This window comes from Rhinoderma darwinii, chromosome 8 (genome assembly GCF_050947455.1).
Source record: "Rhinoderma darwinii isolate aRhiDar2 chromosome 8, aRhiDar2.hap1, whole genome shotgun sequence".
Classification (NCBI taxonomy): Eukaryota; Metazoa; Chordata; class Amphibia; order Anura; family Rhinodermatidae; genus Rhinoderma; species Rhinoderma darwinii.
Window position 1 is genome coordinate 110,965,218 of NC_134694.1, and position 72,089 is coordinate 111,037,306.

General features: G+C 43.7%; 1 protein-coding gene and 1 long non-coding RNA gene across 2 annotated transcripts; both read right to left on the reverse strand.

Annotated features, from left to right (window-relative positions):
• Window positions 1-5,649: 5,649 nt before the first annotated feature.
• On the reverse strand, window positions 5,650-10,804 carry LOC142658869 (uncharacterized). The gene is made up of 3 exons (XR_012850208.1): window positions 10,717-10,804; window positions 7,067-7,117; window positions 5,650-5,958 (listed from the first exon to the last, which is right to left on the reverse strand). It is a non-coding gene; the product is annotated as an uncharacterized LOC142658869 (long non-coding RNA).
• A 2,390-nt stretch (window positions 10,805-13,194) lies between these two features.
• Window positions 13,195-34,651, reverse strand: ABHD16A (abhydrolase domain containing 16A, phospholipase). The gene is made up of 20 exons (XM_075836324.1): window positions 34,398-34,651; window positions 33,147-33,203; window positions 32,777-32,843; window positions 31,539-31,625; window positions 26,562-26,647; window positions 25,755-25,825; window positions 25,527-25,649; window positions 22,936-23,050; window positions 22,719-22,820; window positions 21,672-21,735; window positions 20,368-20,417; window positions 18,554-18,677; window positions 18,262-18,366; window positions 17,572-17,635; window positions 17,225-17,281; window positions 17,084-17,146; window positions 15,836-15,912; window positions 15,633-15,731; window positions 15,372-15,418; window positions 13,195-13,935 (listed from the first exon to the last, which is right to left on the reverse strand). Exons 1-20 carry the CDS (start codon window positions 34,560-34,562, stop codon window positions 13,852-13,854), a joined length of 1,707 nt encoding a protein of 568 aa, XP_075692439.1. The 5' UTR covers window positions 34,563-34,651; the 3' UTR covers window positions 13,195-13,851.
• Between the last annotated feature and the right edge of the window lie 37,438 nt (window positions 34,652-72,089).

Here is a 72,089-nt window from a genome sequence, read left to right on the forward strand (position 1 = left end):
AAGTGTATACGTTGCCTAGATACCACGCTCACGTCTCTGTGCGTCACACGTCACCCGACGTAATGGCATCATACTGGCGTCTCCATGGCCCGTATATTACGGACGAAAGCCAAAGAGGACACCAGTTTTGCATCAGCTTCTTTTAGATTTAAGCAGTACTCCTCTGTATAGACCTCTTTTCTCCGATCGTTCGTCCCCATACATTATCATCATGTCGGCAGCGCTTCTCTGTTTACACCGGGAGATGTGCTGCCGACAACGATAATATTTTACTTTCTTTAAAATGATACGATCAGCAGATGATCGAGCGTTTGCTCGTTGATCTGCTGATCGTTCCCCCGTTTACACAGGGCGATTATCGTGAACGCTCGTGAATCAGGCAGACGAGCTTCTATGAACACTCGTCTGCCTGATAATCGCTCGGTGTAAAACCCCCTTAAGGCAGAGTCTGTTATTTCAGATATGTCTTTGGGACAGATGACTCATTTTGTGTTTTCCTCCCCAGCCTCACCCAGTTAACACTATGAGAACGACCAAAGGCAATAGTTGACTTATGTTCGGCACACGTGAAACCTTTTAGTTCTCACAGCTAGTCTGATGTATAGATATCCGTGGAGTGATTATTTCTACTGTCATTCCCCGGTAACTCATGACTTTAAGGACAGAAGGTTGACACCCGGCTCAACCATGGCCCCTTTTCCCTTCAAATAAAAACTCTACTACCGTTATGGTGCGAGGCCATAGCAGCCATATTTACAAATATTCTCATAAGTAACTATAATAAACTTTACATAAAAATACAATATAAAATGACAGGTATTCAAAAACATCCTAGAACATTTTACCCTATTCTATCTTCTCCATTTCTTGTGGAAAAATGATCCTTAGAGGCAGTCTCCATTTTGGCCCCTACTTTCCAAGTAAGGTAAAAACTCCTTACCCCAAGCCGTCCAAACCTGGCATAAGGGCACCGAATACAACTTATCCGACTATTCCTGGGGGGGGGGGGGCTTATTCCCCCCAGGACTCCATTCATTGTATTTCACCATACATTCAGATGCACGGCCCATTTTCATGCACCTGACCATAATATTTCTGCCTCCAAGGACCCCTTCTCCCGCTCCTAATTAAAACTGCAATGATAACAAACCCCCCCCCCCCATATACTACTACCGGGCGGGTGGGCGGGAACTTCCTGTGCAACGTTACAGGCGACGTTAGATTATTTGCAACGCTTACGTGACTTGGGTGTGTCGGCGGCGGTTGTGCGGCGTCGTTTGTCTGGGCTTGCCTTTCATTTGCAACTGCGGGGATGGGAGGACGTTAGTAAGCATTTCTTGATTAGACAATCATTAAAGGGTTGGAAGAAAGAGTATGTGTTTTCAGAATGTAGACGGCCCATTTGCATTTCTTTATTGACTAATTTGCTCGGCCACCTGCCTTCTCTGTTTTTTCCAAGTTCTAAGTGGCCTTGTTTGGGGTGGCGTTTGGTTTGGCATTTTTTGGAGCTCTTTGCGTTGGTGAATTAGTGTCTCCTTCGAAGTCCAAACCGGGCGGTTTGTGTCTGGGAGATGTAGTGGTGGGGGTTAGTTTTATCCACCTGCATATTGCCCGGTCTAAGGGAACTTGGATATTGCTAAACTCTGTGGTCAGTGGCCCTTGCCTGGTCGGTTTGGTCACCTCATTATCTGCTATGCATGGGGGTGGGTCTCAATTTCTGTCTCATGCGGATGGTACCCCCCCCCCCCGCCCCATCAGATTCCAGTTTTCTGCAATGCTGAAGAACAGCTTAACGGCTGCTGGTGCCGTCCCCTGGGTGATTACAGCACCCACTCTTTCCATATAGGTGCGGCCATGGAAGCTGCTAGGGATGGTCTTTCTGAAGGGGAGGTTGTGCGCATTGGTCGGCGGCGCTCACAATGTTATGCAGGATACAATCGCCCTGAATTGTTAAACTGTTAACATTTGTCTTCCCTACTTTAGGTCGACCAACTGTGTGGATAGTTGGTCACTCCTACGTCTTTTGGGCAGGCCAAAGAGCTGAATGTCGGCCTGGAGGGTGAAGTTTGGGCTTCGAGTCTGCTGACATACATTGGAGGGGCATGCGGAGCCTGCGATGTTCCCAAACTAGGGATGTTCGGGTTCCTGTTGTATTGGTGTTGCACGTAGGGAGAAATTATTTGTGTTTTTCGTGAGAATGACTGAATTGTTGACTTTGATGAAGACGGATGTGGAAAGAATGAAAGAATGGGTGATTTCCTCCCAGAAGTAATCATAGTTTGGTCAGAAGTGATCCCACGGGGGGTTTGGCAAGGGTCGAGGGATGCAGGTGCGGTAGAAAGAGCCCGGAGAGTAGTCAATACACGGATGGCTCGCTTTATCAGGAATAGGGGTGGTGTAGTAATACGCTATAGACAGTTGGAAGGGGACAATAGTCGCCTGTGGCTGCCGGATGGGGTACATCTGAACGACATTAGCCTTGACATTTTCCTTTCAGTATTGCAGGATGGCATAGAACAGGCCTTGTTCTTGCTTGGTGGAGGTCAAAGTGCAGTGTAGGTTTCCATGCCCTCCTTGTGGTGGTTCGGGATCTCAGTTGGTGGTTATGGGCCAACGGGCATCTCACGTTGCTGGGAAACCGTTTGAGCGTCACGACTCTGCAGTACGTTGGTTTCCACCACAAGAATTAAAAGATAAATAAAATAAAGCGGTGGCCAAACGCCATCCACAAATAAGAATTTACATGTCATGTGTTTTATTTATTAGTATTAAGAGATGTGGCAGATTACTGATGGGTGAGAAAGAGCCTCTGCTCCCTGCAGAGAAGTGTTTGCACCCCCTTGTGGCCGTTCTGTATACACCGGACAAGTAAAGAACTATTGCCAGTAAAATACTGTTCGGGTATGCGCACACACAAACTCAAAAACGTCTGAAAATACGGAGCTGCTTCCAAGGGAAAACAACTTCTTCTTTTCAGCCATATTTTTAGCAACTCACGTTTTTCGCTGCGTTTTTTACGCCCATTTTTGGAGCGGTTTTTCTATAGAGTCAATGAAAATCGGCTCCAAAAAGTGACATGCACTGCTTTATCGCACCTGTTTTTTTTTACACCTAAATAAACGGCCCATCAGAATGGAACGCCGTTTCTCCTATTGAAATCGATGGGCGGATGTTTGGAGGCGTTGATGCTTCTGATTTTTCAGCCGTTTTGAATAAACCGTGTGAACATACCCTTTAATTGCACATCATCCGGGCCTCTGTGACAATTGCGACTAATCCTGCAGTCCCTGCCGTTGGGTTGACGTAGGCGTCAACGATCTGATCCTGGTGTAGCGTGGATGAAACACTAGCAGTGGTACCTAAAGTTGCTAGACCCATCATTTCCTGACTACTACCATTATTGCAATAATGTCAAATAAAAAAACGAAGCAACTTTCACATAAAAATAAATTTAAAAATCTCGTGTGTACAGCTCCTAGGCAGACCTATGTGTCTCCATGGCAGTTTCAAAGTTATCTTTTATTGTGTTTGTTGCGGAATATGTGCCGCTATATTAAAGATCCGAGAATCCCACACGATCAGTCGTATTTTAGGGGCTGCGAATCAGCTTACATACTACGAGAGGTTTGCGCTACAACCTAAAAGGATAAACGGGGGTACAAAGTGGTAGCAATTACACCCAAGCCATGGTGCCTGAGCAAAAACAGGGAATGTAGAGTTGGTAGCCTGGATGTTTGCCATGAAGTTGGATGAAGGTTAAGCTTAGTAGGTCAATTAGATGACTAGGAGGACAAATAAACATCCTGTAATCTGCCAAAACTGTAAGCCTACGTCACGGAATAAAACCATTAAATAAACAGTAAATTTATAGAGACCTATAATAAGCGGCAGACTAGATGGAGCTCTTGGTCTTATTCTGAGATCATTTGATTCATAGTTGTATTTGCCATTTCCTTTATCACCACTAGGTGGCAGCATAGATCAGAACTTAAATTGACCTGCGGCGCACATTTCAAAATACGTAGCATGACGATTTATCTTGCGTTTCTGCCTTAGAAGTGTATCTGACGTTTTAGAAAAGGGAAAAAAAAAAAAAAAAAAAAAAAAACCACACCAAAATCTGCAGCAAATGTAAAAACTGCACCAAAAAAAAACAAAAAAAACTGAACTGCGAATTTTACCTGTGTTTTCCACATCAAATTTAGCAATGTGCACATTTAGCCTTAGGGCTGATTCAGACGAACATGGCACTTTTGCGCACGCAAAACACGCGTTTTGCCTGCGCAAAAGCCACTTGACAGCTCCGTGAGGCAGCATCATATCATATGATGCGCGGCTGTGTGCTTTTCGCGCAGCCGCCATCATTATGACATGCCATTTGGAGGTTTGTAAACCGAAAAGCATGTGGTTCTTTTCTGTTTACATTCATCCTTTTGACAGCTGTTGCGCGAAACAGGCAGTTCGCACGGAAGTGCTTCCATGCGGCATGCGTGGTTTTCACGCACCCATTGACTTCAATGGGTGCGTGATGCGCGAAAAATGCCAACATATTGAACATGTCGCGCTTTTTACGCAGCGGACAAACGCTGCGCAAAAAGCACGGACTGTCTGTACTGCCCCATATACTTCTATTGGTCCATGCGAGTCGCGTGAAAACCATGCGGCCTGCACGGACGCAATTCACGTTCGTGTGAATCCGCCCTTAGGGTATGTTCACACGGTTTAAACACCTCCAAACATCTGCCCATTGATTTCAACGGGAAAAACGGCGATTAGTTCAGACTGGGTGTTTTTATGGGGCCGTAAAAAAAAACACCCTATAGAAAGTGCATGTCCGTTTGAGCCGTTTTTCATTGTGTCAATAGAAAACCAGCTGCAAAAAACATTCTCGGTTTCAAAGACGACTGAAAAACAGCTCCGTATTTTACAGCCGTTTTGTTTCTGCGTGTGAACATGCGCTTAGGCAGCTTTTACGGACGCCGAATGGCACCTTCCTTTTGCCACGCGGTTCATTACAGCTCAACACACGCGATTTACTGCAGTTCCTGCCCACATGACTTCTACAGGTGAAACCAGGTCTTTCAACAAAACGTAAAAAAAAGCACACACAACATATTTTGCGGGGTGGTATTAGGCCACGTGGCAAAAAAAAAAAAAAAAAAAAAAAAAAAAAAACAAAAACCAGTGCCATTTGACACGTGTAAACATAACTCTTTAGGCCTCGTTGAAACGGCTGTATTAAAGCCGCATTTAAAGACCCAGCCCGACCACAGATCTCATGTTCGTTCAGGTCACATTTCGGACGTCGGAATGGAGGCTGGTTTCACAAATGCCAGAACATTCTAAAAGCTAGATGGTGACAAAAAGAATTTGTACGAGATTAGGAAAAAAATACAAAAAAGTCTCTTTTCCCCCTTTTCTGAAACAGTGCCACTCTTGTCCATGGGATTGTCTGGTACTGCAGCTCAGCCTCATTCACTCATCTCACACAACCCCTTAACACATCTTCTGGCACCAATGGGTGACTACTGGTTCTCAATGACCTCGGATATTGGCTTTAAGAGTAGTAAATCTGAGGAACAACGGTGTGAAACTCTAATATGGTACAACTGGGAGCAGCCGGTAGACACGAGGGACCCAGACGTCACACGTGTTCAATCAATAATTTATTCTTAATAAATATTAACATAGAAAATTCAGTGGGAGACATTATTATTAGTGGTCACTGCCAGATTGCCGTCACCAGACTGTGCCCTCATCATAGTGCTGTGGTGTGTAGGTTGTACCCGGCCTCGGGCACCACCATCTAGAACAGCGCACCATTTATTCTGAGGCTGCTGGGGTACCGTCTTCTTCATAACCAGGGGCAGCAGCGTCACAGGGTGCGGGGTCGTATTCTAGGGTGTCATCGAGATTATCGGGGCCCAGGCGATAATGGCGGCTTTTATCTACAGAGACCTTCAAAAGAGAAATCAGTGGTAAATATCACTAAAACGATGCGTAACGTCACCCCATTAGCGGCATCATCCAAACCGGATGTCAGAGTTGTAGGGCTCATGCGCATGGCTGGGTTACGTATTGGCGTTGTTTAGATCCACAATACGGCATCCATAGAAGTCTATAGGCCCATATAGTACCGGAGGTTTCATGCGGGGGGCTCACAGAGGTTTTTTGCCATGGGGTCATGTAGAATGGGCATGTAAACGCGGCTTTTTGGGGGGTTTTCGGTAAAAAAAATGTTGCTGAAAGTCAATAGGGAAATATTAAGCGCACTACAGTTTGTTTGTTTTTGGCGGCTTTTTTTATTTTCAATCGCAGCATGGAGTTGCTTTGCCATATTTTCAGCCACTTCGGCTTTGTTCACATCTGCGTTGGGTTCCCGTTCTGACGTTCCGTCGGAGCTTTCCGTCAGAACGGGACCCTGACCAGACACAAACGTGAATGGTGACGGATCCGGTGCCCATTGTTTCCGTTTGTCTCGGTTGTGCACCGGATCCGTTGTTTTGCCAAAAGCAATAGCGTAGTCAACCAGTTCTGACGGAAAGTCAGAACTGGACCCCAACGCAGATACGAACAGAGCCTTAGTGGCAGTTTTTTCCCCTAGACCGCCGTGTTTGTTTGGTTTTTTTTTTCACCTGATCAAAGCATAAAGAATATGTATTGCATTTTTTGGGAGCGTTTTTTCAGAATACATCACATGTTGCAAAGAGGAAACTTTAAATCATATGATGTGAAAAATGGCACAAAAAAAAATCCTACTAAAAAAAACAAAAACACGTGTATTTTTGGTCGAGTTTTTAATACCACTAGATGTTACGTTAATGTCTAAAGTGAAATATAAAATTCACGCCATATAACCGCTTTGGGTTGGGGCGTTGGAGGTAATTTTGTGGTCAGTGGCATTTTCTTTCCAAACGCAGCGTGCGCGAAGTATGGAGTTTTTCACATGGAATTAAAAATCAACAGAAAAAGCACGCACAAAATGCCGCCATACAGGGTCCGTGCACACCGCCTTGCCATGTACATGAGGCATTACCGTGACAGAACCTATAGGGGAGACCCTCACCTCATCGTCTGAGCTCTCTGCAGCCTCCATTTCCCAATCTGGAATGTCCATCTGAAATAAATAAAAATGCAAAAAACTGACACAAATCCACCAGTCCAGTTTTAAACACACTAGAGAAAAGTCCTAAACCCCCAACATTTGCAATACATTCACAGAACCATAGTTAACCCCTTTCTGCTTCCAAAAAATAAATTTAAAGCAGTCGGAAGGCGGAATCACAGTTCATTGCTGGTGGCGCTGTTGCATTCGGGTCTTTGGAAAATACCACTTGACAGAGTGGTTGAAAGTAGTACTGCAAGGGACAGAGAGTTGAACTTCAGGTGGAAGCGAAACTGCGCAGACATGACAAACCCTTCATTAAAACCGCCAACAAAAAAAAATCTCTACCCTTTTATAGAACGTGATATTGAAAAAAATATATGAGGCAACAGTCCCCCTTTAAATCATAATATTAGTGGAGCAGCTCATAGTCTAAGCAGTTCTACCATTTATAGACATTACTGCAAATGCACAAAATCACCAGCGCCAGGAGTCTCCATATCCCTGTCCCCTTGTACAGGAGCTCATCACGGAGATGATTGGTGTAGTAGTACTTTACCTGGTCGATCACACACCTTCCAGGTCAGTGGTATTATTGCCCCATTTTCCAGGCGGAAGGACAGGATTTCTAGCTTGGGATCGTTAACCTAATGAGGTCATTACATGAGTTGATTTAGAGATCACACCCACTTTTAAGTAACCGATGAATTGTTGATGTGGTTACAACTTGCACGACCGGAATGAACGTTCCCAGCGGGGTCGTCACATGTGGTCGGTCTGGAAATGCCATATATAATATTTACGTGCCAGTAATTCTAGAAAATGCCGTCGCTCTTCCTATGACTATTGCCTATGATCCTGTGATTGTGAATATGACTGTGGCGCAATATTACAGGTTGGAGCTTTTATTTTTATCCTGCGATTGTCTATTTTTGGACCAAATTTCTCCACCATACAGTACAGGAGTACCCAGAGTATGTACAAGCTTAATATAGGGCCTCCGGGTGTCACCGTACAGGGTCCGTGTAGACGCCATTGTTGTGTGCATTAGCCCTATGGCTATAGTCGCAGTCAGCAGATTTGATTTGTGCAACAAATCTGCCATGTGTGAACATACCCTGAGGGTCCATTCACACGTCGGGTTTGAAGTAATGCATCAAAAAGAAATCAAATCTTAGCAAAATCGCGGTTGCGGGCAAAAAAAAAAAGAGAATTTTGCCCGCAACAAGTAAGGCCCTATGCACACGACCGTATATTTCATCCGTAATTACGGACCCATTCATTTCTATTGGCCACGGACACCTTTCCGTATTTTTACTGATCGGTGTCTGTGCTGAAATAATGATAGAACCCGTCCTATTCTTGTCCGTAATTACCTCACGGACGATCCCATAGAAGCTTAAGGGCGCTTCTGTAAATACGGACGACTACGGATGTGCACCGGTAAACCGTCCGTATTTACGGAAACATTGCTATGCATCATTTGCAGCCTCCCTCTGTTTTTTTACGGATCGGTATATACGGATCAAATACGGATGCAATACGGACCATATTTACGGACACCCTTTTGTATACACGGATGAGTTACGGATGATTACGGATCCATATTTATGGACAGTATTTATGGATGGATGAAAATACGATCCTGTTCATAGGTCCTAAAGCCCCATGCACACGACCGTATTTGAAGGGTGTCCGTAAATATGGTCCGTATTGCATCCGTATATACGGATCCGTAAAAAAATAGGGAGGCTGCAAATGATGTTACCAACATGTTGCCTAGCAACGCTTCCATAAATACGGACGGTTTACGGATGCACCTATAGACTTCTATGGGAGAGTCCGTGCCGTAATTATGGAATAGGACGGGTTCTATAATTTTTTCAGCACAGACACCCATCCGTAAAAATACGGAAAGGTGTCCGTGGCCAATAGAAATGAATGGGTCCGTAATTACGGATGAAATATACGGTTGTGTGCATGGGGCCTTAGGCTACATTCATACGTTGCAGTTGAGGTGCCGTTCTAACATGAATTGCTGCGGTTTACATTGCATTATTTGCCTGTGCATAGAAAAAACACATTAATCTTACAAGTTTCACCTGTAAAACAGGCAAAAATGTTTTTTGCGTTTTTTACCACGAGGCCAAAAACATCTCATGTTAATTCACCATTAGGCTGGGTTTACAGGACGCAGTTAAAATGCGTATTTTTTTGCCTGCGACGTGTGAACCCAGCCCAAGGGTCTATTCAGAAGTTGCAGTTGAAGTGTGGTTAAGGCCTCATCCACACGACTGTAAGGGTATGTTCATACGGCCTATTTTCGTATTTCCGTAAACGCCCGAAAAACTGACAAAAAATCGGAAGCAGAACGCCTCCAAACATCTGCCCATTGATTGCAATGGAAAAAATGGCGTTCTGTTCCGATGGGTCGTTTTTTTACGCGGCCGTTTTGAAAAACAGCCGCGTAAAAAAACGGCCGCAAAAAAGAAGTGCAGGTCACTTCTTGGGACGTTTTTCGAGCCGTTTTCCATTGACTATTGAAAACAGCTCCAAAAACGGCCGTAAAATCAGGCTTAAAAAATGTCTGAAAATCAGGAGCCGTTTTTCCCTTGAAAACTGCTCTGTATTTTCAGAGGTTTTTGACTCAGCGTGTGAACGTACCCTAATGGTTTCTACTGTCCGCAAATACGGATGCACATCCGTAGCAGTCCGCAAATGTGGAACCCGTGATGTAATTGCAGACAAGAATAGGACATGTTCTATATTTTGAAGATCATTTCTACAGCCCGGACAGACATCCGTAAATATACGGAAAGGTGTCTGTGGTCAATAGCAATGAATGGGTCCGCAATTTCATCCGTAATTACGGATGAGAACTCTGGTTGGGTGCATGGGGCCTTAAACCGCATCAAAAACTGTATGCCGTTTTTCCGTGATTCTGGGTGTGGTTTTTTTATGCGATCGTGATAAGAAATGCAACCGCATTGAAAAACGCATACAATTTTTTCACAGCGCGTGGATATTTGTTCAATTCTCATCAACTTTGAGTCTACTGTAAAACGCACGGAAACTCCGCAATATTACGTATGAATTTAGCCTAGAAGTGCCCACATAAATTTATGTGTGTGAACTAGTCCTAAGGCCCCATTCACTGAGCCATATACAGATGGTAATACGGCGGCCGTAGTCTAATGTAAAGTATGTACATAGCAATCTGTCTCTGACTGTACACAGAATTTGTAAGAAAAAACATGGTGGCATTCAGGATCGCACGCCTTGGTGCGGAGGTATTCTTTGAAGAATTGCATCTAGGAAGTGATCCAGTGTCCCAAGGAAAACACAAAATGGGGGCAGATTTCTCAAAACTGGTGTAAAGGTTAAGCAGAGTAGTAACCCATAGCAACCAATCAGATTGCTGCTTTCATTTTCCAAAGGGCCCCTGAAATATGAAAGGTGGAATCCGATTGGTAAACGCGGCTTTTTTTGTTGCAGGTTTTTCCAATTGAATTTAATAGGGTGGGAAAACAGTAGATGTTGATATTTTTGCGGCGAAAAAGCTGCCATTCCGCCGCAAAAATCACAACTCAGAAAGAAAATCTTATACTTACCCAGAATTCTGTGTTTCTTCGTCCAGGCCGGCCTCCTGGGATGAGGTTTCAGCCCATGTGACCGTTGTTGCCATTCACAGGATGCAGTGATCACATGGGATGAGACCTCATCCCAGGAGGTTGGGCTTCAGATTGGCAGAGGGATGCATTGCCATGGCTACAGGTAAGTATAAACTTTTTTTTTATTATTATTTTTTACGTGCAGCTTTCTGTAGCAGACATTGCGGCAGAAAAACTGCACCACAATTCGGTGTCGATTTGCGGCCGGAATTCCATGCCATGAACAGGGCGTATACGCGGTGTGCTTCTACGCAGCAAATCCACCCTGTGGGAACATACCCTAAGGGATCGTGCACACGACCATTTTTTTGCAGATAGTATACTGAACCATTCATTTTTATGGGGCCACGTACACATCTGTTTGTCCATTCCACAAAATTATAGAACATGTCCTATTCTTATTTGTGTACGTGATCCATCCAACCCATTATAGTGTATGGGTCTGCAAAAAAAAAAAACATTAGAAAAATGGATGGCACACGGAAGCCACTAGGATGTGTTTTGCGTTCTGCCAAAACGGAAACAGTCCTGTACATGATGCCTAAGCCATTCTCCCACAAGAACCTCCTCTGATTGTCAGGGCTAGACCCTGTTGAACCTATATTACAGCAATGGTGAGAATCGAGGGTCACTATCTGGGGGTCTGTGACGATGGATGATCATACGGACTACTTTGTCCCCTACCCTCAAAGTGTTAAATTTGCAAACCGCTCATTCTGAAATGCTGACGTGTCTCAGACTTTAAAGGGGTTCTCCGCATTGGACATTCCCTACAAAAATAAATGAAGTATTCCACAATGCCCCTTCATACCAATGGGTTGTCTGTGTAATATAGGACGTGACCGCTCCACCAGAGCGAGAGACGCTCTTCATAACCACGCTGGCCAAGAGATGAGAACCCGGCCCTACTAAATCACAATTCCCTAAATGGGTGTATGAAAATGGGTTTTCTGAAGTAGGCAGAAAAAGGACATGTCCTATTATCCTTTGTTTTCATGGATCCCTCCATACTCAAGTCGACAGGGATCCGTGAAACCAGGACCCACACGGGGGCAACACAGACGTGAAAAACTGCAGTTTTTCCACAGCCGAGTTTCCCTACATTCGTCTCAACAAGGCCTACGGGAAATGGTCGCAAGCAACCTTGAAACATCGACTTTTCACTGTAAAGCCCTAACCTAGACCCTAGTATCTGCCAGCTGGAATTCCCCCACCAAAAGTAGCTGAAATTCATAGAAAGACGACCAAAGGAGAGAAGTCAAAGCTTAACTTGGGTTGTACAAGATTAGAAAAACATGGCTGCTTTCTTCCAAAAACAGCACCACACATGTCCACAGGTCGTGTGTGGTATTACAGCTCAGCCTCATTCACTTCAACATAGCTGAGCTGTAATACTGAACACAACCCATGGACACCAGTGGTGCCATTTTTGAAAGATAGCAGCCACCTTCTTCTAATCTTGTACAACCCCTTTAAAACTTCCCTCCAAGTCGGCTCTAACATCGGGCGTAGCTATGCTAGGGCATCCTGGGCGGTAGTTACCAAGGCAACCACACGACCCTTGGTGTATCATGCACTGGGCCTATCTATGCCCTACGTGTGTATTGGAATTGCCTCCTCTGTAACATATTTTTGAACATTGCACTAAAGATGTAATATACTTACCATTTCAATTCTGCACTGTATCTGGTTTACATCCTCAGCACAATGACACGTCGTCCACTGTACACAAGCACGTCAGCCAATTGTTGTCAGCAGCAGTGACGTCTAGTACATGACGTCACCATTGTGACCTGCGACTGGTTACCACAGTTGTGTGTTGTGTATGGCACGTCATTATGGAGGACAAGACGCGACTGCAGCATTATGCATGTCAACTCACTGAAGTGGCCACTGATTGGTGGCCACGGTTACATATCGTATACGACACGTTATTGAGCGGATGATATAAACAAGACACGGCGCATAGCCATGGCATCGCCAGCAGAAACCGTGCAGAATTCAAGAGTATATTACGGAAAAGCCACTTTAATGAGCTGTAAGGCCAATACTGGATAAAGCGTGGTGGCCAAAAACCACGATAGTCACGTTATATCTTCAGTACTTAGGACCCACTGTCGTCATGGCCAGACCAAAAAAAAAAAATTAAAAAAAAATTGGCTGACCCAAGCACCTAGACCAATTTAAGAATCTTGGTCAACATGGGCTTTTGAAGACCCATTCTGAGCCTTACACTTCTTCGGCCGGACCTCAGGAACTTCGTGCAGTCCAACGCTCACAGGTGACTCCAGTGTTTTTGAACCCCCACAACTCTATCACAGGTAGGTCTCCCCCATCTGAGACCTGGCTTTCTTTCCCATCTATGCTACTCCTTGAGAACCCGTTTTCCGAAGTGTCTACAAACAGAATAACACCACATTATGGAGACATGCACATGAATTTATTGAGGTCGTAAGCCTAATGGATGGCGTTGGATGCGTGAAGGCGACAGTCATTTACGGACAGTAATGGAACGCGTGAAATATTCGACCTTTATGAAGTTCTAGATGACACAACACTTATCCAACAATGACGATGCTAGAACATTCATCTATAGTGGTTAACCATGGAGGCTAAACCCATGTCTCTACTGCTGGTACAGTATAGAGATTCTCCAGTAACTTCGCCTATAGTAGTCTCTGACAACACATGGCTCAGTGGTTAAAAGCACAGACAGCACGGGAACAGAACAGGCACACAATCTAAAAGTGGCCCCTTGTAAGACCACGGACCCCAGGAAAGTGGAGGAACGGTAGTGCAGATCTGTTACAGGACAGGGACAGACATTATTTTACAAGAACTGTTCACATTTTAATAGCGGACTTTGCAATTCTCATCACTTAATCCATTCAATCTTGTTCTCAATCCTTTTATTAAAAAAAAAAGTAGTCCAGAGAGGTATGAGAGGCGGTGGGCAGCATGGCTTCTCGCTCTCCTGTGTTAGCTGCCAGTGACAGATCCCGGGATGGAGGAAGGTTACAGCAGGTGGATCTAGCCCAGAGGCAGCAGCGTCACACCCGGGGGCACAACCCTGGGTTATATGCTCCAGGGCATCTGGAAGGCGCTGGTTGGGAGGGGGGTACAGTGTGTGGCTTCAAAGCTGCTTAGATACTTCTGTGCCTGTGGAGAGAGGAACCGGTTAGACAAGTAGCACTTACACATCATCAGTGGGACGCGGAGGCCAGAACGTACACTTTAATTCCTTTAATCTGATAATCTGACAAACAACTGCAATTTGAGGTGTAATTTCAAAAGTCCCGAATTATTCGAATTAAAATAAAACTTATTTACACATTGCGTGATAAGATTTAATGGTGGACGTTCCTTCTTAAAAAAAGGTTCTCTACCCTTACAGTGGAGTTTTATACCCTTTCCTATGACCATCCCATAGTCCAGAATATTGAATAATCCAGCACCTAACAGGTCTCATTGATGCCACATGAAAAGGAATTTTACACAGACTGATGAGCACGTTCTTGTGCATGGGGACTTTTGCGGCCGCAATTCCCCCGAAAATCCACGGGAGAATTGCGGCCCCATTCATTCCTATGGGGCCATGCACATGACCGTGGTTTCCAAGGTCCGTGGATGGCCCAGGAGCCCGGACCGCAGAAAGAACGGACATGTCTTATTGCGGACGTGTTCCATAGCAAATAATGGACGCGGCCATGTGCACGGCCCGCAGGTGACACTCCGCCCCCGGCCGACCTGAAACCCACAGCCGTGCACATGGATACGGTCGTGTGCATGAGCCCTAAGTCTTCAGTAGAGGTACCCTGTCAATAATAGCGGATTGGCAACAGATATGCAAAGTGTATTTAAAAAATTTTTCCCACTAAGAACACTTATCACCTATCCACAGGGAGGGTGTGATAAATGTGTTACTGGGACCCCCACTAATCACTTCAACAGGTATCCGGACCCCTGTACAGATTGTAATCACTCACATAATTCCCTCTCCCCAATGGGACACACACACAATCTCTTTTTACAAGCTTATAGACAATAGAAGATGGAGTAACATGACTGGAGGATCAGACTACACAGTGTTTATTTGTGGTCTGTCACCATGGAGACACATAGATCTGAATAGGTGCTATAGACACAGAACAGCGGGATCTTCCTCATCAAGACGGTTTGGAACGCTTCTTCATTTTAGATGCATTGGTACTAATATTATATATGTGTCTCCATGTTGATACCACAATCAAACTCTGTGTGGTCTGAAAAAAAATAAATATATATATATATATATATATATATATATAGGCAAAGCTGGTGTAGGAAGGGGTACAAGAACAACAAGTCTGGCGTTCTGGAGGAGTGTTTTTCAGGGCAGGCTGGGAATGTAACCATAGGTCTGTGTGCGGAGAAGCGAGGCTCCAGGGCAAAATGCAAGTGTTGGGCAATTCACGAGGAGAGGAATGTGGAGGAACAGAACGCAGTGTTCGGTTTGTCTCTAGTGACGTGCGGGGAGCAGGTTGTTCAAGACAAATTTGCAGGACAGGTAAGAGGACTGTGCTGGGAACATGCAGGCTACAATCTGCCATACGTACCAGGTATACAGCCAGCTGCTGCCTTTCTTCCGCAGTCATTTCCTCCCCTGAAAAGGAACAAGAAGAGAAGCATTATATATAAGACATAACAGATTCCACCATAGGTGTCTGCACTGTATATAACGCTGGAGAGCTGGACACCAGAATGGCGAGGGCACCCCCAGAGAATTGGCACATATCCCAACATGTCAAGTGTTTATCAGTCCACGTCATCTAGGAACGCGGTCTCACTCAGGCTTTATGATGGCGCCTCGTACTTACCAACACTCCACGGATATTGTCCCAAATTCTCAGCTTTATATGACTCTAGGACCGACAGACACCAGTCCTCCTCTACCCCATAGTGACTTAGTACAGAGGCTACCAAAAGGACAAGATAAGAAAAAAAAAAAAAGTATAAGAATTCCATGGAGGTGACACAATGTAACGAACCGCAGTACAATATAGAAGATCGGCCGCCTCACCCTCTTCTTCTGGAGTGGCGGCTGAGAGCCACAATCTCACTGCCCCCCTGCCCTCTTCTGTCATCACATCGGGGTAACTAAAGATACAAGGAAAACATTAAATGTGATATTCCTGGGGAACCATTAACCCTTCAACAACCAGATCTTTTGCACCACACTTGGGCAAGATTCACATTTTTTTTTCCTCAATCTGAAGACGTATCACGTTGACCAGGAAGAAGTCTCCACGTAAATGAATCATAGGCAAAAAGAAAAAATCTAGTAACGACAATGGAATGTGTGAGCGCCATCTTTATAAAGACAGACCGGTAACATGACGTTCACACTGACACCACGTATTGGCTGCGGTGGTCACGTGGCCAGGAAGGGCTCATGCACACCACGACCAATGTTTCTTCAGTGTCCTATCCGTTTTTGTTTTTTTTACGGACAGCACACTTAAGCATTCATCCCTACGGGGCCGTTCACACATCAGATTTTCTTTTTGCGGATTTGATGGAACTAGTCCTACTCTTGTTCGTATTTGCGGTCCATCTCACCCATTCTAGCGTATGGGTTCACAAAAAACGGACAGCGCACGGAAGCCGCTAGGATGCTTGTTTTGTGGTCATCAAAACGGAATCGGTCGCGTGCTTGATGCCTAAGACATTTCGGCACTGACCAAGTAAACAAAACTCAACGGGATAACAGCAGTGACTGTGCGGGAATGGAGTGGATTTTACAGTATGTTGGTTTTACCAATTATAGAGATTAACGGCAATTTGATTTCTGAGAAGTCGAAAAACCGTTTTGATTTTAAGCACTATATGCTGGGCAGACAACGCTCACCATCTGTAGTGCCCTTTTATAGATGCCCATTCTCTGACAAGGCACCACATGGGACCTGCAGAATAGATATACACAGGCTGCGTGCTTGTGATGAGGTTAGAAGGGGCTGTCGAGGATTAGAAAACCTGGCTGCTTTCTGCTAGAAACAGCGCCACACCTGTCCACGGGTTGTGTCTGGTATTGCAGCTCAGTTCTACTGAAGTGAATGGAGATGAGCTGCAATACCACATATAACCTATTGGACAAGTGTGGCACTGTTTTTGGAAGACAATCCCCTTAATGACAGACGTCACCAGGAAAACTTCTACTGGATCTTCCCATGTCCACTCATAAACCTCATCTTTACATTAAATATCACTTTTTACATCCAAAGATTGGACATTCCCAGTATTACAGACGCTTTAGATTAGATACACTCACCGATGTTGTAGTAAAATGAGGAGGAGATCGTTTCCTCGGTTTGATGCAATGTCATCTGGGTTTCTGTAAATGAGAATGAACCGATAATTGCCGCCATGTTTCAGTCACGCTCATTTACCAAACACTGTCCCATATACTTACGTGGTCGTAATTATTTCATCCTTTGTTCTTCTGATCAGCAAAACGGGACCCTGATACCTTAAAAAAAAAAAAAAAGTGGGATTCAGTTTTTGTTTTTTTTTGCCAAGAGCTGTGCAGCCACCATAGACCAGTTTTACATAAGCATATTACAAGCGCAATTCTGCTGCCCTATTATGGCCACAGATCCCAGCCCGACCGTGGGTCCGATGGCCCGAAATATCAGAAGCATAGGGAAAACCTGAAGTTGGTGTTCATAAAACAATTGTTCTACGTCTACACTGTACAGAGAACATTCTCTAAAGGGAATGAGAAGAAATATCCTACACGAGTGGATCTAGAAGCGCTACCTGCAGAGCTGCTCCGCGTTGTTTAGGTTTAGATACTTCCGAACAGTCCTGGTTACGAGTCCTCCTATGAAAAAGTGGAGAATTCATTTAACAGAAAGCCCGATGAAAAACAGAACTTCTTCTCATGTGCACGTGACAATATTACCGATATGGTTACAATATTTAGATGGCCAAACACAGCCATAGACGTTGAATGACTGTTGTGTTGCATGAGTCAACCCAGTGGCGTGTGTATATATATATATATATATATTGAAACAGTCAGGTCCCAGCCAAGGTTCCTCCTCCGACTCACACTTGATTCATGCCATGCCCTCTGTGCCCCCTAAGCTGTACAGCTCTCTCCCCGCACTCTTCTGGACCATCTCCCTGCCATCACCGCTCCATTCAAGTACATGGCACTATGCTCCAGTTCCCGGCACAGCGGGTGGCCGGGAGTCCTGACAGGCAGGGAAACATATTATAAGGAATGTCTAGCTACACCTCTGAATCAATTAACCAAGTCATGTCTATGGGCACCTTTACACTTATTAGGATGACTGATGGGGAGGGAATAGTAATATTGGAAAGGTTTGGGTGATCCTATTATTTTTTTTCCAAGACTATATACACTATATGAAATAAGAAGCCGACAATAAGTACAGTCAGCGTTTAGCCTCAAAAAACGTAGCTGTAGATATTTTTCCTCACTCCAACTTTCTGGCATCACTTTCAATGCCAGGGGAACAAGGTCATCGAAGGAAGCATCAAGGATGATGGCGCTGAGGTCTGGATAGGACATGGCGGCCCACGTGGCTGTAAAGGGAAAAAAATGGATATCTATTAAAGTCCCATTTAACCTGTTCTGCCCCCTCTTTATTAAACCACGGATTTCCCTTAATTTCAATTCCCACTTATATTTCTCATTTAGAACTTCTAACATTCTCTTTAAATAACCCAACAATCCGGTCTTCCCGGTAGGCTAGTGGCTCGTGTCTCACACCTGTAAAGCCCCCGATAGACCAGGCGTACACAACGATGTCCTGCAGCTTGAAGTCCAGCCGGTACACAGCATATTGCACCACCGCATCCATGGCATTGGCTTCGTTTTGAGGAAAAGGCACACCCTGCGGAGAAAGCCGGGATCTATAAGTATTCCAAACGTGTCAGACGCGAGACAACCCCTTCAAGCTTTATATTGGGGGCTCACCCGGGACACGATGGGAATAGGGTTGAACGATGCGTAGAAATTGATACTATTTCGATGCAGTGCACCCTCAAACGGTTCAATACCGTTAATTCACATATTTCGATTCTAAACTGTGCGGCCGCCCGGCTTAGTATTGTAACACATGAATGTAGTCAGAGCGGGGCTGCGGCTGTGCGATACAGACATTGCCCCACTTCGAACAAGCTTGCACGCACGGTCAGGATGTGGCGTTGCGGCCGGCGCTGCACTAATATGTGGCAGCGCCGGCCCTGAACACTGAGAACATGGCGGGCGCACTGCAAAACACCCCCTGTTGTCTTCAGTGCCGACGCTCATTGGTGCAGCGCCGGCCGCATCACCTCATACTGACCGCGCGTACACTTGTCAGGAGCAGGGAAATGACTATTACACAGCAGTAGCCGCGCTCGGACGGCGGCGATCAGAGAAAACCCATCTCCGCTGCTATTCCCTTGAATGCTGCGATCAGGGAATCCCTGTGACGCGATCGAGGGACATACCATATATGGGCAGACATCCCAGGGTCCATTGAAGGACCCCAGGGCTGTCTGACCAGATTTCCTGTTAGGGCATACTTAGGTATGTCCTAACAACTGTCTCTGTACTATCAGTACATTAAAGTTTAAAAACATATATTTATTAAATACAAAATTTTAAAAAAAAAATACACCCATTTTTTTTTTTTACAGTAAACATTAAAATAAGTCAATACATATTCAGCATGGTCATGTTGTAACTAAAAAGAAAAGAAAAACGGCTTTCCTGCACATATTGATGTGATGCACGAGGTGAAATGAATTTTAAACCTTCATGTACCTCACACATTAACCCAATATTGTCCATTATGACAGAAACATGATGGGGTTAATTTCTACTAGTAACAGATTTAGTATTGAGAATCGCCGTACTACACAAAGTATCGGTATCGAAGTCCAAATTCTGGTATCGTGACAACCCTACGAAGGAATAAAATAGTACACACCTCAGAACAAGCCCCCACATGTGTTAATCCAAGTTACAAACAGCAAGTGATTAACTCTTCACATCAAACACTATAATCCTGCTGGTCATCTATTATTTACGGACCTCTTGGAGCGCTCTATCGTGGCAGAAGTCTTTAGATCAGGTCTTATTTATTTATTTTTTTTATGTACTTTGTGTTACTTATATCGTGCCAACAAAAAAAAAAAAAAAAACAACAAAAATCACAATCAGTCCTCGAGCCCGCGGCACCCTGCAATCGGATTTCTCTCTTGATCACATGATGACCAATTTTACAAGTCAATTAATCGGTCAGTGCGTATTTGGGGTTCGGGATAAACGCCCATACAATACCCACGCAAGCAGCGTGTGACCCGACTACAAATGTTGACCCTGGTCATATTCAGACCAAGAACCACAGTGCAAAAAAAAAAAAAAAAAGTGCTAAAAACGGGGAAAAAATAAATACATAAAAAAAATAATTGCGCTTTCGCCGACTGTTCCACCATGAAAAACATTTTTTCCTGCATTGAATCCCACGTCTCTACTTCCCATACAGGTACTACAGAGAATCATAGGTTTTACCGTAAAGTGAGATATCAACGTACCGTACTGCCTGCAAACCCAGGATGATTCCAGCCAAGTACAGAATAACCAGCTGAAACACAGAACCCATTATATGTTGCTTCATACAAGCAATGGACCAATAGTAAAACAAACATTAGCAAATTACAATTGTATATGAAGATAAAACATGGCAATTTTAGGGTTTTCTCCCTATAGAACCTCCATCGTAACTCTCATAAAGAGCCGTCGGCCCCGAAGATCTGTAAGGATTTCACACGGCTGTCACAGGGAGGAGGCCGCAGTGAACTCATTGCCATCCCTATCCTAGTTGTAGATTAATATTTAATAGCAGGAACAATAGGAATCTAAAGAAAATGTGTCCTACGCCGGGCAATTACCTTCCATGGGGTGAGTATTTGAATTATTTGGCCATGCAGATTCTGTAGGGTGTGATAAGATCTGAGCACTCCGTCTTTTTTTTTTTTTTAAACGCGGCTGCAGAAGTGCTCAGGTGAGCGCCGTGCCGCTTAGTTTCTGATCGGTTTTCCTCGGAAAGCAGAGCGAGCGGTGTACGGGCTCATAGACCGTCTATTCAGCCCGTACATCGCTCCGAAGACGATCAGAAATCATGCGCTCAAGTTATTCTCCTGCTTCGTTCTAGCGATCGGTGGGGGTCTCAGTGCTCGGACCCCCACCAATCAAAACTTCTGACGTGTCACTATGACATGTCAGAAGATTTAGGAAAGTATGGGTACACTTTAATTATCCATGTGCAGCTTTGCAACCATTTTGTTACAATAAATCAAAAATCTTAAAAAAATAAATAAAAGTAACTTAAATAGTCTTAGTTCAAAAGATAGTCCTTGTTTTTTGTATATGGCAGACCTATGTGCACCAGGTAAATTCAGCTACTGCTCCATGCGAACAGACTACAAACCAAGCCTATGTGTGGTCACGTGTCTGGACAACCTGTCCTTAAAAAGGTTGTCCGGGACTTAAGAAAAAAAAAAAAAAAGTCCTAAGAGTAGAAGATTGGATCAAACACTCATCTATTTAACCCCCCGCCATTCCAGCACTGCCGATCTGTTGGTCCCTGCCAATCTTTATGGACTAGTCCTGGCCGTTCATGCACGTGACCACTGCAGTCATTAACTGGCGATGCTGCCCAAGACATATAATGGACTGCAGCCATCGCTTGTGTGAACGCCACGTCAACAAAGACCGACAAGGACCACCATAGCAGCGGCGGTTCGGTGAGCGGTTTTATTTTCTATCCACTTAGTCCCCAGACAAACCCCTTTAAACACTGTAGAGTCATCAATAGTCAAAGCAGAGAAGTTCTGACCTTCAAGGGGAGTGGAAATGCAGCCGACCTCGTAGAACCCAGCGTTGCCCTCGCAGCAGATCACCTGTCCAGAGAAACCATGTGTAAAATAAAAATGATGTATACAGGAACAGATTCCAGGGACCAAGGGAGAAGTCCCTGTTCACATCGGCTGCCTAGTTTTAGTTCACAACAGAAACCAGGACGCAGCACCAGATCCATCATATCACCTGCGCCCGACAGACCCCATTGACTTACAAGAGCGTCCGTCAGGTTCCATCATGGTGTCCGTCCTTCACAGAACGAAATCTATGACACCAAACAGTCTCCGACGCACATGTGAACAGAGCCCAAATCAGTCAAATTATTTCTTCTATGAGAAGACCTTTTGTAGTGTACAGTATATACAGAGGTTTCAGAAATGTCCAGCACCTCATCAACTGTAAAGGACTGTATGGGAGTCTCTTTCCCAGACAAGGTCACCTCTGCATGCCCTCATTCATTTAAAGACGAGTGGTCCCCCTTTTTACTTCGAACTCCGAGTGGCTTTTTAGTCCTCTGTGATTCCTCCTAGAAATGTATGAATTAATAGACAACTGGGTGTGTCAGTTGGGGGGCGTGTCCCTACACAGACTGACACTGTCCAATCAGTGCTCAGAGTTTTAGACTATATAGAGACATGCCTAATTGGCTAGGGGAATGGTAACATCCAGTTGTCAATATCATACATTTCCAAGAGGAGTAACAGAGGAACGGCACACCGTTCTAAAAAAAAAAAAAAGTTCTCCAGAAACGTGATTTTATGAGGAATAAATGTGTTTACTAAAACAGGCATTTCATTGTGCCGAATGGGAGCCTCCACACCATTCAAGGTACCACGGCCACCCCAATTTTAAATTAAATGAAGTCGATATCTGCCAGACACCAAAATTCTGATGAAAGCTTTTTTGCAACAACACCTCAGCAATGACAACTTCCCAGGTATATACAGTGGAACCAGCCCGGGCAACGGCAGTGACTGCTCTCTACAGGAGGGGGCGAATGAATGAATCTGGATACTATTCTTACCAGCTTTGACCCATTACATTCACCGGAGTTTCTGCGGTCTACAAACATGGTGTCGATTTCATTTCCGTCACACGCCAGAAGCTTGGCTCGTTTCCCATTATACTGGGATAAAGAAGGGAAGCATAGGGCCTTGAGTTAGTAGGGAATGATGACAATACAAGTGTATGGAGAAGAGCAAAAATGATCCTAAACATTTTGTTCTCCATTTAATACTCACCTCTTCTACAAGACGGGCCTGTCCCTGCAATAACATGGGCATGAGCGCCTTCTGTAATAGATACACTGAGCCGGGGTAGAGCATCCGTCTGCCAAACGAGTGAGCTACTATGTAACTGTGAAAGAGGAGATCTGTCTGAAATACATGTCGTTATCTTAGATTATAAAGGAACAAACCGGTCAGATTTGTTTTTATGTAAATATATATATATATACACACATATATATATACATATACACACACACACTTTTTTTTTTTTCACAGAAGGGGAAAAAAAAAAAAAAAAAAAAAAAAAAAAAAAAAAAGAATACAATATGGACCCAATTTTTTTTAAGGCAAGTGTGTAATGAAGAATTCACAGATATAACTTCTCACAAGCCTTATTTATGAGACATTCAAAAACATTACATACAAAAAGATTCCTAAAAAAAATAAAAAACGGTCTCATGGATGACAACCCCTTTAAAAGTGCCACTGACATGTAATATATGAATCACCAGTGTACTACAGGGGTTGCTGTATACTTCTTCCAGAATCTTTCTGAAAAAGGAGGTGTGGGTACAGCATCGGGAAGAGAATACGGTCAGCAAGTACGCTCCTCCAGTCAGTATTGCCGAGAATGGGCTCGGCGACATTGATTGGAGAGCCATTATCAGACCGTGCCCCAATTTGTGCCGTTCACATGTCAACATCTGGTCTATATGGAAAAAAACAAAGATTACCTACATTAAAGGGTAACTAAACTTTCAGAAAACTTCTGACATGTCATAGTGACTGGCTTACAGAGACATTTCAGCTACAGAAAGTACATTAGTATATTAGAGATCGGAAAAACCCTTTAAAGGGTAACTAAAAACATTTAGAAAACTTCTGACATGTCATAGTGAGGGTCGGAGCACGGAGACCCCCACCGATCACTAAAACGAAGAGGCAGAAGCGCTCGGGTGAGCACTGAGCCGCTTACTTTCTGATCGGCTTTTCTCGGAAAGGCCAGCAGTTGGTGTACGGGCTCATAGACTTTCTATTGAGTCCATACACCAAATGCTCTGCTTTCCGAGAAAAGACGATCAGAAACCATGCGCTCAAGCTCTTCTGCCTCTTCGTTTTAGCGAACGGTGTGGGTCTCAGTGCTCAGACCTCCACCGATCAAAACTTCTGACATGTCACTATGACATGTCAGAAGTCTTCTGAAAGTTTAGTTACCCTTTAAAGGGTTTTTCTGATCTTTAACATACTAATGTGCTTTCTGTAGCTGAAATGTCTCTGTAAGCCAATCTCACATGACCACGTTCCTGGTGTTTATCTCTTGCTTGTGTTATCTCCCCTCTCCCTGCAGAACAGGATGTCACAGATCACATGCCTCTTGCACCCCCCCCCCCCCCCCCGCCATCACTTCTCTGGAGGGATTGTGTTTCACATGCTGTGGAGTGCAGTCTAGCAGCAGAACTGCGTCTCAGCAGCAGACAGAATACAGCACTATCTTACAACATGATGAAGTGAAAAAGAATGACTTCTGAGTAATGGTGGCATCATCTGGTGGGCATTCAGATAGATAAAAAAGGTACGGTCTGTATTTTTCATAAGCTCTAAAAACCCCTTTAAAGAGGCTCTGTCACCAGATTTTGCAGCCCCTATCTGCTATTGCAGCAGATCGGCGCTGCAATGTAGATTACAGTAACGTTTTTATTTTTAAAAAACGAGCATTTTTGGCCAAGTTATGACCATTTTTGTATTTATGCAAATGAGGCTTGCAAAAGTCCAAGTGGGCGTGTATTATGTGCGTACATCGGGGCGTGTTTACTTCTTTTACTAGCTGGGCGTTCTGACGAGAAGTATCATCCACTTCTCTTCAGAACGCCCAGCTTCTGCCAGATCACGCTGTGACGTCACTCACAGGTCCTGCATCGTGTCAGACGAGCGAGGACACCGGCACCAGAGGCTACAGTTGATTCTGCAGCAGCATCGGCGTTAGCAGGTAAGTCGATGTTACTTACCTGCAAACGCTGATGCTGCTGCAGAATCAACTGTAGCCTCTGGTGCCGATGTGTCCCCGCTCGTCTGACACGATGCAGGACCTGTGAGTGACGTCACAGCGTGATCTCTCGAGAACACGGCTGTGTCTGCACTGCCAGAAGCTGGGCGTTGTGAAGAGAAGTGGATGATATTTCTCGTCAGAGCGCCCAGCTAGTAAAAGTAGTAAACACGCCCCGATGTACGCACATAATACACGCCCACTTGGACTTTTACTTTTAAACACGCCCAGTTGGACTTTTGCAAGCCTCATTTGCATAACTACAAAAATGGTCATAACTTGGCCAAAAATGCTCGTTTTTTAAAAATAAAAACGTTACTGTAATCTACATTGCAGCGCCGATCTGCTGCAATAGCAGATAGGGGTTGCAAAATCTGGTGACAGAGCCTCTTTAACAATGCAGCCTATTAAAAACCTATTACCAGTGGCAATCAGCCAGGGAAACAGAAATAAGAGGAGAAGCCGCTTCCTTGTGGTTCTACTGGTTATAGTATATAACTAGCTATACTATATATAATAAGCATTCCTATACACAGTATACAGCCCGACCATACACTACCTAATTATCTGACAAGGAAGCTTCTGCACCCGTTGTAAGAAATCGTCCGCTGCGCCTCGTGTCCGAGGTTCGGCTTTCAGTAACGGGACGTTTCCTGGCAGCTCCGATTTTTGCGGATCTTTCCTGATGACATAGAAAACGGTGAACGGTATAACGCTCGTTTTCATGGATGAGAATCGCGAATTACAAAACATCGAAATCTGATTGGTTAGGAGTTACGAGGCCTACCTGCTGGTTTCATCCCACTGGAAATCCACTGGCCAACTGCGAAAGTCAAAGTTGAAATTGCACAACATTTTCTGTGAATTCAAAACACACATCAGAGGTAATAAAGGACGTCGACCCGAAACATTACTGGATTGCAGATTGTGCTATGGACACCAACTCTATTATTGCAAAGTATTGTCCTGAAGGGGGCGCTCTCCTTCCTGTGCCCTTCACATAGGAGTGAATGTAGTCTAAAACATTTAGCGAGCTTAAGGGGTTATTCAGGGGATGTGCCATAAACGCCTGATAGATGAGGGTCCCAACTCTGGGCCCTGCACCTCGGTTAGGAACGGGGGACCCCCAACTGTCCACCGCGTTTCAGGAGAGAATAATTGGATAGACGGCGCGCACGTGTGCAGGTCTTTCCATTCTGTTCTGTGGGAGGACCAGAAACAGCCTAGCAAACAACTGATGTATGGTAACAAAGTAAAGCCTGGCATCCCTGCTTTACGATATCCGTGGGGGTCTGCAGGCTTATCCACCAAACTCTACGGGGTCCCCTGACAATATATTATCTATTGAGACATCCTGACTATCCCAACATTTGCCACCAGGGAAAACAAGGATCTCACTACTTGTATTTTCATTTCTCCGATTCTATGAAGATGAGCAGCCACTTTCCCTCCTGCTCTATGAGGAAGTGAGGGGGTGTTAGTAGATGGCTCGCTATTGAACGTCCATGGCCAGCTCTAATGATGGAGGGTCTCCTGTGACACCCCTTTCCCCCGTACACAGCACAGGACATACATATCACAATGCAGCCGTTACCTTGTTCTCCGGACAATCATCCATTTTGGTTCTCTGTAAAATGCTTATAAACTGAATATATTGAGGATTGCTCCACCTGCCCAACCCTAGAGAGAGGGAAATAATACAAGACGTCATAACTAACCCATGGCGGATCCCCCAAAAAAAATACAAAAAATAAAAACGTTGTTGCGGTTACAATTTCACATAGATAACTCACCCCAACCGCATATCCGCGGTTTTCTTCTCAATCACAAAATATATATATATATATATTTATTACACATACACACCGCCATACAGTGCCCATAATACTGCATATACAGCCCACATAATACCACCATATATTGTTTAAATAGTATACAACTAATATTCTCTTAAAGAGGCCTCATAATCCTGTCATAGTCCCTAAATAATTCTGCACTTAAATTTCAAGATAAACCACCATACAGCGCTAAATAATACTGGACGGTTTAAACTAAATTTTAATTATTGCCGGGCAGAGCACTGGAGTAGAATGTTTTTCTTCTCCCCTCAGGTTGTTCCTCATGGTTCAGTCCTTGGGAGCCCCCTAGGAAACAGGGTGGGGGGGCTCTGGGCAACTGTACAGTCTGCCACACCCTAAGGGTAGGAAGTGGTTTTTTTGGGCGTAAATGATCGCACATACTTACCCTCTCCCTCCTAGGACGTCCGCTCCAGCCTCCCTGGATGATGTTGCAGGCCATGTAAATGCTGCTGCCCGTGATTGGTTGCCGCGGTCACATGGCCTGCTACGTCATCCAGGGAGGCCGAACTGGAGAAGAAGCAGGGAACTCTGGGTAAGTATAACTTCATTTTTTTCTTACTTACAATTTTTTGCGGCGGAATCGCTGTGATTCCGCCACACACCACTTTGTTGCAGGTTTAAGCACCCCATTGAATTCAATGGGAAAACCCGCAACAGAAGAGCAGCGATTCCGCAGTATTAATAGACAAGCTGCGGTTGAAGAAACCGCACGTCAATTTCTGTAAGTTTTTTTTTCGGCTGCATTTTTCCGCAGCGTGGGGACGAGATTTGTTGAAATCCCACCATACTGCTGCTACTGTAAAACGCTGCGGAGTTTCCACAATAAATCCGCTGCGGAAAATGCGCCGTGTGTTCGTACCCTAAATCCGTCCCTGCCTGGACGTCAGTGGCGCTGTGCAGGGAAAGAGAGAACTTATTCTAGCAATCAGTGAGGGACACAGCCCAGCAAGCGACGGCATAGCCGAGCTATATACTCCGCATGGAAAACTTCTTTACAATTAATTAAAGGGAAACTCCACTTGTGCACAACATATTTCCATTGAATGCTGGAGATCTTTGAATATTGGACTTTTATAAGAACCGTAAAATGCTTTTTTGTATTAATAACAATGTTGGACAGCACCGTGGGACAGTCGCGGAGGGTCAGAAAATTAAAGAGGATCTGTCACCAGTTTATTAATTCCCGATCTCCTAACTAATCTAATAGGCGCTGTGATTCTGATAACTAGTGTGATTTGTTTTCAAAAACATTATTTGCAATTAGGAGCATTTTTCTAAATATGTTAATTTGGCTCTAATAGACAAATAGGAGGTGACTTTTCACTCTGGGCGGTGTCATGTTTTCTGTATGACCCTGTCCAATCGGCATAAAGCTTCTCCCCCTTCCCTGCCCAGCAACACAGTGATCATATAGTATCAGCTTCCATTTCCGACTGTGTATTCAACTGGTGATACCTCCGGATGTGTCACAGCTAGAATTGCGATCCTGGTGCCATATGAAGGATTAGAATCTCCTCTTTCATATGCCACCAGAACCGACCGCTGTTCTAGGTGGTCCACAGCCAGAGATATGGCTATTTGAAGTGATCCCCCTTCCCTCCAGCCTCAGTCTCTCACACTGTGTGAAGCAGCTTCATGCTGATAGGACGGGGTCAGAGGCTGTGAGGAGGCTCCGCCTCAGGAGAATCGCTGCTGTTACCTCCCGCTTTTCTAGTATAGCCTCATTTGCATATTTAGAAAAAAAGCTCATAACTTTTAAAAGAATAAAGTTTTTGGGTCACAATTTTCGTTTTCAGTGTAACAGCGCCTATTAGATTAGCTTGGGTTAGAACTTCGCAATGAGATTGTGGGCTTTAGCGGATTGGGATTTGTCTTTTTCACAGTCTGGATAACAGATTCCGAGAGACTTCGAAATCTTAGAAACTCAGCCTTAATAACCGCGCTGTTAACGGAAGTGGAGGTAAAGTGGGGCGGAATTGTGGACCTTGGGAAAGGAGGTCGGGCCACTGGGGAAAGAGACCACGGAACGTCCGAGAGAAGATTGAGGAGATTGGCATGGCCCTCCGGCATGACTCGTTTAAGAGTCCGAGGCAAAAGAGGGAGGGGGGGGATAAAAAAAACGCTGCAGACCTGATAATCCGCTCACGTCTGCCTCCTAAAACGCTAAAACGGACTAGACCAGTGCCAGGAGGAGGAACATAAAAACTTTGTATACCTGGTGACAGGGTCATATACCATAGAGCGCCAATGTTATTAAAGGGGGTGTCCAGGACTTCGTACATTTTGCCAATCACTGGCGATGCTTGAATGTACGGCACGAGACTGCTGAGGTCTGTGATTGGCTGCATGACATCACTGCAGGGTAAGGCAACAAAGACCCCAGAGAGGCGGATGTTTGAACAGGGGATTTATTTTTTACTTATTTTTTTATCCACTTCCCTGCTCTTTGTCCCGGAAAACCCCTTAACGAGAATTGTAGATTCTAACTCTAAAATCTTTTTTCAAAAATGGAGTTTCCCTTTAAGATTAAACGGTCACGGCCATCAGGAACTTATAAGATGTCTAAGGGTGCAAACTGGAGATCCGGGGTGCTATAAGCCGCTCGCTCAGGACGTGCGGGCGTCACATCGGTAGGAGAGCCCTGTCCTTTAGCGGCTCTCCTCCAGAACGGCTTGGCACCACTGACTAGAGGGTTCACCACCAGAAAAGCTGAAGATCCGCGCTTTTCAGAAGACTGTTCATCACATGGGTTTCGGACCACCCGCCCCTTTTTCAAGCATTGACGCAACCCAGGTGAATAAAAATAACCCTGTCGGAATATCAGCGTACCGTCTCTTTCTGACTACCATGAACAGCGAGCATCCTACAACGGACCTCACAGTACACAGCTCCTCTCTATATACAGCGAGCATCCTACAACGGACCTCACAGTACACAGCTACTCTCTATATACAGCGAGCATCCTACAACGGACCTCACAGTACACAGCTACTCTCTATATACAGCGAGCATCCTACAATGGACCTCACAGTACACAGCTACTCTCTATATACAGCGAGCATCCTACAACGGACCTCACAGTACACAGCTACTCTCTATATACAGCGAGCATCCTACAACGGACCTCACAGTACACAGCTACTCTCTATATACAGCGAGCATCCTACAACGGACCTCACAGTACACAGCTACTCTCTATATACAGCGAGCATCCTACAACGGACCTCACAGTACACAGCTACTCTCTATATACAGCGAGCATCGTACAACGGACCTCACAGTACACAGCTACTCTCTATATACAGCGAGCATCGTACAACGGACCTCACAGTACACAGCTACTCTCTATATACAGCGAGCATCCTACAACGGACCTCACAGTAAACAGCTCCTCTCTATATACAGCGAGCATCGTACAACGGACCTCACAGTACACAGCTACTCTCTATATACAGCGAGCATCCTACAACGGACCTCACAGTACACAGCTACTCTCTATATACAGCGAGCATCCTACAACGGACCTCACAGTACACAGCTACTCTCTATATACAGCGAGCATCGTACAACGGACCTCACAGTACACAGCTACTCTCTATATACAGCGAGCATCCTACAACGGACCTCACAGTACACAGCTACTCTCTATATACAGCGAGCATCGTACAACGGACCTCACAGTACACAGCTACTCTCTATATACAGCGAGCATCCTACAACGGACCTCACAGTACACAGCTACTCTCTATATACAGCGAGCATCGTACAACGGCTCTCTATATACAGCGAGCATCCTACAACGGACCTCACAGTACACAGCTACTCTCTATATACAGCGAGCATCGTACAACGGACCTCACAGTACACAGCTACTCTCTATATACAGCGAGCATCCAACAATGGACCTCACAGTACACAGCTCCTCTCTATATACAGCAAGCATCCTACAATGGACCTCACAGTACACAGCTACTCTCTATATACAGCGAGCATCCTACAACGGACCTCACAGTACACAGCTACTCTCTATATACAGCGAGCATCCTACAACGGACCTCACAGTACACAGCTACTCTCTATATACAGCGAGCATCCTACAACGGACCTCACAGTACACAGCTACTCTCTATATACAGCGAGCATCGTACAACGGACCTCACAGTACACAGCTACTCTCTATATACAGCGAGCATCCTACAACGGACCTCACAGTACACAGCTACTCTCTATATACAGCGAGCATCGTACAACGGACCTCACAGTACACAGCTACTCTCTATATACAGCGAGCATCCTACAACGGACCTCACAGTACACAGCTACTCTCTATATACAGCGAGCATCCTACAATGGACCTCACAGTACACAGCTACTCTCTATATACAGCGAGCATCCTACAACGGACCTCACAGTACACAGCTACTCTCTATATACAGCGAGCATCCTACAACGGACCTCACAGTACACAGCTACTCTCTATATACAGCGAGCATCGTACAACGGACCTCACAGTACACAGCTACTCTCTATATACAGCGAGCATCCTACAATGGACCTCACAGTACACAGCTACTCTCTATATACAGCGAGCATCGTACAACGGACCTCACAGTACACAGCTACTCTCTATATACAGCGAGCATCCTACAACGGACCTCACAGTACACAGCTACTCTCTATACACAGCGGTTTATTGCAGGGAAGGGTCTTACCTCGTAAACATGCTATTCCCGCCAGCAGGAACATAAGGGTTAAGCCATACTGTGTCAGAGGTATCAGCCGGGCCGCAGTAATATATCCTGCAGTACAGAACACAGATCACAAGTAGCAGACACATTGCACTTTATCATTTCACAACATTATACGGTTTGTCCTAGAAATGTTCTCTCCACCGGACGCGGCGATGAACGTTCTCTAAACACGGAGCCGGTGGTAGGCGATCAATATCCGGAGGAAACTACGTGGACCACGTGTGACTATATGGTTTATGGTGCAGGACCCGTTCACACAGCAGATCGAGGTTAGGGCTACACAGCGACTTCGGTCACGCGGCATGAATTTCGCCACGCGACATCGCAAGTAACGATTGAAGATGAGCCCACGTTACGACACGCGACACGACAGACGGAACAAAAATCCAAAGCTGCAGAATTTTTGGCGGTAGATCTCAAGTTGCACGCGACTTTGCCAGCATAGGTTTTAACCCCTTCCCGACTGCCCACCGCCTTTTGACATCAGGCAGCGCACACTGTGCGACGTCCTAACAGCAGCCTGGGCCAGAGCGATGCAGTGCGACGTATTAGTATACCGGGGTACGCGAATACGTTAGAAGTATAAAATAAAGTTGTTAAAAAGTGCCGTGTGCAACTGCAACTCGTTTACGTCACATCAGCAATTTGTATTTTTTTCTGGGTGTTTTTAGGATGTCGCGTGCCACGCTCAACCAGCGAGTGGCAAACTTTGCGACTGGATGTCGTCCGACCGAGGTCACTGTGCACCCCAAGTTTAAAGGGGTTGTCCAAGTACGGGGCGGTTCATTTTGTTGACCTACACACAGGATAGGTCATCAGTATGTGATCGGTGGGGGTCCGACAGCCCGACCCCGCTCTGATCAGCTGTTCCGGCTGCCTCCGGGCACTGAGTGTCTGTGCAGGAAGCGGATGGCTGCGGCACAGAGCGAATAGGAGCAGAGCTGCAGCACGGCCGCTATACTGCGCCCGGAACCAACACCGGCCACTGCATAACATCCGGTGCCCATTACAGCTGATCATCGGACCCCCACCCATCATATATTGAGGACCTATCCCGTGGATTAGTCATTAGTATGAAAAACCGCCCCGTGCCCGGACAACTCCTTTAAAGAGGAAACCAAACCTAATGTTATCTACTGGCCCGTCAGCTCGGACGTTCACTATCCCCTCCATGAAGGGGCGTTATCTTAGAAACTCACCTTTTCTGAACATGTAGAAGGCAGCGAGGGGGGAGGAGTAGTAAGAAATGGTCCACAGGACAGATACCTGCAGAGAGACGAGGGTTAACAAGGTCAACAACCAAAATGGACATTTGCGGACAGCGGTGACAGGTGAGGCAGGTCAGAGGGTCACATGGTCCTGGATTGTGAACTCAAAGTCCATGGGCCGTCAAATGTCCCTCTACAATTTATATAGAACCCCCCCCCACCTCATTTTCCCTTCTGCAATCGGGGGAGGGGCAGATGGCCCCATACACATTATATTGGGGGAGGGGGTCGGCTGAGGATGGTCTTATATGTACGGGCACCTTTATGTCTGTGGTGACTGCAGGCGGCACGCGTGACTTACCCATGCCAGGATGCTGTCTGTGTGTTTCTCCAGGGCTTTTGGTTGATAAAATGATTCCTGTAAAGTAAATAATATCTACATTACCTCAGGTCCGTGACATCTGACCGACAGGGAGCGCCGGGACCTACGCGAAGCTCTCCGATACCACACGGCCATTATTATATACTAAATCCCACCCGGCCAGGGTAGAGGCCTAGTGGTACAGATACGGCAGGCAGCAGAGGTAGGGAAGTCCCACATATTGGATATTTTACCCCATTCATGACCTATAGCAGAGGTTTTCCCTCTTCTGCTCCCCTGCTGATCACTGGGGGGGGGGTCTCAGCTGCAGGAACCCCCACATTCTGCTGGTCAGGAGTTGTCTAAACCAGAGCCACTGATTGGCTGAGAGGAACCATGTGATACATTGTGAGATTCCACAGGAACCCTTTTGGTTTCAGCCCCTGTTTGGCACTTTAAGGGGGGCTCTTTAGTGGGTGTCACTATACCCCCCAGTATAACTGACAGCAGCACTCATGTCTTTATTTTAATAGGGCCGCCATAATAAAACGTTCAGCGACTTTACTTTACACTTTGCTTCTTTTACAGCTCACAATTTTCAAGATCTCTGGTTGCAGTCAGTGACTAGAAACATTCAAGTCTCTAGCCTAATCCTCCCTTAGCTAAATAAGTCTTGACTCCAGGCTGATCATTTAGGGCTTTTCACACTGGTGTCATGGCTTCCGTTAATAATAGAGCCACGACAGCCAAACTGGATCGGGTTTTAAACACAAACCGACAAATCATGACGGACCCCCCCCCCCCCCCTTTAACTTATAACGGGGTCTGTCAGGTTTCTAGTAGCAAGTGCTGCAGATAGTGCAATTCTTGCAAACGCTGGATAAACACATACATTGTAGCAAACTATCTGCACTAAAGATGATGTATTGAGCTCACAGAGGATTGTTCAGACTGTATACCATTGTAGCAAATCCCCAGCTGTGAGTAGTATTAGATCTGTAGTTTTTTTTCAGATTCTTGATTTAAACAACGTTTCCATTCACTGACAGGAAGCAGAAATCTTAAAAGTGAATTGAGACAAGTAGTAAATGATAAAGTGACATAACCGCAGCGCTTCCTATATCCGCACTGTGTGTAATGTATACAGCCACATACCCGTGTAGAGTACTGGGCATGGCAGCCATGTGGTATGGAGGGAGCATCACCCCTATAATACAGTCCCATAACAGGTGCAATTCACAGATCTCTTACCCAGGAACTCTCAGCGTCTCCTTCCTGCAAGGGCCGGCCTCTCCCAATCGCTGCCCGCCCGTTCACCCGGTAAACCCGATAGAGCCGAGGACCCCGGATACACAGGTAGAGCAGCCCAAAGCCCCTGATCCATCTCCGCATGACGCCCTCACCCCCGGCTGCCATGTTCTCCTCTCACAGGCCCAGCCGGGACCGTTAGGAGGAGAGCAGCGGGAAGAAGCCACGCCCTGATGTAACCGACAACCACCTAGTCCAATCACCGAACGCCAACAAAAGAAGGGGCGGAGCACTCAGTGACAGTAGGGAGGAGTCTAACTCCTTATATCGAACGTCTGATTGGCTGAGTGAAAATATCCAGAGCCGGATAAATAGGGAAGTGAGTATCTGATTCGACAGACCAGGCACAGGGGGCGGGGCGAAGTCAAATGAAATGCAGTCTATTTCCTTTTGATGTCTTAGCAACCTCGATAACATAAGGTCACGTGACCGGAAGTTTGTCTAACGGCTGCCATTTTTATGTGCACATTACCTGCTTCTATGGCCGGACGTGTTCCTTATTGCGGCGGACGGTCCCTTTGTCATAAATGGGCTTGTTATTAACCCCTTGAGGACACAGACAACTTAACATTTTTAGTTTTTCCATCGTGGCATTCCAAAAGCTACGACTTTTAATTTTTCCGTTGACGTAGCCATACGGAGGCTTGTTTTCCGCGGGATTATTTGTGGTTTTTAATGATACTATTTAATGTGCTGAGAAACATTTAGAAATTATTTTGTGGGGTGGAATTGGAAAAAAACCACAATTGCGCCATAGTTTTTTGGGTTTTGTTTTTGCGGCGTTCACTGTGCGGTAAGAATGACGTGGTAACTGTTCTGCCGGTCAATGTGATTACGACAATACCACAGTTATATCGTTTTTTTTTTTATCTTTTACTACTTTTAACAAGTAAAAAACACCAAAAAAAGTGCTTTGTCGTCGTAACTTTTTTTTAAATCGATGGATCGGTGTGAAAGCTCCATTTTTGCGGGGTGAGCTGTGGTGTTTAGTGGTACCATTTTGGGGTACATGCAGTTTTTTGATCACTTTTTTCGAGGCGAGGTGACACTTTTTTTTTATAAGGTGTTCAACGTGTGTAATAAATAACGTTATATTGGAAAAGTTCAGATCGTTACGGGTGCGGCGGTTCCAATTACGTTTAATTTTTTTATTGTTTATATTATTTTTCCCTCTATTAATAACTTTTATTAAACTTTTTTTTTAAATTGTTGAACTTACGCTCGTTAGATCATTTGCATAATAAACTGATATACTTATGTACTGCAGTACTTTTAACTGTCTCCTAGAGGCGGGGCTTAATAGGAGGACCAACATGGCAGATCTGGGGGTTTTCATTAGTCCCCCCCGGCTACCGTGACAACTGCTATTGGTTCACAGAGGACGTTCTCTCCAATCCTGGCCGTTAGAGTGAGGTGTCAGCTGTCACATACACCTGACACCCCGTTTATTTATGTCAAATGTTGAGAAGAGGCTAAAATCGCTGCCCCAGCAGTGACGTCACTAAATGCCGGCTGGGTCACCTCATTATAATGGATGTCATATCAGCACTCGTGGAGTTACAACATTCCCAGATCTCCATTCAAAGTCTACAGCAGTTTTTGTCAGTGCCATAGACTTTGAATGGGGCGGTAGGGTGTATACATGACCTGCGCTCCACTCAACACCTCCTGGCAGCGGGTTATGGTGGGAACGGGGGACACAGACCCACACTAATCAAACAGTTCGTGTACATTTTGTGAATACAGAAGTAACTGAACTTAGCTCTCTGAGGACTCGTGGGTGAAAGGCGCTTTGTTCACACTTATTCTGTCTACCTCTGTTAGGACCGTATTCACATGCATGTTCTTAGATTTAGGGCTTATTCAGAGGAACGCGGGGGAACTTGGTCGTGAAAAACGGCAGTTTTAACGTCCGCGTTGCTCCCTTGCGGGTCCCGTTTTCACGGATCCCCATAGACTTGAGTCTATGGAGGGATCCGTGAAAACGGAAGAAAATAGGACATGTCCTTATTTTTCAACGGACCCTTCACAGGGTCCGTTGAAACAATGGACGTATGGACAGACCCATTGAAATACATGCGTCCGTGTGACGGCCGTTGTTAAAACAGCCGTCACACGGACGTATTCTACGTTCGTCTGAATAAGCCCGTAGAAGTCACGGTTATCCGTGATCGGACATACAGTTGTGGTATATGTTTTTGAGTGTTTTTTTTCTTCTCAAAAAAGTTCGCAAACTTGTTTTTGAATGCATTTGAAGCCTATGTACATCTTTGAAAAAAAAATTTTTTTCAATACAAATGTGGATCAGTGTGTTTGGTGCAACTTTGTAATATTTTTCAAAAATAATTTTTACGTTTTGAGATACAGCTGCTTTGTATCCTGTATACAGAGCAGCTGTATCTAGCGCTGAAACCTGTATCTGTCAGGTCTGCGGGACCGATGGGATCAGTGACAGCAGGTCCTGGGTTTCTCTGACACGCAGGATCCACCTGTAATCAATCAGATCTAAGTTCATAACTTATGCAAATAGAGAAGATGCTCGCAGCACTGAACAAGCTAAAAATAAGCTATGAAAAATCCATGGTGCACGCCTGAAGGGTAACAGGTTCAAAGCCCCTTCGTAATCAATCCAAGGTCAGGCAGCACTCCGTGAACAAAGTGGTTTGTTTATTCCAGAAGCAACGACTTTTCAGCGGGCTTGAAAAAAGCTCATAGTGAGATGAAACGTCGCTGCTTTTGGAATAAACAAACCACTTTGCTGCCTGACTAAGTTCATAACTTAGATGTGATGGATAACAGGTGGACCCACTGTCACTGAACCCGTCAGTCCCGCTGACCTGACGGATTCAGGTCTCAGCGCACGATACAGCTGCTCTGTATACAGGATACAAAGCAGCTGTATCTCAAAAAGTAAAAATACCTTTTGAAACTTAAAAGTACTTACAAAGTTTGCACCAAAAACACAGATACATTATTAAAAAAAAAAAATGTCTTCAAAATTGTACATTAAGTTTTTTTTAATGGCTATGTTGATACTTTGAGAAAGAACTCCACAATTCTTCTGTAAGCTCCCCCCCCCCCTCCCTTTTCCTGTGATTGTGGTTTGGGTCTCGCTCTTCTACTGGCCCAGGGCTTTGGTGTGAGGTGATTTTTTAGGGGTTCATTAAAGAAAACTTGTCATCAGTTATGACAACTCCAAACCGCTATATAGGGGCTAGAAAGACACTTCAGAACATATCCATGTCTAGCAGCAGTAATAAAGCAGACCTTAGAGAGTAATCTGCATACAGCTCAGGGGTTGTTAAAACTTCTATGTGTCCGCTGGGTGTTTCCGAAGTAGGCAAGTGTCCTGTGATCTAGGTGACAACCCTTCCCATCTAGGCTTGATTGACATCTCTGTCGCATCATCTACCGTTCTCTACGAAGAGATGTCAATCAAGCCTAGATCGCAGGAAACGCCAAGCGGATACTTGGAGAGTAATCAAACCTCAAAAGGTCAAGACACAAAACTCACAGGAAGACCAGAATAAAAAGACTTATTACTATAATTACGCTGTCGAAAAAGAGGAAAACAAAGCGCACATCGTGCATGAACCTGTAGGAAATAAGGGTGGAAAGAGATGGTCGATTGTGCTGACCCGATAGTGTTATGCTGGGAGCATAACATCCAAAGATACGTGTCCAAGTCACACTTGTATAAGAAAGTTGCAGCCCAGTTCCCGTTCCGGAGATTTTGAAACAAACTCCGCTGTATAGATCCAGAAGATAAGGGGTAAAAAGGACGGAAAATCCAAGGACTGTGAGGTCCCACTGACTGGACTTAGGGTTCATTGAGCTGCGCCCTTGGATTTTCCGTCCTTTTTACCCCTTATCTTCTGGATTATTACTATAATTGGCATACAGAAGATTTAGTTAGGGTTGGCGGCATTTTGATTAACTTGGCAGGCAGTTTATACTGCGCATGTGCCACCTGGCAACCCTGCCAGCCCCAATCTCAGTTTATAAAGCCCAGAGCAATGGAGGTGGTACCCTGGACACTGGAACGCAGCCATGTACATTTTGTAGATCTGTCCAAAAAGTGTAAACAATAGTATAATAAATAAGTAATCGTATAATAAATAATAGTGTAATAAATAATAGTATAATAAATAATAGTATAATAAATAATAGTATAATAAATGTAATAGTATAATAAATAATAGTATAATAAATAAGCAATAGTATAATGTAATAGTATAATAAATAAGCAATAGTATAATGTAATAGTATAATAAAAAAGTAAGAGTATAAAAAATGTTTAGTAATCGTATAATAAATAATAGTATAATAAATAATAGTATAATAAATAATAGTATAATAAATGTAATAGTATAATAAATAATAGTATAATAAATAAGCAATAGTATAATGTAATAGTATAATAAAAAAGTAAGAGTATAAAAAATGTTTAGTAATCGTATAATAAATAATAGTATAATAAATAAGTAATAGTATAATAAGTAATAGTATAATAAATACGCAATAGTATAATAAATAATAGTATAATAAATGTAATCGTATAATAAATAAGTAATAGTATTTATCTGGATCGGTTTAACAGAAAAGGATGTGATTGTTTTAACCTCTTTCTTTCAGGTGGATCCAAACCAATAATGTGCAATCGTTTGGATCCATCTACCTATACACTTAAAGAGTAACTGCACTTTTATTAAACTTTGGATACGTCATAGAGACTTGTCAAATGTTTGGATCAGTGGGATTCCGGGTGCTGAGACCCCTCCCCCCATTGCTGAAACAAAGGTACAGAAATCGCTCACGTTTTATGTAAACCGTCTACAGCCCGACGAGCGCCGATTACAACCGAAGGAGCAAAGCCATCAATTGAGCGCTTTTGCACCTTCGTTTCAGCAACGGTGGGGGACTCAGCACCCGGACCCCCACCGATACAAACTTTTGATATTTTTCTTTGACATATCAGAAATTTAATGAAAGTGTAGTTACTATTTAAAGTAAAAAAATATAAAAGGGAACGTCACGTATGTGCTATTTAGTAACATAAATGCTATACCAACGTATACCTGCCAAACATGACGAATGGGCACTGTTTGGGCATCCAAAGGCACTGTAGACACTAACATGAATGTTACAGTACACGTTTATGGCATAGAAACGCACAACGTGAGGCGTAACGGGAATCTCCTTGGCCCCAAATCTGTAACAGGACCTTCCCCCTACCATTTATAATACTGGTGTCTTCTTATGTGGCAGAGGGGCTTTTGGGCCCACTTGGACACCTGGGCCTGGAGCGGTTGTTGAATCCCTATATGTCAGGATTATGGTCTGAACGTGGTGTGAGAGGAGCCGTATAAAATGTTCACAGCATACAGCACAAATCATCAGGTCTGACGTTGATATAAACAGAGGAGACAGAAGCTTTTTGGAGGCAAAAAAAAAATCAAATTTATTTATTCACATTTATACAGCAGACCAACACCATGGACAGTTTGTCGGGAACCTGCAAATTTGGATGTGGCCCTGATGGGGTATTTACATTTTTCCTATACTTTTTAATACTTTTGCAGATGGTGAAGGGGTTACGTGATCTTTACCGCCGTACAAACTCCATCATGAAATGGTTACGAAGTGTGAATATAAGATTTGTTTCACAATTTCAAAATTTTCAATAAATATTATTTTGGAGAGAATGAAATGAATGTAAAAATTGTATATGTTCTTATTAGGGAGTAACTATCAGAACGAGGGTTTATTTAGGGTTTATTCACAGGCGGTAGATTTGTTGCAGAAAAATCAGTTCCATACATCTGAATTGGGTTGTTTTGGTGGCAACACATGGATTCCTGCGAGCTCTAGTCAGATGCAGACATTTCTGCGCAAATTTTCCATGTGTGATCATACCCTTAAAGGGGTTTTCAAGTCCTAAGAATTTGATCGCCTATCCTCAGGATAGGCCAATCAATATCTGATCAGTGGGGTCCGAACTCCGGGACACCCCCGCCAATCAGCTGTTTTGAAGCGGTCCCTTCATTCCTTATCGTCTCGTACAGTGAATCGCCATCACACTTGTAGCGGCGGTTCACAGCATTTTCTCCCATTCGTAACAGCTGATCGGCGGGGGTGCCTGGAGTCGGATTCCGACCAATGAGATATTAATGGTCTAGCCCGAGGATGGGCCATCAATTTCTTAGGACTAGAATACCCCTTTAATGTCCACCTTTGTTCTTTAAGAGAAGCCGTGGCTGCTATTTAGCAATTATGAACAGCAGGGGAACATCGTAGAGATCTGTATTTTAGTAAGGATGTATTTACATGAGTTGGGGTTTTTTTTGCTCCGAATTTTGTAATTTGCGTCGTCTGCTCATTTCTCTGCTGCAGCCGCTACAGGGAAAATATAGTATTACATGCCGCCATTCAAGCGATAATAATTCATGGACAACAGAGCTAGTTGTTAGAGGCTCTTTGCACAGGCTTATAGAGGGGGTTCGCGGAGTCGGGGACCTCTATGATTTCCATTGGCATGAATATGGTATACGGAATGGGCTTTCGAAATGAGACAATCCTTATCATCTAAACAACCCCTTTTTAAAAAGAAAACGGGATGTAAAGAAGCCGGACCGGCGGTGATCAGCTGATCGCCATGGGTCTGGCTAATCTACCACCGGCGATAATAGCCACGGCCAGCCACAAATAAATAGCCATCTACGTAATGTATGAACACTCCGGGTCTGCCGGAACAAGAGCTATTTTTACAAAGCGGCTCTCAATTCTGGCACATAGAGGTGGTCCCCCTACTACGACACCCATCTTCCCTACTACGGATTAGGGATAGGGGTTGTCTTGAGGGGACCGGGAGAAATTTTACATTGTTTAGCTCACAGAGGAAACTGTATCAACCGTTGGCTATGGATAGTATTTGGTCTTTACAGGTTGTCAACTAGTGTTCACATTCACTGACAGCATGCAGAGATCTTCAAATTGATAAGAAATTGAAACAATTTATTTTAGATAGATGAACTAAATATTGGATTATACAATGATTAAGCTTTAATACCTAAAACCAGATAACACCCATAAATAAGAGGCGCTAGTGATAGAGTAAGGGGAGTAGACCTGCGGACATGATCATGACTTCCAGACAAGTAGATGCTTTATAAGCCGGTGAATTTACAGCTCCAGCTGGTTATTATTGTGGGGTCATCGATATATTTAGAGTAATATCTCTTCTTAATTTTAACCAAGTTGGACCATCAGCCATTATCCAAGGGCAGGGACTGAGGACTGGAATGGGCCTTATGTTTTGTTCATAAAAAGCCTCTGGAGAAGTATGGAAGTCTTCATGATGTAATATAGAGTAGGATAATGCTGAGCAGTCCTATGACAGCGAGCCGGGGAGCTTGAGCGGTGTAGCCTCCGTTGCAGTAACTCGATATACAGCAGGTGGTGTTGCCGGTGATTGCTTTCAGTACTCCTGTACCTTGTAAGGTTTGATTGCAATTTACTGATTCGAAACATCCATACTTGGCAAAAATAACATTACCTCCTATTTTGGAAAAAGAAAAGATCATTAAATGGGGGATCTAGCTTAGAAAACCTATTTTTAAACATTCTATTAGGAAATTCTTATTCCCTAAGGGACCCCCACTAATAGCCGGAGTGAAGAGCGGCCACAAAGAACATCTCCTGCTCTGGAGGACTCAACACATCTGTGCATTACATGGATAGTCTATTGATTTTAATGGATACTGTGTAATACTTCGTTCCTCCTGTGGTGGTGCTGCAGGGAAATCACGGCATATAGATATCATAGAGCGAGGTCCTCTGTTCGGGATCCCTTTAAATTAGCCATAAAGGAGAGACATTCTGAGGAGAGACATCTGTTCTGGCAGATCTAGACATTCTTGTATTACAAGGATGGACGCTCACCGGAATGGCCGCCATGTAATACTACATTTTCCCTGCAGCTGCCTCTACATTGTGTGAATGATGGGTGTGAGAAGGTCCTCCAGTCCATAAGGAGTCTTGTCTATCTTGTTTAGCTATACTTGGTTTAATATAAGGCAGTGGTGGCCAAATCGTAAATCGTGATCCACTAGTAGACCTCAGAGGAGGACCAGTAGACCTCAGAGGAGGACCAGTAGATGTTAGGTGACCAGACCGTGGTCCTTATAATAATTATTGATAGCAAAGCAGGTTGTTTGGGACGTGCGTCCTGGGTATGGCCAGATCATACACAAATTCATTGGTAAACTACATGGACCCACATTTAATAGTCAGAATGGACACATACCTAATGTGTAGTTTGTGCTTCCGCAATATGAGTTTTCTTGACATTGAGCGACGTAGGACGTGGTGAAAAAACAGTTAGATAAGAACTTAAATTGACAGGAATAGCATTCTCTTGTGGTCTGACCGTCTCCTAAAAGAAAACACAAAAAATTAGAAATGTATTAGGATTATTAGCAATGCTATAACTATGGGGGGTGCAGAGGTTGTAGTGATGTCTGGGCCACTGGATCACACTGAAACTTTTCTAGTCGAGTACTCAGCAGTGCAGGGCCGCCAGTTGCCCACCACTGGTTTAGAAGGGAAGAGTGTTTAGGTTGGATTTACACGCTTTGATTTTCGCTATCGACTGGCCAAAAATGTTGGAATTTAAAGAAACTCTATGTGTAAAAGGTCATAATCTTTAGATCCATCAACTCCTTCCCCAAGATTGCTACAATTGTAGTGTAAAACCAAGAAGCATTCCCCAATAGCTCAGAAGACCGATTAGAGCTCCATTTCATCGGGGCGATCAATACAAGTAAACCCCGCCTTCCCGAAGATATTAACAGCAACAGCCAATCGGATATCTCAAATCAGGTGTTCTCTAAGTAAAAACTTAAATTGAATTAGGTTGTATAGGATTAGAAAAACATGGCTACTTTATTCTTAAAACAGCGCCACACCTTTCCACAGATTGTACATGGTATTGAAGCTCAGCCCCAGTTACTTTAATGCAACTAAACGGCAATAACAGACGCAACCCATGGACAGGTGTGGCGCTGTTTATAGAAGAAACCAGCCATGTTTTTTTAATCCTGTACAACACCTGTAAATAAACTTAAATAAGCCCTTTGCCAAAAATTAAGAAAATATGTGCGAGTTCGTTTTTGAGACCCTCATTCTCTGCCTATACGTAGGGTAGATCGTAAAAGACTTTTGGGAGAATCCATGGAATTTTCCAATTAAATATCATTGGAACTTCCCATTGGCTAACCAATAATACCACTCCTATCTATAAAAACAAAACAAAATGGACCTACCAACTTTGACATAACCACAACCCCTCATGTGCACCAGTCCATGTCTATGGCTTTTGGTGTCCCACACGCTTTAGCACTGTTGCCAGGGCAAAATGGGAGACAATAAAAGTTCCTCCGCCAAACACCCATTCCGGAATTGGCATTGGGCCCCGTAACTCATTCCCTACTTTGCAATGCCCATATCATTGATGTAGCCATCCTCTTAAACAGGAACATTAATAGGTCCAAAATTCTGTGCTGATTATTTCCTTAAATACTTTTATAGGGGTCAGAGCTCAGTTTCTTTTCTGATACAGAACTCCAAATCCCCTACAAAGACTTTGGGGGAATTTACTAACAACTTTACGCCAGTTGAGCCATTAAAAAGCTGCAATTTATGACGCACCCAACATTTTTTTTAAAAATTCTGCCATTTTCAAAAAGGGCGAAAAAAGTGGACGAGGTTTAGCAGGAGGGAGCTTAAATTATCGTGCAAATCTACGCATCGAGCGAATATATATAAGAAACTTTGTAATATATCTTTATAGAGAAAAAATGCATCTTTCTCCACTTGTCGGGCACTTCTCCCCCTGCCTCCTGCACTGATCATTCATTCTAAATTTACTACTAAAATTCATCTTGAGAGATGAGACCGAGAGACACACACAGATGCTGCTGCAGCTTCTAGTAAGTGTTCTCTCACCCCAGTGCTGAATTCACAGCTACACTGCTCATTACTTCTGTATGTCCTCCTTGTTGCTGCTGCTTCTGAGGGTGTGCTACAGAGAGATTGGGGAGCAGGATGTTCTCTGCTCTGTGTGTGCAGTGTATAAAATACATTAAGCATTTAGGCTCTGCCCACTATCTCAGGGAAAACTGAGAATTAGAAATAGAGCCCGCAGAGGAGAAATCTGCTAAATAATGCAGAATAGAAGTTATATACTGGCCAGAAATAGTATTATTCCTCATGGACACACATATGACAGCTTATTCTGAAAAGTCACCTGAAAGGTTAGGTACGCTTTAAAGATAATATACTGACTACATGCAGTCTCCACTAGGTGGAGCCTAAGAGCACACTGCATACTGTATTATTGAGTTCAGTGTATTTTATGATAACCTATAATTTTATGATAACCGATCTTCTTTCATGTGTATTTCTTATGATGTCACTTTGTGGTCAAATACACAGCAGGATGCCTAGGTTTCTACCATTATAGTGGGTGCACTATTGTGGTTTGTTTTTGCAAGGTCACACAAAGTCTGTCATTCATCGATGTGATCGAGACGTTACCGCTAATGATAGTCACACCCAGTAGAGGACATGTAGTGATGGAAATGATCAGTGTGAACCTCCAGGATGATGATGTTGGACAGACAGACTTGTTTACTGAGGTTATGAATATGTTGCTTATAGTTTTGTACAAACATTTTGTTCTGGCCAGAAGTTTTGTGTTTTTGTTATCTTCTGAGTACGGCGTTGTCTTATCAACTGCTCCTTATACTGCATAACAGGACATCAAAGGGGTCTTCTGTTCAGGATCCTCATCACTTGGTCAGAGCAGAGATCAGTTACAAAGAGCATATTTCGCTCTAGAGGACCTGTCCTGTATTACACAGACAAGCCATTGATATGAATGGGCACTGTGTAATGATTAATTTCCCCTGTGGTGGCGCTGCAGGGAAGAAGAACACTTACTGCCAGGTTTCCCCACTGATTATAGCTGATGACTAGAGGTCCTAGCAGGGGGGCACTTTGTGATCAGCTTATTGTCAAGGGACCCTTCTAACAAGTAGGGATTTTCCAAAGCAGAGTACCCCTTTAAGGCCCTGTTCACGTTTTTTTCCCTATGTTTAGCATGTACATCAGGAAAGCTCTCGAAGTACATGCTAAACGTGTCCATAGGGTTATATAAGCTCGATGGAGGCCAAAAAGAGTGTCCTTTTGGCCTCCGTTCGCCCGGTATACATTCGTATACTGCGGAAAAAAAGATTTGGAATAATGTAGTAGACTGCCACACAATGGATTCCCATAAAAAAAAAAAAATTTTATTAACATGGGAGCCTTTTGGTTACGTATGACACTGTATGGCATACGTCACACGCAGACATGTTATGAACATTTCATGAGCTTCTTATGACGTATACGTTAAACGGAGGTGATAATAGTCTATAGGTAACGGAGGCTGTGATGGAAGCCTAAGGCCCTATTCACACGACAGGGATTCCCGGCCGTTCAAAAAAATGGCCATCACACGGCCGCATGAGGAACAATAGACCCCAGATGGGGCTATTCACACGACCAATTTTTTGATGGCCCGGTAAACGTAAAAAAATGGGACATGCTCCCGGCCGTACGGCTCCCATAGAAGTCTATGAGGCCGAGTAAAGCACGGCTTCCACTTGGATGTGATCCGAGTGACAGCCGTGCTTTCTGCCGCTCGCTCTCTTCTCCTTCTCACATTGCGAAGTGGATGTGAGGAGGAGGAGGATAGGTTTTTTGCTCCTTGCAGGAGCGGAATCTTAATCCCCGGCCACAACGTTGCCGAAGCTGTGGCCAGGAATTCCGCTGCAGGAGAAGTCCCTGACTTCATTGTCCATATATGGACTGTGACGTCAGGGACTTCTCCTGGAGCGGTTCCCTAATCCTCAAGCGGATCCCTGGCCACAACGGCCGGTAATTTCGCTCCAGGAGAAGTTCCTGACTTCACTGTCCATATATGGACAGTAACGTCAGGGACGTGAAGCGGAATCCCCGGGCACAGCGGCTGACGCTGTGGCCGGTGATTCCGCTCCCTACAGTGGCATCTGTCTGCCATAGGCTATAATAGCATCCATTTAACACATACGTCATGAAAATATATGAGGAGCTATTTCACAGGATCCTAACACTGAAGAGTTAGTGGTCACCAGTGATTTTTGTTCTCTTCCTGATGAAAAAATAATAATAATTCTGCAGGGTAAAAAAAAATCATTGATAACTACTTAAAGGGGTATACACATCTCAGACATTTATGGTATATGGCTTCCTCTGCTCTTTATCTAACTCTAATTGTCTGAGATGGGAAAATCTCTTTATGGGATCGTTCAAACTTACCTCAAAGCTAGATGTAACATAGTAGTCAATGAGATTTCTCAATTTTTTTTAAAGAACAGCATGTCCTACCTCTGCCATTTTTTCCCTATTGACTTTAATGGAGAAAGTAGGTAGAGTAGCTATGGAAAACCACATGAAAAAAAAAACCACATCTGCGTTCTTTACACATTGTATTGATGCTGTTCTAGAATTGCCTTTTTGAAGGGTATGACCACCAATTTATAGTTCATAAAAAAGATATATAAACTTGAGTATGTGGTATTGCATTACTGATCCTAAGTTACAGCCTGTATTATAGCCTAGAGCTGCATTCACAATTCTTCTGGTTGCTATGGGAAACAGTCAACAAGATTGTCAGCAGATATATCCCTAAGGCTTCATGCACACGACCGTGCCCGTAATTACGACCAGTAATTACGGGCACGGCCGGCCACAAATGGCCGCGGACAGCTGTCCGTATTCACGGCCCGTGCTCCCATTATAAAGTATGGGAGCACGGCCCGTAAAATAAAAAAATAGGACATATCCTATTTTTTTCGGCAAGTTTATACAGCACGGACACCAGGTGTCCGTCCGCTATAGAAACGAATGGGTCCGTAATTACGGGCAATTTTACGGTCGTGTGCATGGAGCCTAACAGCTTAGCTAAGCTCCTGTACTTCAGGGGGCAGTTGGCTTTTCATACATGAGATTACTGTACAGTGTCGGGTGTAATGATAATACTTCCCACTAGAACAAACTGTGTGCAAACATTTAGAAAGTAAGGAATGCTGGGAGATATCAGCTCATAAGCCTGCAGAACTGTGAATGCAGCTCTGGAGTACAATACAGGCTGTAACTCAAGTTCAGTACAAGATAAGTAACACAATGCTGATTGGCTTTTTGTGTAGATTCATTCTATATGTAGCCCTGCAGAAACATTTATTCAACCTCTGACCACCACAGAAATGTTATAATATGATAATAATTACCAAAGAGATATCACTAATCACCAATTACAATGACACGCAAATACATTAGCAACTACAGGGGTGGACAACACCACCTTATATATGGCTCTCCAGGGAATCCCTACTGGAGAGCCTCCTACATAAGATAGATAGATAGATAGATAGATAGATAGATAGATAGATAGATAGATAGATAGATAGATAGATAGATAGATAGATAGATAGATAGATAGATAGATAGATAGATATGAGATAGATAGATAGATATGAGATAGATAGATAGATAGATAGATAGATAGATAGATAGATAGATAGATAGATAGATAGATAGATAGATAGATAGATAGATAGATAGATATTAGATAGATAGATAGATAGATAATAGATAGATAGATAGATAGATAGATAGATAGATAGATAGATAGATAGATAGATAGATAGATAGATAGATAGATAGATAGATAGAGAGAGAGAGAGAGAGAGAGAGAGATAGATAGATAGATAGATAGATAGATAGATAGATAGATAGATATTAGATAGATAGATATTAGATAGATAGATAGATAGATAGATAGATAGATAGATAGATAGATAGATAGATAGATAGATAGATAGATAGATAGATAGATAGATAGATAGATAGATAGATAGATATTAGATAGATAGATAGATGATAGATAGATAGAATTTTTTTTCACCCTATTTACTGTACTATTAAATTGCTTTACTGAAAATTAAATACTCCTGACAAAAAATACTCCTTATCAATGCTAAGATGAGTATCTGTACTCCGTTGAAAAATATTTTGTGTGACCTCCGGCTGGTAGGGTATCACCGCCAACACCTTCAATCCCATCTGCTGACTGTCCACTTGATTTTCGACCCTTTCAACATTCAGAATAATTAATATTTATATGAAATACCAGAGTACGTACCAACATGAACTCCACCAATGGCCAGGAGACACAGCAGCAAGTAGGGGACCATCCTCTTATATTGAAGTAGTCACCAGTTCTTATCGCGGAGCCTTATATTTAGCTCTTGGGTGACTTTTGTCTGGAGTTGGGGATTCACTGTAGGGTTGTGGGTTATGTAGGGTGCGTTATATGGGGGCTCTCTTCACTTTAGGAGTTTCAAGGTGGGGCTTTGGTTTCAGTGGTAAATAAATGAGTGGGAGGATAAATAATATGGGAAGGGAATCCAGGGTGTACATACTTGTGGTAGAGAGGTGAGGTGCGGCCCGTGTGCTAATTGCATCTTTTTGTTGACTTTAACGGTCAAGCGACGTTGATGCCAATTGCCCATATAATGTACATTGCTGTTTACTTTACACTTAAAATAACTAAAACAAGTCACATTTTCCGGTACATCACATATCACGTGATGCCTTTAACCCTGCCGTGACGCAGTTATTTTGGGCCGAGAGGACGCAACTATTTTTTTGTTTCGAGAGCCATTGCTTTTGAATTTTTCTGCCAACCTAGCCATATGAGGGCTTGTTTTTTGCAGAACGATTTCTATTTTTTCAATGGCACCGTTGTGGGGTACGTATAATATATTAAAAAACATTTGTCCATTTTTTGGGGGGGCAATTCCACCATTGTGTTTGGGTCAAAGGAGTTTGCCCATCAGGGACATATATGGCATATCCACAGGGTATGTGCCACCGGCCACTTCCTGATTACATGGTCGAGAATGATAAAAACAGCGTAGCTCGCTGAGCTACGCTGTTTCCGTAACTCCAATAGAAGTAAATGGCAGTTACGGAAGCAACGTAGTACGCTGATAACTTTATTCTGTGGGTCATTATGATTACGGCGATACCGAATTTATATAGTCTTTTTTTATGTTTCACTACTTTGACACAATAAAAACACTTTTAAAAAAAAAATAAAATATTCTAAGAGTTGCATGTGACCCCAGCGTGGAAACAGTCTGCTATGAGCACTACAATTTGGAATCATTGACGGCACCATCGATATCAATGTGCCTGCAGACACTCAGACAACATAGTTTTGAGATTATGCCGCTGGCATCCAAGGGATAAACTGCCAGGATTGGTGTTATCTCCGATCCCAGAAGTAGCGGAAGAAGCCCGGCTCTGTATAACAGCCGTGCTTCTGCAGCTGATCTTGTCGGTACAGTGGCAGGACCCATGAGATCCTAATGACGGATATATCCATCACAATGGGGGAACTAGCATGCGCTTATCGTGGATATACCCGTATTTGGTTGTTAAGCGGTCAAATAATAAAATTCAAATTGTCTGCAGCCACCACTAGAGGGAGCAAGCTGTTTTATTATATTATTAAAGGGTAACTAAATGTACAACAAACTTTTGTTTGGTGGGTTTCCGAGGACAGAGACCCCTACCAATCGTTAAAGTAAAGCTGCAGAAGTGCTCGTGTGAGTGCTGTGCCGCTTTGTTTCTATTCGGCTTTTTCCAGAAAGCCAATGTATCGGAGTACGGGCTCATAGACTTTCTATTGAGACCGTACTTCGATACATTGATTTCCGGAAAAAGCCGAACACACACAAAGCAGCTGAGCGCCCACACAAGCACTTCTGTCGCTTAGTTTTAGTGATTGGTGGGGGTCTTAGTGCTCGGACCCCCACCAATCAAAACTTGTGACATGTCAGAAGTTTGTTGAATGTTTAGTTACCCTTTAAAGGGAATGTGTCACTAGAATTTTTTTTTTTTTTTTTTTTTTTTTTAGTTAAACAATCATTATTTGAGTGATTACACATTGTTTTAATTTTTTTTTAATTTTTTCACAAGTCAGGAAATATTATAAATTAGATTCTAATTTATAACATTTCCATGTGCTGGTCACTAGAGGGAGCAGTACCCAAAATTGCAGCATGGTCAATGTGGTAAAGCAACCTCATTGCTTTATGCTGCAAATTTAGGTTAGACACACTCTCTCTAGTGAGCTCACACAATCCCCCCTCCCTTATTCTGGCTAGTGCCAGGAGAAGGAGGGGGTTGAATCTTCAAACCTCCTACACTGTGTGCCGCCATTTTCTGAGCAACTGCACAGTGTAGGAGGATTAGATACAGTGCTCAGCAGACCGTATAACACGAACATAATACACACATCACATACACGAACATAAATTACCTGCTGCTGCCGCCGCCTCTGCTCCTATTCCTTGCGTCTTCGCTTCCTTGAACATATGGGCGGAAGCCGCGGCCGGAAGTCGTCATCTTACTGTCCGGAAGCGGCTTCCGGTCCACATGAAAATGGCGCCGGATTTCGCTCTGCGAACGAGCTTCATTTTGGTCTGTGTGGGAGCGGCGCATGTGCCGTTCTCACACAGACGGCGTACACTGCAGAGAATGGAACGGCTCCCGTTCGCATTCTCTATGGGGATGTATGGGCCGTATTCCATCTCTGTATGTGTCGTTAATCGGCGCATACAGAGATGAAAAAATGGCAGCCCCCATAGAGAAGCAAAAGTAAGAACAAAGTCAAAAGTAGAACATGAGAACACAAATAAATAACATTTATGTTAATATCATACTAAAAGCAATATGATAAAAAAAATAAAAAAATCATGACACCTTCCCTTTAAGTTCAATGTATGTCATATGCAGAAAGCTCCCCCCAGTGGTGACTGCAGGTAGCCAGCATGTTATATTAAATAAGCACTCCAGTGAGGTTTTTTTTCCCACCACTCTCCCCACTGGGCGATCAGAGTGAAGATCACCTGACCCAAGGGTGGCCCAAAACAGAGTGGGTTCGAGTAAAATAAGAGAACCAGATAAGTTCTGTCTTTGCCGAGAATTTGTAGTTCTGTTTCAGAAAAACAGAACTTTGACCCCTTTAAAGATAAATTAGGAAATAAATTAGCACAGAATTTTGTAACTTATAGGGTCTTAAAAGATGGACATTGACTCTAAAGCAAAACTCTAGTTTTTTTTTCTTTTTAATTAAAAAAAACAAAACATTTCTGTTTTACTGTCTCTTCACACTGGCTAATAGAGCAGAGAGCTGAAAGAGTCTTAACTTAGAGGGTTGTATGAAATTAGAAAAACATGGCTCTAGAAAACATTCTTCCAGAAACAGCACCACTGTTGTTTACAGGCTGTGTCTGGTATTGCAGCTCAGCCTCATTCAAGTGCATACCGTAATATTCTCTGACAGTAGCCATGTTTTTCTGATCTCATCACAGACAACCCTTTTAATATGAGAGCCACCAACTCCTGAACCCTGCAGCAAAATTTGATGCAAATGTAAAGAGGCCCAGTTTATAACTCCCTTTCTCCTACCTAATCTAACAGGTGCTTTGATGTAGTTAACTACTGTGTTTAAAAAAAACAACACGTTCAAGTTCTGAACATTATTCGATTTATGCTAACTTGTTCTAAATGCCCAACTGGGTGTGTTTTTTCTATTCAACAAGTGGGCGTTGTATAGAAAAGTGTATAACACTGACCAATCAGCGTCATACACTTCTCTTCATTCATGCCCAGCTTGTTCCATTGCACATAGTGATCTCGCAAGATCACGCTGTGACTTCCTTCCGCAGGTCCTTCACCAGAGCGACGGAAGACTGAACAGACATCGCCTCCTGCCAGGACGTTTATCTGAATCTGCATCGGCTGGAGGCGATGTCTGTTCAGTCTTCCGTTGCTCTGGTGAAAGACCTGCGGGAGGACGTCCCGTCACAGTGTGATCTCGCGAGATCGTGCTGTGAATCAAGCTGGGCTGGAGTGAAGTGAAGCGTCATACACTTCTCTATACAATGCCCACTTGGTGAATAGAAAAAAAAAGCCCAGGCATTTGAAAAATGTTCATAACTTGCTCAATAATAAAAGTGTTTTTTTAAGAAAACAAAACAGTAGTTATCCGCATCAAAGCGCCTATTAGATTAGGTAGGAGATATGGAAGTTATAAACTGGTGACAGCGCCACTTTAAAATGGTTATAAACTCCTTGTTATTAGCAATTGGACCCTCACTGCAATAATGTATTGACTAAAGTGAATAACTTTTAACCTATTTTTAAGAGGGACACCCCCCCCCCCCATCTCATACCACTCCTGATGAAGCCGGGATCCCCTGGATCTATTTATTGTTTTTTTATTTATTTTATTTTACCAGTCTTTTGACTGATACTTTTTATCATTTTTAACCTAATTTTAAAAAAAAGTAACTTTTTGACCCAATATCGAGACCATGGTCTTTTTCTTTTTCACGGACATACAAAGCCTGACTGATCTATACCATCACTTCAATAGTACGACCTGTGATACATGGACTATTTACAGACCACAGACGGGGAAGACGACCCCAGCTCCAACACCTGAGGATCACATTTCACCACATGAGAGTATAGCATTTCTATACTTATCACCTATATATTACACAATGGCGCAGGCTCTCATTGCTTTTTAGATATACTGAGGAAATACAGAATTTTCCTTGCACCGCCAGCCTGTGATATAGGGAGATTCTGTCTACGAAAAAGAATCACACTACCCCACCCCGTGAGAGAGCGCAGAAATACGTTGGCACGGCAGTACCAAACAAAGTGGATAACCACTGACTCTACTGTTATGTTAGTGACGTCATTATTGTAGCCCTAAAACCCACACTAGTTCCTCCACTATCAAAATAATTGATTACATCATCTCAAATACAACCATCTATAGTAGTAATAATAATAATAATTTAGTTTCAAAATATCCTAAAGTCCTTCATCGGGGTGCAGTAAAATTCCTAATGAAATCAGACAATATAACAGAAGGAGTAAGCAGCCTTCCTGTTAGGCCTTGTTCACACAACGTTTTTCACACGCAGATTATCCCCATTTAATGAAGCTGTTATGGCGGTAGAATATGCCGCTGAAACCGATTCACGTCGTGTAAGCGTGTTTAAATATGGCGCCCGCTCACAGGCAGAGCGGGCACCATAGCCGCCGGGCCTCTGCTGTGTTGCACAGCAGGGACCCAACGGCAATGCTTGCGATCAGAAAAATTTCTGATTTCTTCTGATTCCGCATATGATTTACACTGCGCATGCGACAAAATTTACATGCACAGACGCAGTGCAATCAAGAAGGGTAGCGGGTGGCGGGCAGAGAGGAGGACTTGGAGTGGCTTGAAGAGAGTGGACACAGAGTAAACTTGCCAAGAAGTAGTAGTTTGGGATTCTATTACGGCCGGCACTGTCTGTCTCTTCTGAGGTCGGTCCACTGCGTGGGGGTGGTAACTGGTCAGAGTCAGACTGGCTGCCGCTGCATGCAGCGTGTACTGGGAGTGACTGTGAGACTCACCAATCCCAGCCCCGCTTGTAGCTTTCCCATGCTAATTAAGTGTGGGAAAGCTACAAGCAGGACTGTGATTAGTAAGTCCAACACTCCCCCCTGCCTGGTCTCGGTCTGAGCCGAGGTTGTGACATCAGGACTAGGTAACTCACTGGTCCAGGGACCGACCCAATGATGGTCTGTCTCTGACTGAGGTCACCTCAGTCAGTGACAGTCGCAGACCGTCATACGCTCTGCCTCCTCACTGTCCGCAGCCACTCCCAAGTCCACTCTCTTCAAGCCATTCTAAGTCCTCCTCTCTGCCCGCTACCCTTGTTTTGAGCACACACCTTTATTTTCTCGGCCTTCTGGCTGGGAAATTAGGAATTTTTATATCTGGCGAATGTCCAGGCTGTATCACAGCGCACATTCACTTATTTAATTTAGTTTTTTCACTGTGTGTTTGTCACGTTTGTCACAGGATTTTTGGAAGTGGTGCCCTTCTGGGACCCTTCCAAGGTCTAGGGGGAAAATGTGTGGCCTTCTGGTTCCGTTTTCCCCTGCAACCCGGCCTCTCTTCTTCGGAAGGGAGGCGCAACCAGATGCAGGCTCCAAGGTGGACACTGGGGTGGCAGCCCAGGTAGAAACCTTGGAGTGTTGTTGGGTCCCCCTTAGCTTCGGCGAAGGGGGATCTTCGATCCTCTAGGCCTATGGTTTGGAGGGTCGGGGAATGGTTATGCGGGGCCTCTCTCCTTTAGGAGAAGGGCTGCGATAGACCGCACCCTTTGTGCACTTTTTTGTGTGGCACCTCTGCACTTTTTTTGCACTTTTGGGTGACAGAAAGCACGACTCGGACTTTCAAAAAAAAAAAAAAAAGCTGTGTAAATCATATGTGGAAACAGAAGAAATCCCAGACAGTGCTTTATTTCTGCCGGACAGCAAAATAAACAGGGCGCGGGCTTTAAAGTTTAGTGAGCGGGGGGACCGTAGAAGGTGCGCGGCCACGTACCTTATAGGGAACAGTGTTTACGTCCATAAAAAACACAGCGTATTTCGTGCATTTCATGTCCGTGTGCCATCGGTGCGCGTTGCGTATGGCATCAGTGTGCTTTGCATGTGGCATGCGTTTTTCATGTCCGTGCAAGCACTTGAAACTCACGTCTGAATAGCCCCATTGAAATAAATGGGTCCGTGTGCTGTGAGTTATTTCAGCGGACAGCACACGGATGAGTATTACGCTCGTCTGAATGAGCCCTTAAGGAAGTGGCGAGGGGGCATGACGAAATAAAGAGAAATTTGCCATGGATTTGTATCTACTATAACTAGTAGATAGTGTTAGCAGTTCTTCGATGCCATCTAGTGATGTTGTACCTCATTACAACTGTGGATCTTTAGACCTCTGCTTTACATATAGGAGTGAAAAAAGAGAAAATTAAGACACAAATGTTGTGATTCCTGCTACAGTGACATTACCTAAAGTACATCTGGCATAGGCAAAGTTTTCGCGACCCTCAGATAATTCCTCCACACTGAAAAATCTCGTGGATTGTAAAAATAGTTAATGAAATTGGTAGAGTAGACCTACAATTTATATTAGAAGTTGTTAAATTTATCCCTCCATGCTCTGGTGTACACCACCTATTAAATCATGAAAAATGTCGGTATAGGGAGAGAGGAGGAAAGGTAGAGCATGGTGGACAATGTCGCCTTCAATTTTTTATTGATACCGACTAGTGTAGTAGGAGAAGGATTATACTGTGCAATGTCCCCTTTATTGCCACATTGTGTGGTATTTTGATTAAATTATTGCACAGTGTGATTACAGCTTTAAACAAATTCCACTGGGTAGGGAGCTTGTTGGCCCCACTACTCAGGTGGAAATAAACGAGGTGGTGCTGCAAGGGTTATTTTTGTATCTGTAAGATACCTTGCATATGCACACTACAGGAGGTTGTGTTCAAACTCTATGAGCAACTGCCCGATCATTGACTACCTTTTAAGCGTTGCCGCTCCAAACTTTTGGTGAGTAGCAGCGCAAAAGGATTACAATTTTTGTGTCAATGAACAGTTAATTAGTCTTCAGATTGTGTTGTATTTGTTCTGTTACCAGCGTTGCTGTTCCATTCCTGGCTCAAGCAGCAGCTCGGCCAGCAACGCGGACAGAAGGCAATCTATCTCAGTGAGCAGCTAGCTGGTCACCGAGTGCGTTTTGTGTTCTCAGCGTTGCCGCTGCGGTTCTTAATTATGCGGCAATGCAGAGAGACAAACTGCCTGTTGTGTTTTATTTAGTGTTCTCAGCGTTGCCGCTGCGATACACAATTCGGCGGCAATACAGAGACAGCAGCGTACGCTGTGTTTAGGCAGACAGACAGCCTGCCTGTTAGCAGTGAAAACTACTGGTTCGTGCAGTTGTAAGGATTGCTGTCTGTTTCAGAGTATTGGCTGTGAGTGCCGCGACGTCATGGGCACTCAGCAACACACTGGTCTCAAGTGTCGCCACTACGTCCGTTCCCTCCAGCTGTCTGGAGCGGACTTGAATTCGGCAGGATTAGTTAATTATTATTCATGGCTCCAATCTTGCCCTGTGTAATCTGTAATCTTTCCCTACTGTCAGGGTCGGTATGTCCCGACGTACGTTTTACTGAACTGAGTCAGCTTCTTCCGGGGGCTAAAAAAAAGTGTATTCCACATAACCTGACTTATGCAAAACCGCTATGGTGAATGTTTCTATAACAAGGGCCTATGTGTTTAATGGCTAAGCCAATTTGGCAAGCTTATTGAGAAGGGTATTCCCCATAAACCATTTATTCCAACTATGAAGTCAGATTTTTTTTTTGTGTGACGTCCCACATGTTGCAGTTCAACCTCTGTGACCCTCCCCGTTGCTGAGATCTAGGGGCCCCGTATTCAGTCGGAGAACAGGACGGATTATGTCACATGCCTCTAAATAGAGATGAATGGGATCATTGGAAACAGCCAAACATGCTCATTTGGCTTTTCCCAACAATCCCATTTATCTTTAAGGGGTGTACATGGACAACTGAGGGCCGCTGTACAAAAACAGCGAGAGGGCCCCCTTCCACCAGCATACCTGCAACTTACGTATATTTGCACTCATATTTAAAATGGCTGTAAATCTGGATAGTCCTAATTTTCTGCAGTGATGGGTAACATTCCTGGTAGTTAAGCAAAGTGAAGAGGTTAATGGTAATATACCTTGTGATCCAGGGCAGCGAAGGGATTTATGATTACATCTCAGGTGGCCTATGGCACTGAAGTAGTCTATGATAACATCCCTGGTGGTCTAGGGCAATGAAGGAGTTCATGATAACATCCCTGGTGGTCTAGGGCAATGAAGGAGTTCATGATAACATCCCTGGTGGTCTAGGGCAGTAAAGAAGTTTATGATAACATCCCTGGTAGTCTAGGGCAGTAAAGGAGTTAATGATGACATCCCTGGTGGTCTAGGGCAATGAAGGAGTTCATGATGACATCCCTGGTGGTCTAGGGCAATGAAGGAGTTCATGATAACATCCCTGGTGGTCTAGGGCAATGAAGGAGTTCATGATAACATCCCTGGTGGTCTAGGGCAATGAAGGAGTTCATGATAACATCCCTGGTGGTCTAGGGCAATGAAGGAGTTTATGATAACATCCCTGGTGGTCTAGGGCAGTAAAGGAGTTCATGATAACATAACCTATGGTTTCTGTTTGTTTCAGTCAGGGTCTCGTTCTGACGGGAAGCTCCGACGGAACGCCAGAACGGAGCCCTGACGCAGATGAGAACGAAGCCTAACATCATTGACTTTAAACTTAAAAAAAACTACGGAAAACTGACGGAACGGAGCCTAACTGAGCACAACTGATGCAAAAATAAAACCCATTAAAATCAATGTTTTTTTTAACGGAAACGTTAACTTTCGTTCTTGTGGTCCTCTGACGGATACGCTAAAATGGAAGCCACAACGCATATGTGAACACAGCCTTAGGCCTCATTTACACGAGCGTAATATACGCGCGTGCGACGCGCGTGCTTTTCACGCGTGTCGTACGCACCTATATTACTCTATGGGGCAGTTTAGACGATGCGTGAATTTTGCGCAGCGTGAGTGCGTTGCGTAAAACTCACGACATGTTCTATAATCGTGCGTTTTTCACGCAACACGCACCCATTGAAGTCAATGGGTGCGTGAAAGCAACGCATGGCGCACGGACGCTACTGCGTTGCATGCGCGAAAATCACGCAAGAGCTGTCAAAAGGATGAATGTAAACAGAAAAGCACCACATGCTTTTCTGTTTACAAACATCCAAACGGAGTGTCAAATTAGAGATGAGCGCACCGAACTTCACCGGGTTCGGCCGAACTCGTTTTGACCGAACCCGGCAAAAAATGTTCGGGTACGCGACGTCAGGAGACAGTCACTGCCCACGGTGCTGAAAGACTTAAACCGTTTCAGCACCATGGACAGTGACTTTCGATCACAATATACATATACGTGTAAAAAAAAACAGAAGTTCGGACTTACCGATAAGTCCCGGCTCCTTCCTCCAGTCCGACCTCCCGGGATGACAGTTCAGTCCAAGTGACAGCTGCAGCCAATCACAGGCCAAGCACAGGCTGCAGCCAATCACAGGCTGCAGCGGTCTCATGGACTGCCGTGTCATCCTGGGAGGTGGGGCCGGACGACAAGAGAGGGACGCGTCACCAAGGCAACGGCCGGGAGACCGGACTGGAGGAAGCAGGAAGTTCATGGTAAGTTTGAACGTCTTTCTTTATTCACAGGTTGGTGTATATTGTGATCGGCATTCACTGTCGAGGGTGCTGAAAGAGTTACTGCCGATCAGTTAGCTCTTTCAGCACCTTGGACAGTGACGGGCGTCGACTAGCCTCATCTCTATGATGGCGGCTGCGCGAAAATCACGCAGCCGCGCATCATACACGGATGACACACGGAGCTGTCAAGTGCCTTTTGCGCGCGCAAAACGCAGCGTTTTTTGCGCGCGCAAAACGCACACGCTTGTGTAAATCAGGCCTAAGGCAGAGTTCAGTATTTCTTCCAAAAAGTTTTAAGGACCTAGCTACTTTGTGTGATTAAATATTGCCACCAAATAGTGCATAAATAATATGGAATACAGTGCCCAAATAAAACCACAATATAGTGTATAAATAAAACCATCATATAGTGCCCAAATAAAACCACCATACAGTGCCCAAAAAAAACCGCAGTGCATAATTAATACGGCATATTGTGCCCAAATTATACGGCAATACCATCATACAATGCACAGAAAAAAAACCATACATTGTTCAAATAATACCTCCATCTGACTGTCACGATCTGAGTCTAATTATTCAGAATTGATCTCTAATAACGTTATTAAAGGGGTTGTCTAGTTTAGAAAACCCATTTTCAAATACCAAATTAGTGAGTTCTGAGTTAATAGAATGGGGAACCCGAGATCAGTACCCTGATCTTATAGCCAGTTGAGAGCAGTTTCAAAGAGCGTCTCTTGCTTTGGAGGACCCGGCATATCTGTGCATGGACGGCCCATTGATTTCAGTGTGACCTGTGTAATGATTCATATCTCCTGTGGTGGCGCTGCAGGTGAATTGAGTACTTGCTGCCGTATTCCCTCATATACTACTACGGAGTGGGACAGCCTGTGATCAGATTATTGTCAGGGGTGCCTTCTAACAAAAAGGGTTAATCCACAATAAGCAACCCCTTTAATCATTATCATTATATTAGTAAATTGCTATCACAACAATTGTAATATTGGAGCCTCTCCACACATCATTAACACAGATTTATTTTATTAGAGGGGTGAATAAATAACAGCCGCATGTCATAGGAACATTACGCATTTTGCCTGTAGCACGGTCGTGTCAGGACTGGTAAGAGTTTGATCTTTATCATTTGTCGCGCCCTAAAAACTTTCTGCAAATAATAACAACCTTGTGCAGCAATCACTCCCTCCACCTCGTATGTTGTGTCCTATTAAATGTCCCTTTTCTATAAGTGATATCATTACTGCTATAGAGAAGCAGCCGGGAATGGGCACAGTAAGGGCATGGCCCCACGTGGCGGTTTTCCTCCGCAACTGTCCGCATCAATGCCGCACAGAATCTGCGTTGCAGATTCTGTGGCGGATCTGCCCAAAATGTGCAGTAAATTGATGCGGACTAGCTGCTGCGGACTGCGGGAAAAGTGCTTCCCTTCTCTCTATCAGTGCAGGATAGAGAGAATGGCCAGCACTTTCCCTAGTGAAAGTAAACGAATTTCATACTTACCGGCCGTTGTCTTGGTGACGCGTCCCTCTTTCGGCATCCAGCCCGACCTCCCTGGATGACGCGGCAGTCCATGTGACCGCTGCAGCCTGTGATTGGCTGCAGCCGTCACTTAGACTGAAACGTCATCCTGGGAAGCCGGACTGGAGACAGAAGCAGGGAGTTCTCGGTAAGTATGAACTTCTATTTTTTTTGACAGGTTGCTGTATATTGGGATCGGTAGTCACTGTCCAGGGTGCAGAAACAGTTACTGCCGTTCGCTTAACTCTTTCAGCACCCTGGACAGTGACTATTTACTGACGTCTCCTAGCAACGCTCCCGTAATTACGGGAGCCCCATTGACTTCCTCAGTCTGGCTGTAGACCTAGAAATACATAGGTCCAGCCAGAATGAAGAAATGTCATGTCAAAAAAGCAAGACGCATCCGCAGCACACATGACATGTGCATGACAGCTGCGGACTTCATTGCGGAACTTAGAATCTCCATTGAAGTCAATGGAGAAATTCCGCCATGAGTCCGCAACCAGTCCGCCACAACTCCGCAACATCCCTTGCATGCTGCGGACACCAAATTCCGCACCGCAGAATAGAAGTGGAAGTCAATGGAGAAACGGCACCGCTGCGGATTAACGCTGCGGAGTGTCCGCAGCGGAATTCAAGTGAAATTCCGCCACGTGTGAACCCAGCCTAAGAAAGCAAATCCATGGGTCCTATATCTTTGTTGTGATTTCTAAGTAATGAGAGATTCATGACATGTCGTTGTTGGATCTTAAAGGGGTTCTCTAGTACATAAAACACATTTTTATACACCCTATTAGGGGATTATGAAAGGGGGTCCTCTGCTCAGGATCTTTATTTCTTGATCAGAGTGGTTCCAAGAGTGTCTCTCCTGTCCTGTATTCCATAGACATCCCATTGATTTGAATAGGCACTGTGTAATGCTTAATTTCCCCTGTGGAGGCGCTGCAGGGAAATTAAACATTTACCGCCAGGTTTCCCCCACAGACTACAGCTGATCACTGGGAGTCCCAGCAGGTTGACTATTTCGATCCGCTTTTTGTCAAGGGACCCTTCTAACAAGTAAAGATTTTCATACTGCTAACAACCCCTTTAACTAGGATGGGGTCAGTCATGTGGAGTAGTCAAAGATCTTGAAGTTCCTACTTCCCTTACTTACTTGAGAAGCTACAAATAAGGGTCAGTTCACACTGAGTTTTTTGGCAAGTTTTTTGACGTGGAAACCGCGCCAAAAAACATCTGAAAATGCCTCCCATTGATTTCAATGGGAGGCGGTGGTGTTTTTTTCCCGCGAGTGGAAAAACCGGCTCGCGGGAAAAAGAAAGGACATGCCCTATCTTCGGCCATTTACACCTCTGACCTCCCATTGACATCAATGGGAAGCAGACAAAGCGTATTTTGCGGCGTTTTATGCCCGCGGCGCTCAATGGCCGCGGATGAAAAATGCCCCGAAAATCCGAACGGAATTTTGAGGCAGATTTTACTCCTGCAAAAAACTCTGTGTGAACCCAGCCTAAGACTTAGCAGTGGCAAAGGAGTACCAACAACTTCAGAAAATTATGGGGGAGCAGGTAACACACTACTGGACAGATACTGGTGGAGCTCAGAAGGGCACTTTAAACATTTTGGGAGGAATTTGGATATCTGCCCATGTTCTAAGTTTAGGCTTGAGTGAAGATTTATAATTTTAAGAGATAAAGATCTTATCTATGAAGATTATCAAGTGTCATGTAATACTGCGGCTTCTCCATTCAGTATTTACATGTAGAGACAAACAGGAGAATTTCTCATAACTATGTGTAATTGTGCGCAAAATATATTTAATAAGGGCGTGCGCCCAGAAAAAGACATCATTATGTTTTTTAAAAGGCGAACATATGTATTTTAGCTAAACTGTGTTCGGCAGAATCAAGTGCCCGTTTATTACTAATTCTCCCACCTCAGGGGCGTACAAAGGTTTTTAAAAAGGGTGTTTCCAAGCATATTTGTGTCTGGTGTGGAGATGGCAAAATTCCCCTCCCCATTATATGGACTGTCTGGGAATTCATAGACGATTGGTAATCCTGGTTGACACCCAAGGCCCAGTTCACACAGAGTTTTTGGTATGCTGATTTTGACTCAGAATCAGCGGCAAAAAATATCCGAAACCAGGGGCGTTTTCTTTCCGCGGCGGTTCTTAGCGGCTCGAGGTAAAAAAAAGGTGCCATGCTCTTTCTTGCCACGGTTCCGCCTCTTACCTCCCATTGTATTCAATAAGAGGCAGAGAAAGCGTTTTTCGCTGCGTTTTTTGCCCGTATCACTTAATGGCCGTGGCCAAAAAACGCTGCAAGAATTTGCAGGCAGAAAAAAAACTGTGTGAACAGGGCTTAAAGAGGCTCTGTCACCAGATTTTGCAACCCCTATCTGCTATTGCAGCAGATCGGCGCTGCAATGTAGATTACAGTAACGTTTTTATTTTTAAAAAACGAGCATTTTTGGCCAAGTTATGACCATTTTTGTAGTTATGCAAATGAGGCTTGCAAAAGTCCAAGTGGGTGTGTTTAAAAGTAAAAGTCCAAGTGGGCGTGTATTATGTGCGTACATCGGGGCGTTTTTACTACTTTTACTAGCTGGGCGTTCTGAAGAGAAGTATCATCCACTTCTCTTCAGAACGCCCAGCTTCTGCCAGATCACGCTGTGACATCACTCACAGGTCCTGCATCGTGTCAGACGAGCGAGGACACATCGGCACCAGAGGCTTCAGTTGATTCTGCAGCAGCATCGGCGTTAGCAGGTAAGTCGATGTAGCTACTTACCTGCAAACGCTGATGCTGCTGCAGAATCAACTGTAGCCTCTGGTGCCGATGTGTCCTCGCTCGTCTGACACGATGCAGGACCTGTGAGTGATGTCACAGCGTGATCTGGCAGAAGCTGGGCGTTCTGAAGAGAAGTGGATGATACTTCTCGTCAGAACGCCCAGCTAGTAAAAGTAGTAAAAACGCCCCGATGTACGCACATAATACACGCCCACTTGGACTTTTACTTTTAAACACACCCACTTGGACTTTTGCAAGCCTCATTTGCATAACTACAAAAATGGTCATAACTTGGCCAAAAATGCTCGTTTTTTAAAAATAAAAATGTTACTGTAATCTACATTGCAGCGCCGATCTGCTGCAATAGCAGATAGGGGTTGCAAAATCTGGTGACAGAGCCTCTTTAATACTCCTAGTGATTTAGGATATTGTGGGGATTAGTGGAGGTGGTTTAAGGCAGGTAATTGTATCTATAATTTAATTTAAATTATTCTAAATACTCAACATCATCAAGTCTGTCTGGGATTATTACATCCACTGAAAATCTGGGATTAGTTCTCCAAGATGTTTTGAACAACCTCCCTGCCGACTTCCAAAAAACCATCCAACTCCGTCAAGACCCCTTCAAAAAAGGCGACCTGACCGGTGTTGGGGAGATAGCATGTGGCCAATGTGAACAGTGTGTTAGCCAACCTACCCTTCACGAAGATATACCGTCCCGCTTCATCTGTGCGAGTCTCCACGTGCTCCCACGGAAGAGAACGAGAGATCAAGATAGAGACCCCCTTGGTCTTGGAGTCCGGTGAGGTACTGTGATACCCCTCAGTGTAGTGAGAGTCCGTCAACCGTGGAACGCTGTCCGCCCGGAAGTGAGTTTCCTGGAGAAACGCCACATGCGCTTTCTTTTTCCATAGAAGACGGAGGATGGAGGATCTCTTTTCTGGAATGTTCAGGCCCATGTGCATTCAGGGAAACAACCGTAATGTTAGACATATGGAGCCACAGTAGGAAAACAGAAAGGGGGAGAAAGGCGGGGAAAGAGACGGTCACCCCCATAGAGAGGGGGAAGGGCCAAGAAAAGGGACACTAGCGTCCCACTAACAGCGGAGTACAAAACCCCTAAACAATACTTCGCGTGTTATGTCGGGCCCGGGAGAAAACACCCCCTGAACACGACACGACAGCGCGAAAACCTAGTGGGGAACGTAGAAGGACAGCGGCGTGACGAGGTGATCTCCCTGAGACTCGCCACTAATTGGGACTAAGGTTGTATAAGCCCAAATAAGAGCAGGCCGGAACCCCGGACTCGGCCGGATTACTGTAACAGGTGTATGTAGGTTCCTGACCGCCCACCGCAGCGCAGTATGATGGGGAAAAAGGTTCCCTGAGACAATCCCCCAGACCTCACAGACTAGACCCCCTGGCCCACCTAAATTCCCCTTTGGCCTGGCAACACTCCCTCCCGCAAAAACCTGAGAGGAAACCTGAGGAGAAAAGGAAGGGGGGTTAGACACTCATAACAAACAGCCCCCCAATGATATCCTCATGGGTACAGTGATACATTAGCCTTCTGACCGCTGGCCAGTCAATTTCTTGAGGAAGCAGCAAAGGGCGCACAGAGTCCGGGTACAGGCCCCCCTGGGGAAGAGCGACGGCGGTGGCCCCGTCCAGTCTGTGAGGCGCACTGGGGAGATTTCGAGGAAATGGAAGGCTGCTTCCAAGTCGTCCGGAGAGCGGACAGCAAAGGATTGCCCCTGTCGGCGGAGGATGACGTGGAAAGGATGGCCCCATCTGTAGCAAGCGCCTGCTTCTTTAGTTGCCTCCAGCAGAGGGCGTATCACCCTGCGCATATGTAGGGTCAGCCTTGAGACATCCGGCAAAATGGTCACCTCCGCACCCTGGAAAGGAATGGACCCCCGCTCCGAAGCTCGTCGTGTAATGAGCCCATTGATTTAAATAGAAACTGTGTAATACTTTATTTCCCCTGTGGTGGTGCTGCAGGTTCCTGCGCAGATTACAGCTGATCGCTGGGGGACCCATCTAACAAAACAGCATTGTCCAAAGATGACAGGCCCTTTTAGTATTTCATGCTTTAAAAGTGGGTAACGGGCACCGACAAGAGAGACTTTCTGCGAGATTTCTACCTTGATACTCAGAGATGCAATTAAGCAGTGTATATGACTCCAGTTGCAAAACACGGGAACATCTTACACACCGTATCATCTGTAAGGACAAATTGCGCAATAAGGTCGATGCACATTAATCATGGAAAGGATGTCATAACTAAATGCAAATTAAATGAATATCCGATAAATATACCAGTAAAACCTGGTTCTAGGAGAGGACGTTTTCCTGAAGGAACTTGACTCATCTTGGAAGAAAATAATAATCTGTTGTAGAGATTACACCACGTGCTTCTACGTGTCCCCACTATGCAGTTTCAGTCACACTTTTTTGGGGAAAATTCCCAATCCATCCATATTGATCCCATACAACATTCCTTGTAAAGCTGGGGACTGGACAGTTCTGCATGGGTCTCCCCTTTGGTTTTCCATGGGTGTGCACAACCTTGAGTAGAACAATAGGAATCATTTTTCTTCCCATGGACACATAGGTGTGCTCATGGTCTGTTCCCAGGTTGATCAGACACACCCCAATTTGCATACTGCGGGACTGTTTTAATTTTAATTAACCACCCAGGTACCTGCCATCTTCTCAGCATTGTGTAGACAGCTGGGTCTGGCCCTGTATCTATGTACTATAGTCAGCACTTTTATATTTACACATGTGGTATCATTGAATGAAAATGATGGCTGGTATTATTATATGGTCACTATTGTTGGTATTATTACTTGAGTACTACTTTATCTGGTACTAGTTTATGGAAATGATGGTTAATATTATTAAATGGTCACGTTGGTTGGCATTATTACATGAGGAGTATTTTCTCTAGTACTAGGTGATATTATTATATGGTTACTATAGTTGGTATTATTACTTGAACACTACTATCTAGAACTAGCTGGTATTATCTGGTCACTATGGTTGGTATTATTACATGAGTCCTTCTTTATCTGGCACTAGCTGGTATTATTATATGGTCACTATGGTTGGTATTACTTGAGCACCAACTTATCTAGTACTAGTTTAGGGAAATTATGGCTGGTATTATTATATTGTCACTATGGTTGGTATTATTACATGACCACTATTTATATAGTACTAGTTTATGGAAATTATGGATGATAGTATTATATGGTCACCGTGGTTGGTATTACTTGAGCACCAACTTATCTAGTACTAGTTTAGGGAAATTATGGCTGGTATTATTATATGGTCACTATGGTTGGTATTATTACATGAGTCCTTTATCTGGCACTAGCTGGTATTATTATATTGTCACTATGGTTGGTATTATTACATGACCACTATTTATATAGTACTAGTTTATGGAAATTATGGATGATAGTATTATATGGTCACCGTGGTTGGTCTTATTACTTGAGTGCTGCTTTATCTAGTACTAGTTTATGGAAATTATGGCTGGTATTATATGGTCACGATGGTTGGCATTATTTCATGAGTCCCACTTTATCTAATACAAGTTTAATGAAATTGTGCTGGCATTATTATATAGTCATTATAGTTGGTATTATTACATGAGCACTATTTGTCTGTTTCTATTCGATGGAAATTAAGGCTAGTATTATTATTCACTACAGTTGATATTATAACATGAACCCTACTTTATCTAGTACTATCTGTTGTTATTCTTATTATATATTCACTATAGTTGGTATTATTACTTGAGCACTACTTTATGGAAATTATTGCTGGTATTATAAAATGAGGTGTATTTTATCTAGTATTAGCTGGTATTATTATATGGTCACTATGGTTGGTATTATTACATGAAACCTACTTTATCTGGTACTAGCTGGTATAATTATACGGTCACTATATTTGGTATTATTACATGAGCACAATTTATCTGGTATAAGTTTATAGAAGTTATGGCTGGCATTATAACATGAGGAGTATTTTATCTAGAACTAGCTGGTATTATTATATGGTCACTATGGTTGGTATTATTGCATAAGCCCTACTTTATATGGTACAAGTTTATAGAAATGATGGTTGTTATTATTATATGGTCATTATAGTTGGTATTATTACATGAGCACTACTTTATCTAGTACTAGTTTATGGAAATTATGGTTAATATTATTATATGGTCACTATGGTTGGTATTCTTACTTGAGCACAATTTATATTTGACAAGTTTAAAGAAATTATGGATGGCATTATAACATGAGGAATATTTTATCTAGTACTAGCTGGTATTATTATATGGTCACTGTGATTTGGTATTATTACATGAGCCCCACTTTATATGGTACAAGTTTATAGAAAAGATGGTTGGTATTATTATATGGTCATTACAGTTGGTATTATTACATGAGCACTACTTTATCTAGTACTATTTCATGGAAAGTATGATTATTATTATTATTGTTATATAGTCACTATAGTTGATTTTGTAACACGAGCCCTACTTTATATAGTACTAGCTGTTATTATTATATGGTCACTATATTTGGTATTGTTACCGTACTTGAGCATTACTTTATCTGGTACTAGTTTATGGAAATTATGGTTAATATTATTACATGGTCATGGTGGTCGGTATTATTACATGAGCACAATTTATCTGGTACAAGGTTATGGAAATGATGGCTGGCATTATAACATGAGGAGTATTTTATTGAGTACTAGCTGGTATTATTATATGGTCACTATGGTTGGTATTATTACATGAGCCCTACTTTATCTGGTACAAGTTTATAGACATGATGGCTGGTATTATTATATGGTCGTTATAGTTGGTATTATTACATGAGCCCTACTTTATCTAGTACTAGCTGGTATTATTATATGGTCATTATTGTGGGTATTATTACATGAGCACTACGTATCTGGTACTATTTTATGGTAATTATTTGGCATTATTTAGGCCCTATACCTCTCTATTAGCTATACATACGTATTTATGTGTGTGTTAATGCTACTACATGATAGGAGCTGGATTATTAAATATTCTGTAATATTGGACAGTCATAGAAAAAGTAGACAAAAATGTCTCTAGTATTATTTGTGCATATAATGAATCGTTGTATATCATCATTTTGGATTCTTTTCTGCGAGTGTGGACCTTTTGGGAAATTTTGGAAATTTTTGTAGAAAAAGATTGAATTAATGACCACATTGGGTGACCTCTACAATCACCGGTCTGTGATGACTGTTCCCGTATACATAACACCCAAAAAAGTTTGTGTGTAAACAAGGCTCGTCAAGCTGATTTGGAATGAATCCATTTTCTTATTATCACAAAGATTGACTAAAATCTCTCAACTCAGTTTTACTTTATGGCAGCGTTCCCCAACCAGCGGCTCCGGAGCTACATGTGGCCCTCTGGCCCCCCTGAATATGTCTCTCCAGATGTGGATACGTCATAAATTGGTGAAGACCTCAGGTCTATGCGTAATATCAGTTTACATAATACATGGATTGACTATCTACCCCATATAATAAACCTGTTCAAGAAGAATTTGTGGCGCCTTCCCATTACAATAACATAATATCTGGCGACAGGTTTACACCCTGTCTTGTGTATATGGAAGAAAAATTATCAATAAACAAATATCGCCTACCCATATGCATTTACATTCATTACCATTCACCGACATGATTGAGGCTGAGCTGCAATACCAGACATAACCTCAGGACAGGTAAAGCGCTGTTTTCGGAAGATAGAGACATGCTTATTTTAATCCTATACAACCACTTTAATGAACCTACATGTATAGCAGGGCTAAATTTGTCATGTAAACCTACCTCCCAAGTGTCCCTCTTCCAGTCTGTACTTTTGACCCAAATCCCTCAGTTTCTCCTCGCCCCTCAAATTTTAAACTTATACATTTCTGTATTCCACTGACTTTTCATGGTAATGTATGAACTAAATGGTGATGAAGAACATGGTTTATATGTACCAGGGCTGATGTGAAAGACATTTGCAGCGATCCATTGGGGGACAATGCCCACCTGGGCATTCTGCTACCTAGAAAATGCACAAAAAGTTAAAGTTACCAGCGGGCGCATTGAGTAGCACTGTAAAGGCTGTGACTAACGGTAGAGGAGGTGGATTGAATAGGGCAAGGTAGATGGGGCCCACTGTGACTGTCTCACAAGGGACCGAGTGTCCTTTCACTACCCATCTGAGATGATAGGGGTACTTTATGTGTTATGGAGTTGTGTGGCATACAATGTGATCCAAATTTGCACCATGCAACAATAGTTTACTAAAGGGGCATTAGTCCCACTAGTGACCCGGTCCTTCGCTAACAGGCCATTATTTTAATTTAGTCATAGGAATTATATCCGGTCATGTGACAAGTGAATGTTAAAACTGACAGAGTATGACAGATATAGCGCAGCGTTCTTACTAATATATCAGGGGCCTCCATCACCTATATTGTTTAATGTACCCTGGCACAGAGTTTTAAAAACAAGACTACGCTCCTAGTGCCAACCCGAAATGTTTTGCCGCTTACACAGTGTCATCAGGGGCATGTAGCACGGGGGTGTGTGTGGAGGAGCCACGAAGCCAAGTGCCTACCCAATTTTAAATTACATTTCCTAGACCAATGGACTTAAAGAGGTATTACCATTTTAGCAAATAAATGTTTTTCGTTGTATAATACACGTCCATATCCCATCCCCTGTGTAAGCGGCAAAACATGTCGATATCTATCTATCTATCTCATATCTATCTATCTATCTATCTATCTATCTATCTATCTATCTATCTATCTATCTATCTATCTATCTATCTATCTATCTATCTATCTATCTTTCTCTAAGGAAGCCTAAGACTGCAAAACAATACAATATCCAAAAATGGCGACAGCACTCTGCGAACACTAATGCCAGCTAAACACTATAAATAAATAAATATGCATTGCTGCTGAATATTCCTACAATAGGGAGGTTCTTAGCGCACATTTTGATCAAAGTGTCTGAGCCCACCTGCCACAACAAGGTGACCTATATAAGTTGGGTCCCTACGCTGATCATACCCCCAGAACTGGGACTAAGCCTACATATACCTGGAGGATGATAGGAACCAGCATTAAACTAATTAAAATCAGCTAGGTTAGAATGGGTGGAGTTCAAGATCAACAATGGAGGCAGTCAATAACCCCACAGTTCTGGGGGTGCGAGCAGCGTAGGTTCCCACCTTATAGAGGTCGCCTTGTCGTGGCAGGTGGGCTCACACAATTTGATCAAAATGTGCGCTAAGAACCTCCCTATTGTAAGAATATTCAGCAGTAATGCATATTTATTTATAGTGTTTAGGTGGCATTAGTGTTCGCAGAGTGCTGTCGCAATTTTTGGATATTCTATCTATCTAAAAAGAAAGTCAAGAGCATCACCATAAAAGAAAACAAAGGTGGGTGCAAGCCTAAGGATAAAGGCTATATCCTATTTATAGTAATGCAAAAAAATAGGCAGCACTTCTAGATGTCAAGGTGAAGAAACCAAGTAGTGAACTTTAAGGTGTAGCTAAACGTTTGAGAAACTTCTGACATGTCATAGTGACGTGTCAGAAGTTTGGATTGGTGGGGGTCCGAGCACTGAGACCCCCGCCAATCACTAGAACGAAGCAGCTGAAGCTCGTGTGAGAGCTCAGCTGCTTCGTGTCTGTTCGGCTTCTTCCGGAAAGCCGATGTGTCGGAGTACAGGCTCATAGACTTTCTATTGAGCTCGTACTCCAATACATTGAGTTCCGTAAAAAGCCGAATAGATACGAAGCGGCTGAGCGCTCACACGAGCTTCAGCTGCTTCGTTCTAGCGATTGGTGGGGGTCTCAGTGCTCGGACCCCCACCAATCCAAACTTCTGACATGTCACTATGACATGTTAGAGGATTGTCAAACGTTTAGCTGCAATTTAATCCATAAGCTGCTTTTCGGCAGATGCAACTGCCTGCAGTAGCTATCTATCTATCTATCTATCTATCTATCTATCTATCTATCTATCTATCTATCTATCTATCTATCTATCTCATATCTATCTATCTATCTATCTATCTATCTATCTATCTATCTATCTATCTATCTATCTATCTATCTATCTCCACATGATAAACTAAATTATAGTCAACATTGTTCTCATTCCGTAATATATATATATATATATATATATATATATATAATATTACATATCTCTCGGTTGATGATTTTATATACCTTTTAGTAGCTGTATTCAAAACTGAGATCTTGGCAGGTCCAGACACACCCATCTGGTGCTAATTCGGGGAGAGGTTGGGTGTCATAAAACACGTCCCACTGAGTAGGTAAAGTACATTTTGGAAATATATAGTAGTCAGAAGGTGGTAAGGAAACAGAGGAGAAGAAAGAAACTTGGAGACTTTGAGGATGAAGATGAAAAGTGTTATCTCAGTTATCCTCTTCATCTTTCTCAGATGCCACCTTGGTAAGAAAACCATTAAGAGCACCAAGGGACTGGCACTGTTGGGTATAAGTACTAGTAGGGTGAAAGAGGACGATTGAGACTGCTATCCTGCACTGTCTTGGATACCGATCGGGTACCTTTTTTTTTATACATGGGTAGCGATAAGCAGGAATTCAAGTTTTGCGTTGGGTAATGGGTCTTAAGGTAGAGGTATGGAATGGGTTGGGTATGGAATGGGTTGGGTATGGATATGTCGCTCTCTGACGGACCTGTAACTGTGCTATGTTGGTAGAACCTGATTTCTTATTCAATGAGTACTTATGGAACCAGATTTTACAGCAGTGTGGCTGCTACTGTTATGGAGGGCACTATGGGTATTCTGAGGCTGGTACTGTTATAC

What these genes read in the sequence shown, in the direction of transcription:
- ABHD16A (XM_075836324.1), bottom strand. Translation starts at nt 34,562, where the DNA reads ATGGCAGCCGGGGGTGAGGGCGTCATGCGGAGATGGATCAGGGGCTTT. An exon ending in ATGATTGTCCGGAGAACAAG is followed by an intron (nt 25,826 to 26,561) that starts GTAACGGCTGCA and finishes TTGAATTCACAG; the next exon opens with AAAATGTTGTGCAATTTCAA. An exon ending in CATTTCCACTCCCCTTGAAG is followed by an intron (nt 20,418 to 21,671) that starts GTCAGAACTTCT and finishes TCTGTGTTTCAG; the next exon opens with CTGGTTATTCTGTACTTGGC.